The sequence below is a fragment of the Lissotriton vulgaris genome, chromosome 2_1, assembly GCF_964263255.1.
Source record: "Lissotriton vulgaris chromosome 2_1, aLisVul1.2, whole genome shotgun sequence".
NCBI classification, from domain to species: Eukaryota; Metazoa; Chordata; class Amphibia; order Caudata; family Salamandridae; genus Lissotriton; species Lissotriton vulgaris.
In genome coordinates, this window is record NC_141687.1 from 187,181,842 (window position 1) to 187,253,930 (window position 72,089).

General features: G+C 46.5%; 1 protein-coding gene across 1 annotated transcript; it reads right to left on the minus strand.

The window, feature by feature from the left end:
• Positions 1-12,653: 12,653 nt before the first annotated feature.
• LOC147729815 (C-C motif chemokine 4 homolog) lies at positions 12,654-30,134 on the minus strand. Its single transcript, XM_086954716.1, has 3 exons — positions 29,920-30,134; positions 28,688-28,808; positions 12,654-14,712 (listed from the first exon to the last, which is right to left on the minus strand). Exons 1-3 carry the CDS (start codon positions 29,984-29,986, stop codon positions 14,619-14,621), a joined length of 282 nt encoding a protein of 93 aa, XP_086810842.1. The 5' UTR covers positions 29,987-30,134; the 3' UTR covers positions 12,654-14,618.
• Positions 30,135-72,089: the final 41,955 nt, after the last annotated feature.

A 72,089-nucleotide genomic window follows, 5' to 3' on the forward strand; every position in this document is an offset into this window, starting at 1 on the left:
TTAGACCTCAAGTGAATAGGTATGCTTTATTACAGGGCATGTCAGAGCTTCTAAAGTACCTGCGTCTTCTGCTGTAATTACATAGCCATGTTTCTCCTGTGTGAAATAATTGAACTGCTTGTGTCTTACCTTGTTGCTTCTCTTTTCATAGTGTGGGATTCTATTTCTTCAAATTGCTCTGTTCTGGTAACTTCCTTACTTTTTCCGCATTCAACGATGAAGTGTTTCCATTAGCCATTGTTGCTTAACTTGAATTCTCTTAATTGGAACCAGGCTGAGTCTTGATGTCATAAAGGTCTGCCTGCCCCTCAGTATCTATGGCAAAATTAGTCCTTTAAAGGTGGCTGCCGATGTGATGTATTTCCTCATGTTCAGTACTGCAAACCAGCCTAACACTGTGATTCTTTCTGGTTTTCTTGTGCAGTTTTATATAGCGCCAACATCACCCGAAGGTATTTGTACACTTTTATATAGTGCTAACACCACCCATAGGAATAGGAGCACTTTACTTTAGCACTAGTTCATTTACACAAGGACACATTCATTTTTGTACGTACGGGTAGATTAAATGACTTGCCCAGAATCAGATGTTAAGTCGACGCTGAAACCCGTACCCGGATTCCCAGATCCATAGTTGGCAGCAGTGGCCCTTACACCACATCCTCTCCCAAGAGGACGCCACACCATCTCCCTAGCCTCTGCCTCAGTTCCACATTTTGTGATTATGGCCAAATCAATTAATTTCCCCATGGCAACCTACATTTACTGTTGGTTGCCTATCGTAAATAAAAATCATAAATCATACGTTCCTATATAGCGCCTTTCACCGTAAGGTCTCAAGGCGCTTGCTTTGGGAACCCGTCCTGGCCTTTCCCTGCGAGATTACCCCTACTGGGCATCCGCAAGGTGAAGACCAGGCATCCCATCGCGGTAGGGCCGTAGTGGAGATTAAGCAAGCTATTGCCCAGAGTTGCAGAGTGTGAACCCACGATTCAAGTAGGCACCAAGGTGAGAATTATCGAGTCCGTGGACATTTTGAGCTCAAGGCCCTGCCGCGTCGGGGATTGAACCCTGGTCCCGGGTCTGACCTCTGCATCAGGGACTGCCTCCTCTAACCGGTGAGCCACACTTCTCCACCTCCCATCCACCTCCTGCCCTTCACGGCTTGCCCTGCTGAACTCTGTGCACAGATTCACACCTCTGGTTTTCACATTTTTGTTTGTGCAGTTTTATATAGCGCCAACACCACCTAAATGTATTGGAGCACTTTACATTAACACCGTTTACTTTTCACGAGGACACGTTTACTTAGGCAAATCACCTAATCTCCCTGTGGCAGCCCGCATTTACTGTTGGTTGCCCATCAACTTCCCACCCTTCACTGCTTGCCCATGCTTAACTCTGATTGCACACATCCTCTCTTCCCCCACATCTCCTCCTACCTGACTCTGCTTTTCACATTATTTTTTTACATCAGCACCAGTTACTTTTTTGTGTTCAGTTTTCTATAGTGCCAAACACCACCCAAAGATACTGGAGTGCTTTACATTAGAACCATTTACTTTACACAAGAAAACTTTCATTTTTGTAGGCACTGGGAGATTAAGTGATTTGCCCAGAATCAAGGATGATAAGCCGATGCCGAACTCAGAACCAGTTTCCCAGCTCGATAGTCGGCAGCTCTGACTCTTATGCCACATTCTCCCAGGAGGATGCCACACCCTACCCTCGGCCTCAGTTCCACATTTCGTGAACATTGGCAAATAACTTACAGCCAGATTCATCATTGTCCCGTTTTGCGAGTCCTGAATAGCGATTATTAAGGATTCGCTATTAAGGACTTCCAAAACGGGATTCATGTAGGAATCGCAAAATAAATTGCGATCCCTACAGCTTCCTTATTTGCGATTAGCAAATTGCTAATCGCAAATAAGGAATAAATCCTAAAGGCCCATATGAATGAATGGGGAGTTATTCCTTATTTGCGATTAGCAATTTGCTGATCGCAAATAAGGATGCGATTTCAAGGGTGCCAGGGGTGTCCAAAGGACACCCTGTAGCACCCCTGAAATGAAAATGTAGACTGATGTTGCGCACACACATGTCCAAAGGACATGTGTGTGTGTAACATACAACTTAGAAAAATGCACTAAAGTGCATTTTTCTAAGTTTTCGCTATTTACCACAAAGTCAGACTTCGCAGTAAATAGCGGCCAAAATTTGCAAATTCGCAAATAAAAAATGAATTACATTTAAGGAATCTCAAATAGAGTTTCCTTAAATGCAATTCCTCGCAATTTAGAGATTTTGCTATTAGCGATTATTGCATTTGGGATGATGGATCCCAAATGCAAAAATTGCGCTCGCAAAGGGCCAGATTCTCAGAATCGGGCCCTTTGCGAGCGCAATTTTCAATGATGAATCTGGCTGTTATTCTTCCCGTGGCTGCCCACATTTGCTGTTGGTTGCCGGTCCACCTCCCAACCATCGCTGTTTTCTCCCACTTAACTGCATTGCAAAGATCCCCTCCTCTACCAACACTATTTTTCACCAATTTGGTGCCAATTTGTGCAGCACCGACATCACCCAAAGGTATTGGAGTGCTTTATATAAGCAGCAGTTACTTTTTTTTTTAATTTTATATAGCACCAACTCCACCTGAAAGTATTGGAACGCTTTACATTAGTACCGGTTATTTTTTTATGCAGTTTTATATAGCATCAAAACCACCTGAAGGGATTGTAGCGCTTCACTTCAAAGCTCCTCAACTGTTTCTCACTACAACTTCCATATATGTTCCCCAAGAGACTGTCAACACCGAACAAGCATTGGCAAAGCCAAAAGATCTCGACAACGCCCACGCTATTGGCCTTGTCAATGTGAATGTCTTTTAGCCATGTTGTCTAGCAGCACGTCTGCTGTTTACCATGCCTAAAAGTCACAGAAAAAATCCCTATGATGCAGCCAGCCCAGGCCACATCATAGCTATTTTTTGTGTTGGGGCAGGCCGATAAACTCAACGTGAGGTGGGGGGGAGGGGGGGGAGGGAGGGGTGGGAGGGGTAGTTGGCGAATAGACTTCACGTAGGTTCAACATCCTATGATTCTGGGCCTTAAGTGACTTTTCAGCCATGCTGAACAGCACATGTGCTGCTAGAGAGCATGGCTAAAAGACATTCACATACAGGGGCGGCTGGTGATATTTGAAAGTGGTGGGCCGTAAACTAATTTGCATATTGCACCGCAGCGAGCGAGCGCAGCGAGCGAGCCTGAACCACCTTGCATCCATCCATACATCATTCATGCATCCACCCACCCACCTATCCTGCATCCATACATCATTCAGTCATGCATCCATCCATACATCATTCATGCATCCACCCATCCATCCACCCACCCATCCTGCATCCATACATCATTCATTCATGCATCCACCCATCCATCCATCATGCATCCACCCATCATGCATGCATCCATGCATCCATCCATACATCATTCATGCATCCACCCATCCATCCACCCACACATCCTGCATCCATACATCATTCATTCATGCATCCACCCATCCATCCACCCACCCGCCCATCCAACCTGCATCCATCATTCATGCATCCATCCACCCATCATGCATGCATCCATCCATGCACCCATCCACCCACCCATCCACACAGTGACAGCATTAATGGCCGCACCACGCCTGCTTTCACTCTGTACTGCACTGCGTCCTCCTGGGTGAATAGTTTATTTCCCACTCTCCCTGTTCAATTTCCTTTGCTGCGGCTCTTAGAAACTGGCCAAGCACGTTTAAGCTGGGTTCCCCCAACTCCACCATCTAATATATTCACATTCATTTTACCCTTACTGTAAACATCCGTAGTCTCTTTGGAGGAAAACTCACCTGACAGGAGTCTGCGAGAAACTGGCTATAAGTTTGTGATTTACATCCCCACTGAACTTTTTTCACACTGTCTACGGTTGATTAATAGCCACATTGCACACATCCGTACAGGGTGCACTCTTTACTTAAGACTGCACGCTTTTCTTCTTTCAGCACTGAAGTGCTGTCGGGCATCTTAAACAAATAAAACACGTCAAAACACTTTTTTCCTCCTTACTTGAGTGTGGTCACTCTTTTGCACAGCTCGTGTCAACAGGCTGCGATGTCCGCACTAATTGTTTCCATATTTCAGACAATCCTGGCGCTGCAGGTGCACAGGTTACTCTACGCCCATAGCACGCCCATTAGGAGTCCGAAGGGTTCCTAATGGGCATGCGCAAAAAAGCACGAACACAAGTGCGCATGCGTGGGCACAGGTAAAAAATTCACCCTCCGTCCCCGCGCATGCGCACTCGTGTTGCTGCCTGCCTGGTGACAATCATGTCAATCAACATGACGCCTCCCGACATCATGCTGACTGGCATGCATTGTCAGTTCCCCCTCGTTGTCTCCTGTGGGCGGCTGCGGGCGGGGGGCTATGCCCCCACGCCCCTATGGACGCACCGCGCCTGGCCTAATGTACATGTGCACAATAGTGAGAGCCAGCGAGACAGGGAAACACTACAATTTCGTCAAAAACACAGAATGTCTGCAACAAGCTTATACTACAAATCTGGAAGGCCTGAACTCTAACTCAGGGCTACATCCTTCAGTCCTACATTGATCATGCGGGCAGGCACTTCAGTAGCCATGGCGAGCGACAGCAGCAGTGGAAAGGGGTGAAAGTGCTTCATAAATGGAAAGTTCCAAAATGAGGAGCCGGCGCGGCGGTGTGCAAGGAGCCTATTGTAATGGTGGCCCACAGGAGAGGAGGCGATGGGGCAAATCTTTTTTTTGTTCATGAGTGTGTGAGCACTAATATTTTATTAGTACACACAAGGTACTATATTGGAGCTATTTTTAATACTGAAACATGTTTACATCGTCTTCCATCTTGTTTAAACATCATCCTATTTCACATTATATTATAGTTGATTTCGCTGCTAAAATAAACAAAATAAAATAATGTACTGGTGGTGGGAAAATCACGAAAGGTTTTCTATATAGAAATGTTTCCTGTAGACTGGTTTCTATTTGTTTAAACGTAATGATTTGTGTGTTCCCACCAAATCTATGATCCCCAGTGTCCGAAGCAATATATGAGTGTGCATTTCTCTCACGTCAGAGAGACCCAACTACAATTCTTAGTTGGCAAATCCTTGCCGGATTTGGTACTAACTATACTGAGTTCATTCACTTATGCTTTGGATGCTATGCAGCAAATTTACTGATGGCATATTCTGTATTTTGACTTCAATACTTACATAAAGCATAAAAAAATCTATTGTCTGTCATTTCATGAGAGTGTTTCTGAAGTGTTATCTGGCCCCAATTTGATTCTAAAGTGACATCTTCCTAAGAGGAGTACCAAAGTCCAAGCTACAGGGACTACACTGCACTGAATTTGTATGGCTTTAGTTAGGACATTTTTTAAGGGTTCCACTTGTCAACAAGTGCAAGCCTGCGTTAATCTGCGTCCGCTGGATGTGTCTGAGGGCTTGGGGGTTTGCATGGCTGGGGTGGCTGAGGGGAGGTCCAATGACCTTTCAGAGGTAGAAGCCAAGGGTCATGCTGCCTCTTTTGACAAAAAAACCTCCTGCCTGATGGACCTTCAACCTTGGAAGGAGTCCACCCTTCAAGTCACCTGGGATTTCATGCTTCCCACCCTAACCCATGAATGTATGTTCTGATAGTGTTTTCAATATTTTATGTCTGACTGTGCTGAAGCGTGGATTATTTTGTTTTATTTTGGGGTGATGGGGGCTCCTAGCCCTGGGCACCTTGACATGTTGCATAAACATATTGTACTCAATACTGGGTTCAAGTGTGTTGGAGCCATAATTCTCTAGGGGGCGGAGGAGGGCTGCTCCATTCATGTGGCTCTTGGGTTTTAGAACGAAATGCATCCTTGCCTCCGCTATGGATGCGAGGAGGCATTTTACGCTAAAAACAGTGTAGAAACAAAAGACCTACAAATCGCAGCAGCTTGCATTGTTATATTTGTGTTGTTCATGTGTGTTTACTGTAAAATTGTACAATGAATGGCACATTTCAGCAATGTTTACGGTGAATGGCGCAAATTGTGTGACGTGATACAATAGCATAATTTGGGGAATTTTGTTTAGAGAGTAATGACAAATTGCTGAAATTATGCTAGATTACGCCGGCGTCACAAAAATGTCAATGGTTGATGCCTATATTGTACAGCTATATGTGTAATCTGGGAATAACACATTTTAAAGCTATACATAATGCTCAGGGGGTATTGCACCTACCGCACAGATTTATGTGTAATATTTTGGTCATAGAGTTTCAATCATTCATCCTATGGCAGGAACAATGCTTTACGGAATCTACTGCATAGAAACACGAGGAGCTGAACAGATAACTGCCTCGGAAGGAGTCTGAACTCTACATCAGCGTCCCATGGCAATAACAAAGCAAAACAGACATACATGTATTGCAAAAAGCACCAACGCGCCATTCAAGAAGACCTCAGCTCAAAGTCCCACTCCACTTCGCACCCGCCCGCAGTTGATCTTGCCTTCGGGGCCCATTGCTTTAACTCTACTTCTGACTAACCCAGTCCGATGCAAGTCAATGGGTAGTTCAAGAGTAAGAGCTGGCAGCAGCACAGTCTGGGGAGCATCTGAACCCAAGAGCCCCCGGGGAATGAAAAAAAGCCAACTTCTCTTCATGAACTGGTGGAATTCTAGGAAAAGATGGGGTGCGTCACAGTGTGACTCTCGCTGAAGATATCATTCAACTTCACGAAGGGAAGCACAGACACAACAGGAGGCTGAACTAAGAGCTCAATCAAAGCATGTGCTGACCAAGAGACCTCAAACTTATGGACGTACTAGAGGCCTCTGTATTCCAATATGGCGCAGGTTTAACAGCCCGCAAAACCCGCACACAGAAGGTGTGAACTACTGAGCTACAACATCAATACTTAAATAACAGTTATAGAGGAAAGGTAAATCATGGAAAATTGCCAGATGAATTGTACCTTTGCAAAAGGCTATCCTGAGCAAAAAGCTGCCCATGAGCTATCTTTCTAACTTTCTTGATGCCCTACTTGGAGATGCCCAAAGGGGCTAGCTACAAGTCCTGATTACCGACATTCAAGGTGATTAGGACACACAACTGGAGGCCAGCTAATGGATCCAAAGACTGGAGATGGGGTAGTAGAATATGATACTAGAGGCAGACTAGTGGAACCCATGACTGCAGGTGAGCTAACAGATCCCATGACTGCAGGTGAGCTAACAGATCCCATGACTGCAGGTGAGCTAACAGATCCCATGACTGCAGGTGAGATTGTGGATTCCATAACTGCAGACACATAACATGGCCAATAGCTTGGGCATTGCCAAGATCTATTGGTTTTGCTAAAGCTTGCTGTTTAAATTTTAGGATCATCTAGATCAGAGGTTCCCAATCTGTGCGCCGTGACGCCCTGGGGCGCCATAAAATCTGGCTAGGGGCGCCGCAAACAGATTGAGAACCACCAGAAGAAACTATGTGCATAAATCACAGGCCTGCAAGCTCCAGCACGGACTCTTAGAACAGTTTTGTAAGCACAATGCTCGGAATGGCAGGAAATGCAACACTTAAACAATTCTGCATGTGGGGAGATTGTGCAAACGGTTGCTGTACATACAGTAAAATTAAAGGTGATCCTGGAGACTGACAGCTAGTTGAACGCATCATGAGGAATCAGGAATGATGTTTTACATTTTTAGGGCGCACCACCGAACAAGGTGTAAAATGGTTACCATGCAATTTCTTTATTTTAGAATTGTTCGTATTTCCTTTCAAACCTTTAATACCACGCAATACTCTGGGCTCGCAGATTTTTGTATGCCACAATATTTCCAGTTCCTGGTAGCTATTTAAAGATAAAGATTTAAATCTGTGCATTTTGGGTTTGTTATTTGTAAACACAGCTTCACCGAAGCGTTTTGGTGCTTAACATGCAGAGGGGGCAGAGTTCCTACGATTTAATAAGAAAGGTTAAAAAGTTAGTTTTTGGAGTATTGCAAATGGGAACAGATGTGTAGTAAAGCATAGTTTTTCATGAGATTATTCCATTTCCTGACCAAAATATATTGAACCGGTGTTGTAAATGGGCACAGAGTGGCACTTCTAAATTCTGTAAATTCTGGGTTGCGACAAAAGGGAAGTAGAGTCCGTTCATATCTCTGAAATAATTAGACAGCTTATCAATTTATTAAAACAGTTTCTACATGCTTTTGGCCATTACTTAATAAAACAAGTTTAGGCACATGTACAGAAAGTTAGAAAACTACCACCATTTCCTTTTTTTCTTTTTCAGGACAAAAAGAAAAATTGTTAATAAACATGCGGCTATTCTATATTATTGCTATCTAATACTTTTGGCTTTTGCATTCTATCTATCCATGTCCACTTGAATGCTTGCATTGAACTGCATGACTAATTTATTGGTAACTATACTACTCTACGTTCACTCTTCTCCTGCTGGCATGCAGTGGCACAATAAAGTGATGTCACGAAAGGTGCCAATGAGAATTATTTATTTTGTCCCCGCCTATCTCCCTCTCCAACTTGGTTTACAGAAGTGAGCCCCTCCCTCTAAAGGCAATTTTTTTTAAACAAAAAATAGTTTAAAACAATTCCCTATGCAGACCCCACTGCTGAGAGAATTGTTCCTGACATAACCAATTAAAGTTTTTTATTAAATAATCGTTATATTTTTAATTTGTTACATCATCTATGATTATAATACCTCCATCGGCTTCATCTTAAATATTTTCAAGGTGAAAAATAAAAGTACTTTCGAGGCTGGGCTAACATCCCCCCCACCCGCCAGGAAAAGGTAACATAATGGGGAGTCGCGGCCAATGTCCAATAGGTCAAGGGAGCCGTGGGGCGAATACGTTTGGGAACCTCGGATTAGAGTCCTGTTGCATAGTTTAGCGGTGTTTGCAATCATTGGGCTCTAGCGCCATCTATTGGCCAACTAAGATCCTTGTAATCTGTTTGCTTTGTCTCAAATAACAAGCAGCAAACAAGTTGAGTTCGCGCCTTGTCTTTTTGGTGCAAAAATCTCATTTCCTTTATGTTCTGTGATTTTGCTTCCTGTTCTTCCTACGTTGTACGGAAACCTTAACGGGCTGCTTAGTCAGACAAATATTAATGTATCTTTGTGGAAACTCGGTAGTCATTGTGGATGGTGGCACTCGTAACCGGAAGAAACCTCCCCCAGCAGGAGCCATTTCAGCTCGGTGACCGATGAAGAGGCCCAGATCCTTCGAGCTCCAGTCCTCTGGCTGGGATTCCAGTTACACCGTTACAAATGGTTTCTGCTGGATCCTGTTGCTTGCCCTGTATCTTGCACATTTGATAAACTGCTTGAGAACTTTACAGCTGATTCCAGTCACATCTTTATTCTTGGGACTGCTTTGTAATGTCCAATGGTTTCAGCTGATAATTTTATTTAAACAGCAGAATTTTTAGTTTATTCCCCTCGAGATAAATACTCACATAGTCAAAACTCACGTGATGAGACCGCCCTTCAAACTTAAGTCTGGAAACTGCACTCTTCACAAATCCGGCTGAACCTTACTGACTTTTGCCCACTTTCACAAACTTTGGGTCTTATTTACAAGCTCCTTGCGCCACTTTGGCGTCATTTTTAACATGGGAAAAGTGAAGCACGGGTGGCGCAAGGCGCTTGTAAAGCCCCTAAATATTTGCGGCTGAGGCTCCAGAGCTGGATTTCTTCCCAGGAGGAGTGGGGCATCTGGGAGCAGGGCTTGGCAGCCAATGGGAGTGCTTGACTCGGAGCCTCTCAATGGACCCCTGAGCGGCATTGGGTGAAACAGAGCAGCGCTGCTCTGCAGCTGTGCACTGGGCATCCACTTGTCATCGTCCCCCTTATCCTAAAGATGGGGCTTTTGCCAACAGGTGATTGGCTTGAAGAACTGTGGGGGCAGGAGGGATTTATCACTAAAAGATTTTGGAGTGGGGGACTTTAGGGGACAATATTCCCCCCAGATTTGAAAGTAGGCAACTGAAGATTAAACAGAGGCAGACAGAACATGTCTCTCATAAGCCATGTGGCACATCGCCTGTCTCTTTGAAGCTCTGTAATCTGAGGAACAAACTCTGCGGGCTGCATGAAGTCTTTTTTTTATGTTCATTATATATTGTCTGCCAGTGAGGTTTTGAACCTCTGCTAAAATTGTTCTGATACTCGAGCATGTTGAGCCAGCAGAGAAAGGGAAGGCAGGATATACGGTCATGTGGTACTGTTACTGCTGGCTCAACTGATTCAGAAAAACGGAGGGGCTTATTTACAAATTCCTTGTGCAGCCGGTGCGTCACTTGTAATATGGGAAAAAGTGACACACCGGTGTTGCAAGAGGCTTGTAAATAGGCTGGGGCAGATCTACAAGAAATGAACGCAGCACGGTGCTGCAAGTCATTTTGCTGCACTGCGTTCGTTTTGAAGCACAGGGAAGCAGCATACTGACAACAATATGTTGCATCTCTGTACTTCCCCCTGCGCTGGCGCACAGACTGCTGCCATGCGCCGGCGCAGGCACCCTTGCACCATGGTGCAAGGATGCCTGCGTCGTGGGGAGATTGTTTTTTGTGCAGGAAGGGGCACCTTTCTGCACAAAAACAATCAATTGAGGTGATTTCCTTTTCCAATGTGTGCTGTAGAATGCAGCATGGATTGAAAGAGGAAAAACGAGGAGAAATGAAAAGGGTTCTCCTCATTGCACCTTGCTACGCCACCCCTAGGGTGGCGTAGAATTCTGACGCTTTTCCAGATTTAAGATTCTCGTAAATCACGAAATGCATCAGTTTACATGGGTGTAAATCACGAAATGCATCAGTTTACATGGGTGTTGCGTGGGAACACCCACAGCAACTCCCATGTCATGCCCCTAACACGCAAAGTGTTGCATGAACTGGGGCGATATTTACAAGCACAGGTGAAGTCATGCAGGGTGACTTTATCTGTGCTTGTAAATATCACTCGGCAGGCTGCGCCACCAGTTCGTCACGCAACGTGATGCGCCGGCGGCGCATGAGGCTTGTAAATCTGCCTCTCAGATTTTAGGAGAGGATCAACACCTCAATGACCACACATAAATATTTGGGAAAAAACGCTGAAGGGGTCTCAGAAGCTCCCACAGAGTTTGCTTTTTAGGTTAGATTTCTTCAAGAAGAAACTTGCAAAGTGGAATAGCACACTTTTGCATCTTATGACTATGCCCACGTGTGTATAGTATCTGTTTTATCTAAGGTGTGGTATGCTTATTTATTGAACTCCATATACTAACACTAATTGAATAACTGAATAACTTAACACTACACACTTAAATTTGGTTGTAAAAAGAAGAGAGAAGGCTGTTAACACTTCAGTCTCTGAACTGCACAATATGCATTCATGGATCCAAATCCCAGCTTCCCCGCTTAACTAAACTGTGTGATCCGCAACCCATCACTTTACTTCACTGTGTATCTTTTTCCTTAGCCAACCAGTTTGAGAGCACATTGAAGTAATTAAGAGCAGGATCTATGCTCTACAAAAACCTCACTAATATATGGTTAATATAAAGTAATATTGGTTTACATTCAATAACAATATAGGCTATATAAACATCATGACAAATTGACATATTTTGGGCAACGCCATAAATGCATGGGCATATTCTTGAATGTTTCATGTTTAAGAAACAATACTTGCAATAAATGTCACTCAATTCAGTAATATAATCATATGTGCTTAATTTGGATGTCTAGAAATGTTGAAAATATATATATAATTTTATTTTAAAGTCTTCATCATATATTTTCATGACATTTGTTGAATGGTTTGCGTCTCTTGATGGCTCGGCTCCTGCTTCGGCTCTTATCACCAAGCCAGACCTCATGCTCAGCTTTCCTCAAGGCTATCAACTCCTCCCCTACGTCCTAGAAATGTAGTATCTCCAGTGACCTTGAGTAGGTGTGTGGCTGCAAATTGGTGGCCCAATTAAGGGCCTTAGTAACAGAAGGATCATTTTATGCTGTAGAGTTTTTTTTATTTGTTCTATGTGAAGCTGTCAAAGTTTGGCTAAAAATATGCAAAGTTATAAGCTGCTTATCTTCACAACCCCTTGGTAGAACTGGATCCATTAGAAACCACCTGCAACTGGTCAGTTAGAATTTGCAGCAGGGTGCGCGTCTAGCATTTACTTGCTTTGTAGAGTGTTGAGAGTTATTCTCTCCCACTTCATTTCATTTTGACTCGTCTTCTATCCTTCTCCTTCAACAGCTTTCTAAATCTTTGTCCTGTCGTTTGCATCCCACCGAAGTTCCATCTTGTCTACTGACGTGTGTGTGCCAAGATTCTGGAATGGACAACAAACCATGGGTCATCCCTTAGCCTCAAAGGCCAGCCCTTCTCAAAAAACCGAATCTCCCACCTCCCTTCTCACAGTGATGAGAACCCGACAGACCTCACGCTGCAGAGCACCACAAGAACCTTTCCCACCAGCTAGATCTGATACCCCAACCTCGTGCAAGCTAAAATCAAAAGCACAGCACTGCCTTAACAAACAAACCACACCACAACATTCACATTTCAAAAATATTTATTTCTGTTATGTCATTTCACAGAAGCAAGAATATCAATAAATAATAGAAAATACATCCAGTATACATAAATACTTACATAATTTAGCACCGCATTAAGAACCTGACAAGTTTTTTTAGAGGTGTGTGACTCACACCCTATAGACACATGGCTATTATTGTTAATCTCATCGTTATTTGGTATTAGTGCAACACAATCAGCCATAACCCTGGCAGTGCTTTTAGAGGGTCTGGAGTGTGACTTTAACATAACAGCTCTGAAGTTTCCCTCACAGACGTCTGTGTGACTCGGGTTATGGAAAAAAATGGATCAGTAGTTAGTTCGATTGTTTCCTGTTGTGTGGGACCGTCAGAATTGATGTTTTGTGAGTTTGGTGGGGAAAGCCAGAGGGTGGTACCCAAAATGATATACTGATCTTCGTGGGTGGGAATGCCTCACATGCGACTGACCTCATTCCAGCCCTACTGGACTTATTAGAGACACCTTCTCTGAAATCTCTTGCCTTCCCTACCAGCGAGGCCTCTACAAAGTGAAGGTATACCTGTTGCTCGGAGGATGCTGCTGGCCCACTGTCCACTGTGTGAAAACAAATTAAGTCAGTGGCAATGAAAAGGGTGGCATTGTTCCTAATGTAAGAGAAGAAGGTGGGCCCCTCTAGCCCCAGTTTGATAATAAAATATTGCCATCATTTGGGGTGTAGGGGTCCCTCCAACCTGTGGACCCAGATTCACGTGAATCTGCTGCACTAAAGGCAGCTGTGCCTCTGAATATAAGAATGGAAGAGTTTGAGAGGAAATCTGAAATACTTCACTCATCTTGTAAAGCTATAGTGTGCCAGGTGTACATTCTATTTTGAAATGGGATTGCAAGTGTTTTAAAAAGATGTTTATCCGAGAGGGAGAGACAGTGGGATTGTGGTGAGGTGATATGAATCAAAAAAGCATAAAAACGAATGAAAGTCTTCAGAAAAAGGGAATATCAGAAATGATTTTAAAATTGTTAAAATGTCCAGTCAGCTCAAAATGGACTGGGTTCAAACATGGCATCAAGGTGCCAAGGTGATAAGACACAGAGCCGCGGGCACACATAAGTGGCATATGCACCTTCACCCCAAAACATACTTGACATCATGCAAAGGATTTGGCAGAAGCTGAGAGTTGATATAGCTCAGTCTCTGGACATTGGCAGCACATTTCAGCCACTGGGCAGGGAGTGGGCATCTGAGCCTGCCCTGGATACTAGTACAGTTGAATGTACAATGATTACTGAACCAATCTCCACTATAATCCTCTGCACATTGACCCACTGCAGACATTGTGTAAGTACTGACTGTTTGTGTGTATACCAGCTGTGCTTTGTGTCAGACAGAATGAGCTATTGTTTTCCCTCCAGTACTTTTTTGTAATCCTGTATCATGTGATGACCAGACCAGGCAATCATGTACCTAGGATGGATGATGACTCCTCGTGCACAAAGAGTACAATAGATGAAGGACTAGAGCAAGACTGGAGGGCGATCTGAGCCCTGGCAAAAACTGTTCGAACCAGTTCACAATGTAGGAGGCTGCAACTAGAATGAGCCACGGGGCTCTCACTGTTGAGTCGCGACAGTCCATGGAGCTCTGAATGAAGCCCCCAGCCTGCGGCCTACCAGGGAAGTGCCAGGGGGGCAGATTGGCCAGTCCGGCCCCTTGGGAGTACTGAAGAGGGAGACAGGATTCATGACCGGCTGACGTCTACCTTATTCCAAGCAACAGCATGTGCCTACCCAGCAGTGATCCGGAGAGGAATGTCTGTGCCTGGCCTTCTTTACAGGAAGTGACCTCATTACAGCCACTGTCAGCCACCATGATACAAAGATGGCATTGAAGGACCAATCAGTAGACTAGGACTGAACACCAACAAGTGGCTGGAATGCATTATTCTCTGGAAGTCCAGTGCTGGAGTTATGATCTGCGTTGAAGACGGTCCAGGCGGGCCTTGACCCACGACGAGTTGGGGTCTGCACAGACTTGGCGCTTCTTCTTTTTCATCACAAACCTGTGGGACATAAAATACATGGGTTGAGGACTAGGCATTGGACAGCACGGCAAACCCTGGCTGTAGCACAGATATGAAAACAGCATATGAGCAAAGACATCGGAGTTGTTGAGAAGATATACCCAACAACCTCCCAGCAAGGGCACAGCCGAGTGGGCGGACCAGGTGCAGTCATGTTCAAAGAAGAGGGCACAGAATTCAAGAAAGTGAAAAGCCAACTCAGTGCATTCTTCACTTCTAGCCCTCCCATAAGAGTGCCAGTAGCCATCACTGCGAAGAATGACATTGCTTAGTTGATATAGAGATGTGCTTCATGCAAACGCACACACCTCCATGTTGGAAAAGAAGGCTCTGCTATCAGCACTGCTGCTCGTCCCATCCATGGCGCTTTCTCCAGCTCATGTATTATTGTCTGTAACCTTTTTGCCTCCTCAACCCAGGCTGCTCTGTCCCCACCTCTGCTGCCAGTGCCCCAGTCATGCCACAACAAAGTGCTCCATGCACTGTGGCTCTCTCCCCTTCCAGAAGCCTTTTCACCTACACCCTTAGTACTCTGTACCCTCTCTTTCTCTCCCTTTTTCCCACCCCTGCCTGTGTCTGGTTTGTTCCACCCTCATGGTAAAAGGCAGTCACCAATCAACATCAAAATCCACCTCTTTATCTCTGATGTATATTCCATAGCCCTTAGATGCCCCACCTACTCAGTCCTTTGCTCTTTCTCCTCCATCGTCTGCGTCCTATGTTAGCTCACCTGGTGCTCCGTGTTGCTCTTTCCTCCACCTCCCACTACCCGGGCCTTGCCCGTGTCCCATTCACCCCACCCAAAGTTGCTTCATCGCCTACCTTCCTCCCCTAGCACACCTGCGTTCCATTCATCCTCTTCCATGTTGCTCCTTCATTTCGATCCTCTTTGCAGCCTACTTTGCCTGCCCTATTTGCAGTGTGCCAGTGGGACGTCACACTGCATATAGAGGACCCCAATAGTGCATGTGCAGGACTCATGTCCCATGTAAAGTTCACAGGGTTCATTGAAGATGCTGCTACAGCGCCCAGGGGTTCATCATAAGGTTTTAAAGTGTATTTAACAATTATAACTTATATAACAGCCACTTTGCTGTTCCTCTGGTGTATGGCACCGTTACAATAAGCTACAAAATGTAAGTAATGTCTGTATTATTCAATAAAGCAAAATATTCTGCATGCTAACCAAGGGGCGGATTTACAAGGACTGGCGCATCCCTTCATATTAGCAGGGATGCGCCAGTAAAGATGCGACAAGCATGAATACCCTTGCGCCACCACAGATGCATCACATTTACGATGCGACGCACCACGGCGCAAGGATAGTCAGATGCGTGTCACATCTTCTAGCGTAAGGGCAGCGCATTGCTGGAGTTGTGTGGCAAGCGCGACGCAACTCCAGCAATGCTCAGCAGTGCCCTATGTCTAACATGCTGCGTCACTCCTTATGACAGCTTCAAGCAGGCGTAAGGAGTGACGCAGCATGGAAGCAAAAGTGACTCCGTGAAATCTTGTAGATTTCAGTGTGTCACTTTTACCGGGCTTCCTTGCGACGGAACGCCCACCCTGGATGCATTATACCTGTCGCAGATATAATGTAGCGCATGGCTTTAGAACGTGACGCATCTCACTAGATGCATCACATTGTAAAACTGTCGCATAGTGGCGCTTTGTTTACGACGCTCCTGAATCACAGAAGTGATGTAAAGATGATGCAAGGGGCTTGTAAATCTGCCCCCAAATGTTTACTTGAAGTATCACTTAATTATTTAAATGCACTAAAATATTTGTCAGATGTTATTTTTCAGGAAACTGACCAAGTACTGACCAAGTACGACTATGCAAATGACCTCATGACGTCACGATGTATCGCTTTAAAATAAATAAAATAGTGCTATTTCAATTATTTGTGTAAGTACTGGGACAGACTAACCCACCTGACCGTCTTACAGTGTCTGCATTTATATACAGAGACAGATCAAAGGCAAAAGCCTGCTCTTCTTAAGTACCTGTGCCTTTGTCCCCCTCTGTAGCATTTACATTTAAATGTAAGGTTCCAGGCGGCCCCCAGTCAGCATATACAAACAAAAGAAGGCCGGATGGCCCCTTAACTTCAGCCCAGCTGGAGGTGAAAAAAGACTCACTCGCTGCCTGCGCGTTGCTGCTGGGAATGGAAAGCAGGTAACGTGCAGGTGCTGCTGAACGTGTCCCGGTGTCTGAAAATTACACAGGGACGAGTTCAGCATATTTCTGCGGGGACAAACTCCTTGGCAGGGGGACGGCGTCCACCCTGTGAAAAGAGTGGGGGGATGCCGTGTACCTGCGTGAACCCCCTGAATGTAAGAAACATGAAATATTTCAGATATGCTCTTGTCTCCCATGGAGCTGCACATTGGAGCAGCCATTTTTTCCAGAATAGGAACATCAAATTTAAAGCACAAGAAGATTTTTAAAAATGGATGAAATATTAGTTCCTTATGTGAAACATCTCTGCAAAAGACTGTTATATAAGAAACATAGTCTCCTTCTCTGTTGACTAAGTGAGATTTCTTTTGTGTGCTAAAGAAAATATAATTACCTCAGAGCAGAAAAATAAACGTTGTTTATCAAATTGCGAAATTAAGCAATATACAATATTTTATCTGTCCTTTCACACTGAGCTTTCTGTAGCACGATGTTATAATTTTTTTCTTCAACAACATGTACCACAGTATTCCAAAAAACGTGAATTCTGTGAAGCTATAATCGCGCTAAACATAGTGATTGCATGTTGGGGAGCCAGGCGAGCATTAACTTTTCTAGATAGTTCATTGTGGAGATTTTCATACCAGGTTTCAGTTTCCAAAGGTTTTTCGACGGTTGAAGGTAGGAATTGAAACTATGAAACAGTTCATTCAAAGGTTCATTTTCACCTTGTTGGTCTGGTTTTTAAATTACAGGCATGCAGTAATGCTGTTTGCACGACAGGCCTCTTAATAGCCACACCATGTAGTTTTGCCAGTGCTCGTTTATTATGTGTAGAGCTAAAGAGGTTGGGCCCTCAACAGGAGTCCAGCTGGGTTAAACTTGGAACAAACAGTCGGCTATTGAGCCACACTGCACCAAGCTGGTGATTCTGTCCCTATTCAAGGGCGCCTGAAGGGGACCTGGGAGCCAAACAGCCTTTACAAAGTGGTTTTTACCTTACTGTAACTTTACTACGCATTTCGTAGCATGCATAGTTTTACCATGTGCATGCCTTTACAGCGCATGCCTTTACCACGCATTTATGGTAAGTTGGGGGGTGTGGGCGTCTCCCCACAAATACATCGTTTTTTATGTATAAAACAATGCATGGTAATGGCAGACGTCATGAAAGCATATACGTGGTAAAAACATTCATGGTAAAAAAATGCGTGTTAATGGCATCCAATGTATTTCCCTGCGTTGCACCATCATACAACCGGTGTGGGGTCACGGAGGTTCTCCCCCAAGAAAACTTTGGAAAATTTAGGTGAAGTGTAGAGGCACAATTTTTGTAAAATATTGACTAGCAAGTCATCATAGGTTTTACATGAAGTTCTGAAGGGGAATTTAACGAAATGTTCAAACACTTTACAGTCTGCCAAGGAGCGAACATGCTTGCCTATGTCTCATATTATACTCCTGATACTGAACACTGGGGGCCGGATTCATCGAGGGATTGCGTTACCCTTGATGAATCTGATGCATCTTGGCTTGCAAGGTGATGCAAGGCAATGCAAGTCCTTAAGTCAGATAGGTAGCTCAAGTCGCTGCCTTGTGTACTCTACGTTGGGAAGGCATTCCCTAGGTGGAGCGTGGATGTTCCCACTTAGAGACCCATGGTTTTTGGCGCATTCCCAAATTTACTAACACTAGTGAACCTGGCAATTCGCCAAAATGCTATGCCTCCCCAGGTGATGCGTAACAAGAAAGTATGTTTATTTCTCCTAGTTACTTCCTCTTTCTTCATGTGCAACATTCTGGAGCACACATAAAAAGAGGACAATGCCTCTAAGGATTGTTTTGTCATGAAGGTGTCCTGAAGCACAGGAACCCTTGCACTATGACGTAAGCGTGCCTACAGTGGCGTTTGGCAGCCACAAGTGCGCTCAGCAGAGCAAAGAGAGCAGGAATGCGCCATGTGTTAGTAATTATGGTACATTCCTATTCTCTAAATAACAACAAAACCTGTAGGTCGAGTGGAGCTGAGATGTGCCCAATAACACTGGTAAAAAATGCACGGGAAAATTTGAAAAAAGAGACTATCAACTGTTGCTGATTAAGTCCTATCAGCCCACCTGATGGCGGAGCCTCATCATCTAGGACTTCCAAAACCAGGTCTGTGTGCAATCACCCTGTTAGATATCAGCAACGCATCACAAGACCAAGGTATGGTTACCACAGTTGTAAGTCCTGATAGTGGGACTGATATGTGCAGTGCAAGAAATACAAAAAAGTGTGAAGTGCGTTAAAATGGCTATCAAGGCAAACAAAGACCTTTAATAGTGTTTGCCTGGACGTCAGGTTAAAAAACAGTGGAATGACAGTGTGAAAGAATCACTGTCTAACTTGCTTGGTAGAGGTCAAGACAAAGATCGAAGAAAGGGCCAACATGTTTCTGCCTTATTGTGAAGTATCACTGGCATTCGTCAGGGCCAAGCTATAATCTGCTACTGCAAGGGCACTGTAGTATGTGCTCAACTAAGAAATAAAAAATAATAAGTGATCAATTTAGGAACCATCCTACCACATCTTCTCAGTCAGTGCTGTTGATGCGATAGGTCTTTCCTGTGTGAGAACAAAACGGAAAAAAGGCATTGTAGACATTGCATATGTATCATCCTCACAATTGAATCTGCAGCAAAAAAACATTAGAGGTTGCTGTAACACGTGCACACCCAGTGGAAATATGGCATTCTCTCAGACTAGACCATCACATCTCTGTGATAGTCACCTATACATGTTTAGTACATCACAAAAAGAATATACATTCAAGGGTTTGACACTTACCCATCAATTTATGGGAAGTGGACCTCACCTCACCCGGCAACTGCTCGGACGAATAAGGCACCGCTCTAAACGTACAAAAACAAACTCAATGATAGATGCGTGTCTTGAGGATATGGCCTCAGTGTACTGTTTCATAAACCCACCTATTTTCTAATCTGTCTATAACAGGTAACCCACCAGTGTCTCTGATGGCTGCATCGGACGAATGAAGTATCTATTCCCCTTCGATTGTCTCTCAACGGGGTACTATATAGTTGTCCCTCTCATCTGATGATGCCTATATAAACAGTTGGTTGATATTGCTGTTTAAAAATGGAGGGAAAAAGAAGGGAGGGGGGTAGGGGGGGAATGTTAGTTATGGGGTCCCCCCTGTATTTGAGCTGTTCCTCAAGTAGGAAAGCCACACTTTTGATTTGTTGGTCTGTTAATCCTGAAAACCGGTACCCAAAGCATGCCAGGTATCAGGTCCCTTTCAGTGTATTCATAAGGGGGTTTAAAAGACAGCATTGTACCAGGGCCAGAGGTAATGTCTAAAGAGACAACAGTTTGTTGTTGTTACCTCATAGCTGGTGGAGCAATGTCCCCTCAGTCTTCACTACATGGAGTGGCAAAACTATGAACCAATTCCTTACACCCCCTAAGGTCTAAGATAACCCGGTCCCAACTTACCTGTCCGTCGGTACCTTTCGGCGGAATCACGAGCCGAAGGGGAGGCACCGACGGGCAGGACATGCGTCTATTTATAGCGCAGGCGATTGATTGATTGGATCCACCTGTACCATGTCATTACAGCGCTACCATTGCGCTGTGTAGGACAGTGATCCCGCGCGCATGCGCACGATCACTCGTGAAAAGGAGCGCGCATGCGTGATGACGAGTGCGCCCTCCTGAGTACACAGCGCATGCCCATTAGCGGTGTACTGTCTTAAGATTTTCGCCGAAGGCGAGACACTGCCTAAATATGTATCGCGCTTGCGTGAAGAATGTTGTTGCTCAGCACTGCCTACCGCATCAATGCGGGGAATGCGAGAGCGGTATTGTTGTTATAAAACCTGGCACCATGGCGCAGTAGTTAGCTGGATTGTAACAATAAACCATTTCTATGTGTACCAGTGGGCGAAATGTAATTACAGGGGTCACTGGGTAATTGCCAATCATTGGTAGCGTGAAGGACGCTATACAATCTACACCAACAGACTGGATATAAATAAGGGGAAAGGTATGCTTAACCTGCTTCCCTGGACCGCTAGATGCTATCAACGAATAATAATCAGGGGTGGGACATCAGGATGCAGGTCAACGTTGAATATGATCAATGTGCCTACTGTGTAGATGAGACTGGAGGTGGGTAAGTCAGTGGACGCCCAAGTTTTTTGAACCAGACAAGTGATTAAATTGGTGCCTGATTCAGTGAGCGCCCCAACATTAGTGGGAGGCTCGATGTAAAATGGTCAGCGCACCAAGTGTGATATCGAAGAGCACCCACAGGCAAGTGTTCTACTCAGATGGATAACCATGGAATGCTGTCATTCAGTCCGTTAACATCAGATTTCAATCTGAAAATCCAGCGTTGCTCCTTAACAAAGAGGAAGTGGGAGACATCTGTGATATGTGGTGGAATATATGGCTGTTCCAGCACAACCCAAGACAAATCCTCAACTTTGTGTTTTGCTTCCAGAAAGTGATTAGTGAGGCCTGTGGATTGCTTCCTGCAACGGATTGTACTTTTGTGTTCGCTAATGCGAGACTTGATCATCCGAGTTGTATGACCCACATATTGCTTCTTGCAAGGGCAAGTGATCAGATATATTAATTTTTCGGAATTACAATTTGTATGTCTTGTCAATCTCCAGGGTCTGTTCGTGCCAATGTCAATAGTCAAGGTCTTACACGTCTGTGGACAGGCAGCACAGTTCCCACAGGGATAATGACCTTGGACTGGATTACTATTCCACAGAGTGTTAGTAATTTGTTTCATCTCGGTGCGGGGTCTAGTGTGCACCAGGTTGCACACTAGACCCCGCACCGAGATGAAACAAATTACTAACACTCTGTGGAATAGTAATCCAGTCCAAGGTCATTATCCCTGTGGGAACTGTGCAAAACACAAAGTTGAGGATTTGTCTTGGGTTGTGCTGGAACAGCCATATATTCCACCACATATCACAGATGTCTCCCACTTCCTCTTTGTTAAGGAGCAACGCTGGATTTTCAGATTGAAATCTGATGTTAACGGACTGAATGACAGCATTCCATGGTTATCCATCTGAGTAGAACACTTGCCTGTGGGTGCTCTTCGATATCACACTTGGTGCGCTGACCATTTTACATCGAGCCTCCCACTAATGTTGGGGCGCTCACTGAATCAGGCACCAATTTAATCACTTGTCTGGTTCAAAAAACTTGGGCGTCCACTGACTTACCCACCTCCAGTCTCATCTACACAGTAGGCACATTGATCATATTCAACGTTGACCTGCATCCTGATGTCCCACCCCTGATTATTATTCGTTGATAGCATCTAGCGGTCCAGGGAAGCAGGTTAAGCATACCTTTCCCCTTATTTATATCCAGTCTGTTGGTGTAGATTGTATAGCGTCCTTCACGCTACCAATGATTGGCAATTACCCAGTGACCCCTGTAATTACATTTCGCCCACTGGTACACATAGAAATGGTTTATTGTTACAATCCAGCTAACTACTGCGCCATGGTGCCAGGTTTTATAACAACAATACCGCTCTCGCATTCCCCGCATTGATGCGGTAGGCAGTGCTGAGCAACAACATTCTTCACGCAAGCGCGATACATATTTAGGCAGTGTCTCGCCTTCGGCGAAAATCTTAAGACAGTACACCGCTAATGGGCATGCGCTGTGTACTCAGGAGGGCGCACTCGTCATCACGCATGCGCGCTCCTTTTCACGAGTGATCGTGCGCATGCGCGCGGGATCACTGTCCTACACAGCGCAATGGTAGCGCTGTAATGACATGGTACAGGTGGATCCAATCAATCAATCGCCTGCGTTATAAATAGACGCATGTCCTGCCCGTCGGTGCCTCCCCTTCGGCTCGTGATTCCGCCGAAAGGTACCGACGGACAGGTAAGTTGGGACCGGGTTATCTTAGACCTTAGGGGGTGTAAGGAATTGGTTCATAGTTTTGCCACTCCATGTAGTGAAGACTGAGGGGACATTGCTCCACCAGCTATGAGGTAACAACAACAAACTGTTGTCTCTTTAGACATTACCTCTGGCCCTGGTACAATGCTGTCTTTTAAACCCCCTTATGAATACACTGAAAGGGACCTGATACCTGGCATGCTTTGGGTACCGGTTTTCAGGATTAACAGACCAACAAATCAAAAGTGTGGCTTTCCTACTTGAGGAACAGCTCAAATACAGGGGGGACCCCATAACTAACATTCCCCCCCTCCCCCCCTCCCTTCTTTTTCCCTCCATTTTTAAACAGCAATATCAACCAACTGTTTATATAGGCATCATCAGATGAGAGGGACAACTATATAGTACCCCGTTGAGAGACAATCGAAGGGGAATAGATACTTCATTCGTCCGATGCAGCCATCAGAGATACTGGTGGGTTACCTGTTATAGACAGATTAGAAAATAGGTGGGTTTATGAAACAGTACACTGAGGCCATATCCTCAAGACACGCATCTATCATTGAGTTTGTTTTTGTACGTTTAGAGCGGTGCCTTATTCGTCCGAGCAGTTGCCGGGTGAGGTGAGGTCCACTTCCCATAAATTGATGGGTAAGTGTCAAACCCTTGAATGTATATTCTTTTTGTGATGTACTAAACATGTATAGGTGACTATCACAGAGATGTGATGGTCTAGTCTGAGAGAATGCCATATTTCCACTGGGTGTGCACGTGTTACAGCAACCTCTAATGTTTTTTTGCTGCAGATTCAATTGTGAGGATGATACATATGCAATGTCTACAATGCCTTTTTTCCGTTTTGTTCTCACACAGGAAAGACCTATCGCATCAACAGCACTGACTGAGAAGATGTGGTAGGATGGTTCCTAAATTGATCACTTATTATTTTTTATTTCTTAGTTGAGCACATACTACAGTGCCCTTGCAGTAGCAGATTATAGCTTGGCCCTGACGAATGCCAGTGATACTTCACAATAAGGCAGAAACATGTTGGCCCTTTCTTCGATCTTTGTCTTGACCTCTACCAAGCAAGTTAGACAGTGATTCTTTCACACTGTCATTCCACTGTTTTTTAACCTGACGTCCAGGCAAACACTATTAAAGGTCTTTGTTTGCCTTGATAGCCATTTTAACGCACTTCACACTTTTTTGTATTTCTTGCACTGCACATATCAGTCCCACTATCAGGACTTACAACTGTGGTAACCATACCTTGGTCTTGTGATGCGTTGCTGATATCTAACAGGGTGATTGCACACAGACCTGGTTTTGGAAGTCCTAGATGATGAGGCTCCGCCATCAGGTGGGCTGATAGGACTTAATCAGCAACAGTTGATAGTCTCTTTTTTCAAATTTTCCCGTGCATTTTTTACCAGTGTTATTGGGCACATCTCAGCTCCACTCGACCTACAGGTTTTGTTGTTATTTAGGTAGTTACACAGGGGGTATTAGCCTGTTTGGTCATTAAACACTTCCCTCGGACCCTCTCTTACGATTTGTTATGATAATACATTCCTATTCTCTCCCTTTGACGCACTGGAGCGCAGCAAGTTGTCTTGCTGCATTGAGCCAAATATTAATAAATCTGGCCCTGGGGACATAGCTGGTGGATATATGGGTGTGCTACACTGAGCCTACATACATACTACCTTGCCTGCAAGCATAGCATATTTAACTTGTCCACATGCATATTTCTGCAGTTTCTCAGGTTTTACTACTTAATGACAAGTCTGCACACTCTATGCAACATTAGTATGCAGCAACATGTTGCTTCCTAACTTAGGGCCTTGTTTATAATTTGGCGAGTGACCCTCATCCCGCCAGGGACACAGAGTAAAGTACACTGTCCCCCCTGGCAGAGGGACCGCCTGCCACGTTTATAAATGGCCTCAATCAGGCGGTCAATTATAATGCAGTCAGGAACCACCGTCAATGCATTTGCCTGTTTGGTACAGGGCTGAGTCAGCATGCCATAGCCATGCAACAAAGTTTTCTTTTAAAAAACAAAAAGACCGAAACTGAATTTTCCTTTTGAAATTAAAAAAATTTAATGTTACCCTTGCCATGGGTAGTGATGCATTATTAGCATTTTATTGTCCCTTACAGCCAGGATTTGCCTGGTGGTGACAGACAGCAAACAAATGGCTATATGTCCACCCATCCTGATTGGGTGGGCGGACATATAGTCATTTCTCCGACAGTCAAGCCGTTGGAGAACTAAACCTATGGTCCACCTGCATCTAATTCAGGCAGGCAGACCATTCTGCTGGCGGTATGGATATTCTGCCACTGTGGCGACAGAGTAGCCTTACCACCAACAAATAAATCAGCCCCTTAGTCTCTGGCTCCGCAGCAGAAGTGGTAAGTAGTTGTCACACTGAACTGTACTGGAACGAATGGTAGTAAAAAAAAATTAACAAAGCAAAAAAATGTATCATGTTTCTCAGTGGCTGGGCTGTTGCCCACGGAGCTAGGGCTGGTGCAGTTCCCTTATTACTCTTAGATAGAATTGGAAACAAGGGATCTCGCAGGCAGCCCTGTTGTCAAGTCAGACCTAATGAGTCTCATTTGTCATGACAGCTACCACTCCTCTGTCCATCCAAAGCACACCTCGTTTCATGGTATTGTGTGTCTGCTATTGGATCTGTGGGTGACACTACTGCATTGATCTATTGTGTGTCAGCACTCACCGAGTATGCTGGGTTTGACTGTCACTAATGGCATGGGGGCACATTATGTATTTTCTAGTAGCACACATCGTGTGCCAATGCTGGCAGGGTACGATGTGTTTCTCTGCTGGCATGGTGTCCTGTGTGTCACTGTTGGCATTCTGTGTGGCTAGGTGTACTGTGTGTCACAGTTGGCATGCTGTGCTGTGTGACTATGTGTACTTTGTGTCTAGGTGTACTGTGTGTCACAGTTGGCATGCTGTGCTGTATGGCTGGGTGTACTGTGTGTCTCAGTGTACTGTATGTCATAGTTGCCAATCTGTTTGGCTGGGTATGTGTCACTGTTGGCATGCTGTGCTGGGTGAACTGTGTTTCACTGTTGGCATGCTGTGTGGCTGGGTGTATTATGTGTCACTGTTGGCATGCTGTGCTGTATGGCTGGGTGTACTGTGTGTCACTGTTGGCATGTGTGTCTAGGTGTACTGTGTGTCACAGTTGGCATGCTGTGCTGTATGGCTGGGTGTACTGTGTGTCACTGTTGGCATGTGTGGCTAGGTGTACTGTGTGTCACAGTTGGCATGCTGTGCTGTATGGCTGGGCGTACTGTGTGTCACAGTTGGCATGCTGTGCTGTATGGCTGGGCGTACTGTGTGTCACTGTTGGCATGTGTGGCTAGGTGTACTGTGTGTCACTGTTGGCATGCTGTATGGCTGGGTGTAATGTGTGTCACTGTTGGCATGCTGTATGGCTGGGTGTAATGTGTGTCACTGTTGGCATGCTGTATGGCTGGGTGTAATGTGTGTCACTGTTGGCATGCTGTGCTGTATGGCTGGGTGTACTGTGTGTCACTGTTGGCATGCTGTATGGCTGGGTGTAAAGTGTGTCACTGTTGGCATGCTGTATGGCTGGGTGTAATGTGTGTCACTGTTGGCATGCTGTATGGCTGGGTGTAATGTGTGTCACTGTTGGCATGTTGTGCTGTATGGCTGGGTGTACTGTGTGTCACTGTTGGCATGCTGTATGGCTGGGTGTAATGTGTGTCACTGTTGGCATGCTGCATGGCTGGGTGTAATGTGTGTCACTGTTGGCATGCTCTGCTGTACGGCTGGGTGTACTGTGTGTCACTGTTGGCATGCTGAGTGGCTGGGTGTATTATGTGTCACTGTTGGCATGCTGTGCTGTATGGCTGGGTGTAATGTGTGTCACTGTTGGCATGTGTGTCTAGGTGTACTGTGTGTCACTTTTGGCATGCTGTGCTGTATGGCTGGGTGTACTGTGTGTCACTGTTAGCATGCTGTGCTGTACGGCTGGGTGTACTGTGTGTCACTGTTGGCATTTGTGTCTAGGTGTACTGTGTGTCACAGTTGGCATGCTGTGCTGTATGGCTGGGCGTACTGTGTGTCACTGTTGGCATGTGTGGCTAGGTGCACTGTGTGTCACTGTTGGCATGCTGTATGGCTGTGTGTAATGTGTGTCACTGTTGGCATGCTGTATGGCTGGGTGTAATGTGTGTCACTGTTGGCATGCTGTGCTGTATGGCTGGGTGTACTGTGTGTCACTGTTGGCATGCTGTATGGCTGGGTGTAATGTGTGTCACTGTTAGCATGCTGTATGGCTGGGTGTAATGTGTGTTACTGTTGGCATGCTGTGCTGTACGGCTGGGTGTACTGTGTGTCACTGTTGGCATGCTGAGTGGCTGGGTGTATTATGTGTCACTGTTGGCATGCTGTGCTGTATGGCTGGGTGTACTGTGTGTCACTGTTGGCATGTGTGTCTAGGTGTACTGTGTGTCACAGTTGGCAAGCTGTGCTGTATGGCTGGGTGTACTGTGTGTCACTGTTGACATGCTGTGCTGTATGACTGGGTGTACTGTGTGTCACTGTTGGCATGCTGTGCTATATGGCTGGGTGTACTGTATGTCACAGTTGGCATGCTGTGCTGTGTGACTGTGTGTACTGTGCGTCACTGTTGCCATTCTGTACGGCTGGGTGTGCTATGTGTCACTGTTGACATGCTGTGCTGTATGACTGGGTGTACTGTGTGTCACTGTTGGCATGCTGTGCTGTACGGCTGGGTGTACTGTGTGTCACTGTTGGCATGCTGTATGGCTGGGTGTAATGTGTGTCACTGTTGGCATGCTGTATGGCTGGGTGTAATGTGTGTCACTGTTGGCATGCTGTATGGCTGGGTGTAATGTGTGTCACTGTTGGCATGCTGTATGGCTGGGTGTACTGTGTGTCACTGTTGGCATGCTGTATGGCTGGGTGTAATGTGTGTCACTGTTGGCATGCTGTATGGCTGGGTGTAATGTGTGTCACTGTTGGCATGCTGTGCTGTACGGCTGGGTGTACTGTGTGTCACTGTTGGCATGCTGAGTGGCTGGGTGTAATGTGTGTCACTGTTGGCATGCTGTGCTGTACGGCTGGGTGTACTGTGTGTCACTGTTGGCATGCTGTGCTGTATGACTGGGTGTACTGTGTGTCACTGTTGGCATGCTGTGCTGTACGGCTGGGTGTACTGTGTGTCACTGTTGGCATGCTGTATGGCTGGGTGTAATGTGTGTCACTGTTGGCATGCTGTGCTGTACGGCTGGGTGTACTGTGTGTCACTGTTGGCATGCTGAGTGGCTGGGTGTATTATGTGTCACTGTTGGCATGCTGTGCTGTACGGCTGGGTGTACTGTGTGTCACTGTTGGCATGTGTGTCTAGGTGTACTGTGTGTCAAAGTTGGCAAGCTGTGCTGTATGGCTGGGTGTACTGTGTGTACCTGTTGACATGCTGTGCTGTATGACTGGGTGTACTGTGTGTCACTGTTGGCATGCTGTGCTATAAGTCTGGGTGTACTGTATGTCACAGTTGGCATGCTGTGCGACTGTGTGTACTGTGCGTCACTGTTGCCATTCTGTACGGCTGGGTGTGCTATGTGTCACTGTTGGCAGAGAGAACGGTGGCTTCCTGTTGTCAGGTCTTGCTATGGGTCACTGCTGACCTGATATTATGTTGTGTGTCACTGGTTCTAGAGGACGAATTGTGGGACATTCTTGCTGGGTCGCGTGATTTCCTTTCTACAGAGTTGAGAATGATGTACTTACACCACGGCGTGTGTCTTGGTGCACTGGCTGTTGTCGATGGTGTAGTATGTCTTCACTTTCTTTAGTTGGACGGGCTTCTTCTGGTATTTCCGGCAGCAGGTGATGGGCGCGTTCGACGCCACTGTGGAGAACAGAGAGGCAGGTGTCAGTAAAGGGTGTTCGCACGGTGTGATGTCACAATAAATAGACAAGTCAAAGTAAATGTGATCCCCGAGGAGCGCCAGCTCTGACATGGTACTGACTGAAACTACATCTCAGCTAAAGCCCCGCTACCTGGCCCCGTGGCATGCGCTCCTCTACCGGCGACGGAACCCAGTGATGAAGCTAAGGAAATCAGCCCCTTACTGCCCCCAGCCCCCATCCATACCTCCTCCCTCCCATGCTGCTCGTGTAGAGATGAGATCTAAATGCATCCCACCAACCCCTCTCCAGTCCTCCTGGCTGACAACGCCCCAATAATAGCACCTATTTATAGCGCTTAAAAAATGCAGAAGTGCTACCTAACAAATATTATTAATGGTTGTTTTTTTGCATTTGTATTTAGCGCTAATTCGACCCGTAGGTATTGAAGTGCTTTACATGAGCACCAGTTGCATCACATTAGGACATATTCATTCATTTTTATTTATTTTTTTTAGGCACGGGGAGATTACGTGATTTGCCCAGAATCACACGATGTTGAGACGATGCCGAGACTGGAACCTGGTTCTCCAGCTCTAATACCGGCAGATATGGCCGTAACACACCACGTGCCCGCCCCAAAATATCTCGGAAAGAAATCGTTCTCATGAACAACTCTTCCAACTCACCCTCCTCATAAACTACCGCCCCCAGAATCACAACACCAAGTCCCGCAATCAACGAAGGGGGTAGTGGGGTTGTGGGCTGGACAGGGTACATTCTGGGGCAGAGCATGTTAATCTAGGGAAAACACACCACACGGATGGGCAATGTCAGCTAACTAAATGCAGTCATTGAATCGGCATACATATATTTATTTAATACTTATCCTTACAGTATTTGAAATGTGCAACCATGGAGCAATCCACACAGCAGGGGTTGCAATTAATTAACACAAATACTAATGCACATTATAATGACCTCAGAAGTATGAAAGGGTGATTGTGATTCTCATGTGGGGGGCCAACAGGTTCCTCGCAGATCCCGGCATCAGGCGCATGAACCCGCCGAGCTATCATGTCAAGAGCGAAGGGCAGGGCTGGCACACTCACCGGGGGCAGCATGGAGCTCGTGGCACAGCACTAGCACGAGCAGCGCACACGGCAGCAGGAGCTTCATGGCAGCTTCGTGTCTGGTCCGGGCCTCTGCGGGTCTGATCTCGGTGAGCGAGTGAGCCCGAAGCCCGCGCGGCCTCCATTTATCCTGCAGGGAACGGAAAACCCCGCAAACTTCCCAAAGCTGATGAAACGGAGGTTACAGGACGAACGGAGGGGGCGGGAACCAGGCGGCTGGAATCTCCCGAGCACGAGAGCGCTGTTACTGCTGAACACGCCATGTTTACACGCACCCAGCGTCATAAAACACGCCCACACGTGCAGCGCCAAGACTGTGAGGGGCAGTCTTCTGTTCTTCCAAGATAAGAGAGAGATATTCCCAGTAGTGTGAGGTGGGGCAGTAGGAGAAAGCAGGCCTGCTTTTCAAATGGCCTGAGACTTCATCCAGGGCTTTGAGTGGGATTGAAAAATGTAGGGGATCTCTAAATAAATATTTTAATACAAATGTTCTATGTAATTAGGGGTAGCATGGGTTTAACACTTAAACTAAATGTCTGTTATTCCCAAAGTGTACCTCCCGACCAGTATTTTGTTTCCTCTCCGAGTTTCTGTTTTTGCATCCAGATAAATAACACAACAAGTGACATACACCCACAGCCAGCCAGGACTATTGGCTTTGTCAATGGTTGTTAGCGGTTTATTATAAATACGTGACAATGCATTTGTTGAAAATAATTAATAGTGAAAATGTTTCGGTTTTGATGTTGTGAGACAGTGAGACAGTGAATTAAAAATTCTGAATCCTGTGGGAAGGTAGTGGTTTTCAGAGTGTCTCAGGGTGAATCAGATCAGCAGGGGCGGAGAAAGTAAACAAGCATTTGCAATGTTGGTCTCGCATTTGTGAGAGTAGGTGTTTTTCATTGCAAATGGCAATGTGTTTTACCTATATGTTTTGGAGTGGAGTGGATGTATGTGGTGTGGAGTGGAGTTATGTGGGTTGGATTGGAATTGTTAATTGTGGAATTGTGTGGTGTGGAGTGGATTTGTCTAGTGGAATTATGTGGCATGGCGTGCATTGGATATATGTGGCTAGTAATTGTGTGATATTGAGTGTACTGGAATAATGTGGACTGGGATTGAGTGTCATAAAGTGTAATTATGTGGAATGGTATTTTGTGTTGTAGAGTGGTATGTTGTGTAGTTTAATTATGCGGTGTGCTGTTGAATTTTGTGGCATGAAGTGAAATTGTGTGTTGCGAATTGGATGTATGTGGTGTGTTGTGTAATTGTGTTGTTGAGCTGAAATATGTGGTTTGTTGTCGAATTATGTGGTGTAGAATGAAAATGTGTAGAGTTGATTTTTGCGGTGTGGAAGTGTGTGGTGTTGAGTGAAATTATGCTGATTGTAATTATGTGGTATGGTGTTGAGCGTATTTGTGTGGATTGTGTTACCAAGTTAGCCCAAAGAGAAAGAAAAGAGCTCCCAAAGAGAGATGTATGCTATATGTGTGTGTGTCATGTATAGATGTATACATTAGATGTTCTGCAGGGGACAGGGGAGGACAGGAGAGTTTGCTAGCAGCCATAAACCAAGATGAAAGCTGACTGCATCATTTTGGACATATATCAGACGTCATCTTACCTTGCCCCTTCACAGCACCTGGGCGAGGCCACTTGTGGCATGTCGGTAATTCTGGACATGGCGTGGTAGGGAAACAGAGTTGAACCTTGAAGGGATCTGAATTGAGCTAATGCACAGGTGTACTGCGTATGCCAAGGCTCGCTATAGAAAGAGGATTGCGCTTCCTATATCTGCTTCAGGCATGTTTGAATATTAGCTAAGTAGTTCATTTTAAAAGCACTGCCCTTTGACCACATGAGCTCTGCCAGCTGTTTACCGATGGGGGAGCGAACATTAATAAGGGCTGGCCCGGCAGGAGGACAATGGGTTACATTAGGATGGTTTTAGTCAATGACAACAAACATGGTGCAAATTATTTTCGTTTTTGGAAAGAGGACTTTTTAAGAGTAATTAAATCCCCCCTCACTGGTTCAAGACACCTATGATTTGCACAGGGATCTATCTTATTCAGCCTCCCAGGGTGTGCCTAACAGGTGGCTACATATCAAAGCTGTGTTTTTCCAGTCCACAGCTGGTTCCCATAACATAAATCCTTTTCTTGGCATGTAGAAAATTACAGGCTCTGTGGTGGCTCTGTACCTTAGCACCAAGCGGAAGGTGAAAGCAATACGGGCAGAAAGTGGTGCTGCTGGTGCATTGTGAGAGGCTCCCTCAAAAAAGTAATCTCAGTTTTGAAGTGCGCCCCTCTGCCCCTCAGAGAACTGGTGCAAAAACAACAGTTGATGGACAGAATACAGAACAATGTCAAACATTTACCCCAGTACAGAGATCTGGGCCTAAATCCATCGTTTTTTTGCTCACCATGCCATTCCAGTTTGAACCCAGCCATATGCAAATCAGTCTTGACCCTGTGCCCCGTGGGAACAGTGCAGTTCTGAGCATAGTCGTCCCACTCGGAGTGACAAATGCAAAAACAACAGTTGATGGACAGAATGCAGAACAGTGTCATACATTCACCCCAGTACAGAGATCTGGGCCTGAATCCATCATTTTTTTGCTCACCATGCCATTCCAGTTTGAACCCAGCCATATGCAAATCAGTCTTGACCCTGTGCCCCATGGAAACAGTCCAGCCCGAACAGCCAAGCCAGGTTCTCCCTGAACTGGAAACAAGCATCCTAGGACCGGTTTCTGGCTTTCCTTTAGTGAACTAAAGGCATGCACCGTACCTTTCCCCCAGATGTCTTTGATCTGCGTAATCCCGATAAGATCCCATTTGTCAAATCCCTTCGTCTTCCATAATCTCCCCAACTTCTCAGAGTTGCACAATGGGGTGGCCAGGGTAATCTTCCCCTCCCACTTAAGATGCCTTTTTTGCCGCATGCCACACTTGCACCGTGTACGCTATTGGTCCCGCAAGGGGGAACCAGCGGGGTCTAGCGTAGAGTGCCCTAGTGAAATCACCCCCCGGCACCTGCCAATGGTCCATGGCATACCAGGGATCCCCGGGGAGCCCGTACATAGCATGTTTCACCGCTGCTAATTGGGAAGCCCAGTAGTATTTCCGCAGGTCAGGCAAACCTACCCCCCCATCGTACCAGGGAAGAGTGAGTTTAGAAAATGCAATACGGGGTGCACCGTCCCAGAGAAGCCGTCTCTGAAGGGCTTCTATTTCCCTGAAATAAGAAGCCGGCACCGGGTCCATCGCGTTCTGGAGTGCATAGAGAAATCGGGGAAGGGCCATCATTTTGAACAGCGTTGCTCTTCCCAGGAGCAAAAGCGGAAGTGCCCTCCAACGTGTCACATCTACTTTAAACCAAGCAAGGGGAGGGCCAAGGTTATTGGCATATCTTAATTTTGGGTCCAGTGTGACATTAATACCGAGATACCTAAATCTGGTCGGCTCAATTTGCATTGGGCAGGTTTCTGGGATGACCGGTGGGTCACCCCTAAGAACGAAAAGCCTTGATTTCGACCAGTTTATGTCAAAACCGGAATACCTCCCAAATATGGCTAGCACATCAAGAAAATTCACGAGGGATCCCCTCAGATTGGTGAGGTAAAGCAGGATGTCATCTGCGTATAGCAAAATGTTGTCTTCCCATTCCAACGTCCACCGCAAGCATCGAATAGATCAATCCCACCTCACCCACGCCGCCAAGGGCCCAAGGGCCTTGGCGAACAGGAGCGGGGACAAGGGACAACCCTGTCTTGTGCCTCTACCAAGGAGAAAATCGGCAGACTTTCGATTATTTACCACCACCCTAGCCAGGGGGTTCGCGTACAGAAGGCGTATCCAGGCATATTTTGTCATTTTTTGACTAATGCTGCCTTTTGTTTGCACCGGTATTTTGGTCCGTTATATCTTTAATATTATACTTTTATGTGTATACTGTACAGTATTATAAGCTGCACCCATCACACTTTTTTATTCTTGTATTGCATTGATCGCTACCTCACATATTTATATACATTAGTATAAGCTACACCCATCTCACTTTTTATTCCTGTACTGCACTGATCGCTACCTCACATATCTACATACACTTTTTGTAAGCTGCGCCCATCTCTTTCTATTCCTGTAAGCTGCACCCATTTCACTTTTTATTCCTGAATTACACCAACAGCTACCTCTTATATTTTGGTTATGCTGGTTGATCACTAGTGCCACTTTTGTACTTTGTAACTTACTTTATGTATGTGTTCTTCTGCACACTCTTATGTTTTGGTTATGCTGGTTGATCACTAGTGCCACTTTTGCACATTGTAACTTACTATATGTACTTGTTTTTCTGCACACTCTTATATTTTGGTTATGCTGGTTGATCACTAGTGCCACGTTTGTACTTTGTAATTTATTCTATGTATTGGTTTTTCTGCACATGTGTACCACTATAGTGCATTCTCCCATACCCACCTAAACCACCATCCCAACATGGATCCTATCGGCAATCACACATATAAAATCAACTACCCACCGACACTCACCAAAAAAGCCGCTAAACGCTTTAAACACAACTTCCTTAGGTCACATCCTGAAACCCCCTTTGCTGACACCTACTTCTCACCGGTCAATGGATACCTGAACACCGATATCATCTTCCACACCACACGCAGAGCTCAATGGAGAAAAGCATTCCTCACCCTACTCACCGTCTCCTCCACCAGGAAATCCGCTCACAGCCTAACTCTCTCCATCACACCATCCCAACTCTTTCCAGGCAGAGCCACCATCACTATTTACAATAACGGGATTGTCCTATCTCAATCCACAGACAGGAACCTGGAACTTCTAGACAACTTGTTCCCCACCTTCAAAGAGCACCTCTCCAATTCGCGGACCAACACTCATATCTCCTCCAGTCCCACCAACCATGACCTCACAGCTCCCACCACCCACAACCCTTCTAACCTATTTCAACGCCAGTTCGCGACTACATACTCCTCAATCAGGGACACACCTACCACCACTGACCTCTCATCTCCCACCCACAACCCCTTTATCCCAGTTCAGCACCAGGCAGTTGCCACACACGCTTCAGACACAGATCGCTCCCCCTCATACACCACTCACACCCCCACCCCTTCTACCAACCCTCGGACCTCCACACATACCAGCAACACTCCTCTCACACCTACAGCTGTCATTAACACTCCGCTCTCCCCTGACAGCACAGCTCTCACCCACTACTCATCTAACCTAGTTCAGCACCAGAACGACACTCACATCGACAAATCCCTCCCTTTATCCCCCCCCATTCTCAGTCCCCACTACCCTCTAACTAACTACGCAGAACACACCTCCTCTCTTAATTTAACTCCCCCTCCCCACAACAGGACCATCTCCAATCCCATTTCCCCTCCTACTCTCAGCTCCCATTACCCTTCCTGCACCCCCACCACTACTATCAGTCTCCCAGCCTACACCTTGATCTCCCCGCCTTCCATCAATGCCCTCACTCTTACCACCAACCTCCCCCCTACCTCATCCACACCCCTCCCGCCCAAAACCTCTCTCCTCCCTAACACCATCCCGTACACTAACACAACGCAGTCCTGCACGAACACCAGCCCACTCCCCCACCTGCACGCGAATTCCCTGGTCAGTCATTCACCTCTGACTGCCACCCCCACCTCCACCACCTATCCCACGATGGACAACATCATGGCCACCCTCATTCAGATCAAAGAAGACATACACATCATCAAAGAACTACTCTCCACACACCTCATACACCCCTCACCCACCTCCACCTCCCCTCCCAACTTGTCACCTACCCCTCCGGCTGACTCCCTCACTCAACACGCCCCACACCGGGCGTCAATCCCTGCGCATAATCGCAGCAACCGCCCTCGTCGCCCTCGTCGCTCCTGTAACCCCTCACACAACTACACCTCCCCTCCCAACTTGTCCCCCACCCTTCCGATTAACTCTCTCACTCAACTCTCCCCACACTGGACCTCAATCCCAGCTCGCAATCGCAACAACCGCCCTCGTCGCACTCACAACCCTACTTCTGACCTCGACACACTCACCCTTCTCCGCTCCTATGACCCAGCCCCCCAAAATCACACAACCACCTCACACCTCACCATCCCCACGATACACTCAAATCCCTCAGACCCCCCACACTATACAGCAGATTCTCCATCCCCAATACCCTTAGAAAAGTCCCTCTCTCTCTAGAACCCTCTACCTCCCTCAACACACCCCGTCTCAAATGCACTCTCCTCAACTGCAGATCGGCCTCGAAACATTCCGCCGCCATTGCTTTTAGTTCAAAGAAAAGTTTATTAAAATAATTGAATAATAGCAACATAATATACAACATAATATACAAAGAAAAAACTATAAGAATAGCATGAATATTAACTGAGAGCATTATAAGAAGTGTGATGAAATAAAATGAGGGGAGGGACAAAAAAGAAAGGGAGGAGAGAAGGGAGAAAAATACAGAGAGATAACCATGAGGCTAAAACTTTAAAAGTATAATCATTGACTCTACATAACATTGGAGGCAATGCACAAATATGCAAATAAATAATCAGTAATGAATAAGAAGGAGCAAAAGGTTATTCAAGGGGGCTCAAGGGGGTTTCGAAACTTCTTGTTGAACTGGGGATATATGGACGGAGCGCTGGGCACATGCATCTAGGTAAAGGGTAACTGGGAGCCATAATGCAATTCTTTTCGGAGCCAGGGAGGTGGGGTAAACAAATGCAGTATCTAGTCTGTGGTTGTAACATACATTAAACCACCAAGCTTTAAAAGTAATGCCCTTGGAGTCTTTCCAATTAACAGTAATTTGCTGGAACGCAACAGCCAATAATAAATCAACAATATGAACATTTGCGTCAACATCAATCCAAGAAGAGGAAAGTGAACCAAGGAAAATGTCAGTGATAGAAAAGGGGATGGAGGTATGAAAGATAGAGTTAATTTGATTCCAGACTTTAGTCCAGAAAGCATGCGTGGGAGGACACGTGAAAAGCATATGAAAGAGTGAGGCATTGGGGTTAGAGCAAGACCAGCAGAGGTCGGGGGTCAGGGGAAAACGTTTGTGGAGGAGAGATGGCGTGTAAAGAAGACGGTTGTAGAGGAAAAAAAGGGTTTGCGTGAGAGAGGCTGCTCTGGAAGATTTGCGTAGCTTGGTCCATATTTTGTCCCACAAGGGTGAGGGCCACGAGACATCGAGATCAGATTCCCATTGTTCCTCAACTTTGGATTTAGGTCTAGGAGATGGAGGATTGTAAAAGGAATGGTATATGGAGGATGCTGATGGGTGAGAGCGTAGTTGAGTGTGTAGAGAAGAGACGGGAGTGATAGGGGGTGTAGTCGAATTAGAGGTAGAAAGAGAGTCATAGGCAGACATAACTGCATTTTTGAGTAGGGTGTATTTATGAACAAAGGAGGCAGGGAGAGAGAAGAGTTGACGAAGAGTAGGAAAAGGGATGAAGGCAGATCCAGTGAAAAGTTGGGAAACCCAGATTAAACCACGCTGCCGCCAAGTTTTCCAGTAAAAGGGTTTCAATTTGATAAGAATGCTATTATTATACCAAATTGTGGTGGTTAGAAGTTCTGTAATAGAGGAGGGAGGGGCCGGAGTCTTGGCTAAAAGTAGTTTCGCTGTATGTTTATGAATTGGATTGGACAGGAATTGGGGTTTGCGCGAGAAGGATAAGTACTCAGAAAAGGTAAAGGGAGAAAGAGAAAGGCGTTCAAGTTCAGCCCACAGAGGAAGAGGGTCATCAGGGTCTGTAAGCCAAACGGCTGCCTGTTTCAGGAGGAAAGCTTTATGATAAGCAGAAAAGTTTGGAAAATTAACCCCACCCTCCGATTTGGGGAGGCGGAGACGCGATAAGGACATACGCGGTTTCTTACCAGACCATAAAAATACAGAGAGTATAGAATTTATTTTAGTGAAAAATTTGGCAGGAATGGAAATCGGTAAATTAGAAATGGTGTAGAAGATAATTGGGGACAGCATCATCTTAATAGTGTCGAGACGACCCCACCAAGAAAGGTATAGGGGGTGCCATCTAGAAGTGAGGTCAGATAATTTTTGAGAGCATTTAGTAAGGCATAATGAAATAGTATCTGGGACAGAAGGAGTAATGTACAAACCAAGATACTTGATATGAGCCGGACTCCAAGTGAAAGTGGATGCAGCAAAGTCGGGTTTAAAAGTGAATTTGGTGAGAGGCAGGATTTCGCACTTGTCACTGTTGAGCTTATAACCGGAGAGATGGGAGTAAGTATGGACTTCAGCGAGGAAAGCGGGGATGGAAGCCGATGGAGTCGAAAGAAAGAGCAAAATGTCATCTGCATAGGCAGCAAGTTTAACTTGCGATTGGGCAAGAGGGAAGCCATGAATGTTCGGATTTTGACGTATTCTGGATAAGAAAGGTTCCAGGGCAAGGTTAAAAAGAAATGGGGAGAGAGGACAGCCTTGTCGAACTCCTCTACCGAGACGGAAAAATGAAGAAATGAGACCATTAGCACATACCGCTGCTCTAGGGTTCGCATAAAGGAGGGAAATAAGGGAAATGAAGTTGGGGCCAAATCCAAACCATTTTAACACTGAGAAAAGAAAGGACCATTCTACTCTATCGAACGCCTTCTCGGCGTCCAAGGCAATAGCAGCTAAGGAACCATTGAAGCGTGGGGATTTAGATAAGACATTAAAAAGGAGCCTGGTATTGTCGGAGATAAAACGACCCTTAACAAAGCCCGATTGTTCAGGACCAAGGAGATCTGGGAGAAAAGGATCAAGTCTAATGGCCAAAGATTTAGCATATATTTTATAATCAATGTTGACAAGGGAAATCGGTCTATAGTTCTTGCAATGTTGATGATCCTTGCCTTCCTTCGGTATGATGCATATGTAAGCATCCGAAAAAGTACCTGAGGAGGCATCGCTAGTTTTGAAGGAGTTAAGAAGGTGGAATAGTTTGGGTAGAAGAAGGTTTGCAAAGTGCTGGTAAAATTCGACGGTGAAGCCATCTGGGCCGGGAGCCTTATCCTTTTTAAGTGAATGGAGTGCAGTGAGGAGTTCGGGAATGGTAAGGGGAGCTTCAAGGGAGGTCAAATCAACAGGAAAGGTGGAAGGAGGACGGATGCTGGATAAGAAAGTGGAAATAGAGTGAGCAGAGGGTTGAATGCCAGAAGAATAAAGTGCAGAGTAGAAGTGAGAAAATACCTCCAGGATGTCAGCATCTTTATGTTGCAGTACTGAATTGATATCAAAAACAGACTCCACATTTAACTTATTTTGTTTGACTTTCAAATAATTGGCGAGAATTTTCCCCGCCTTATTTTTCCCACCATAAAATTTTGAACTGGATTTCAGTAGGTACAGGGAAGCATCATCAGTGGATTGTTTATTATAATTCATTTTTGCAGTGACGAGAGCTGTCAGAGTCTCCGGAGTATGAGAAGTATAGTAGGAATGCTCTAGGAGTTTAATCTGAGACAGCAGATCTTTAGTGCGCTGACGAGCAATTTTACGTTTTGCCGCAACATGTCTGAGGATGAAATCCCTGGCAGCTGCTTTGAAAGCGTCCCAGACAGTGTGAGCAGGCATGGATGGGGTCTCATTAATAACAAAAAATTCATTGGTGAATTCAATAAAGGAGGTGGTAAATTTGGGATCAGTGAGGAGGGTATTGTTGAAGCGCCATCTTTTAGGGCCACTGGATTTCGGTAAAAAATCAATGTTGACCAGGACAGGAGCGTGATCAGAAAAAACTATGGGACCTATCTCCGCTTGGGTAAGGGATTGGGAGAGATGGTGGGAAAGAAATATATAATCAATACGGGATTGGGAGTGATGAACCGGGGAATAGAATGTAAACTCTTCGTCAGTTGGATGACAAAGTCGCCACGCATCAATTAATTTGTGTTGGGAAATAGCGTGGGCAAAAAGTTTATGGGATTTATTAAGAACAAATGAAGATTTGGAGCGCCTATCCAAAAAGGGGTCCAATGGTAGGTTACAATCACCTGCTAAAATGAAATTGTCATCTATGCAATCGGTGATACGGGAAGCAAACGCTTTCCAAAAAATAGGATCCCCACCTGTGGGGGCATATACATTAAGCAAGGAGAAAGGGACACCTTTAGAGGATAATTTGACAAATAACCACCTGCCCTCAAGGTCAAAGGCAGATTGTAACACTGAATGAGTAAAAGATTTACGAATTAACAAAACAACACCATTTCTCTTGCCATCACCAGGGGCAGAAAAAACCGTACCCACCCAACCTCTTTGGAGTTTAGTAGCCTCATTGTCAGTTAAGTGGGTTTCCTGTAAAAAGGCAATGTCAACATTAAGTTTAGCTAAGTGAGAAAGTATCTTTTGCCTCTTAATGGGCGAATGTAAACCTTTAACGTTCCAAGAGACAATACGAACTGACATTAAGAAAATATGAAAGGGGAAAGTGCAGAGCAAAAGTGAAGGTAAGCCTCAAAAAATACGAAAAGGAAAAGAGTGAAAAAAGGAATGAAAGTAGGAAAGTATACAGAAGAAAACAGGCAGAGAAGTACTAAAAGGGTAGAGGATGAGAGGAAAAACTGCGATAAGAAAAACATGGGGTAGTACTTACAATAAATGATGGAGGATGGATGTTCAAGAACAGGAAACAGAAGGGAAGGAGTGGAGACGAGAGACGAGAGGAGGGGGGAAAGGCCAACCAACGGAGGACAAGCAAACGGGGCCACGGGACGTCCCATCGGAGAGACACGACGGCACACAATGAGATGATCTGTGAGAAAAAGAAAACAGTGAGATTAAAACAAGCAAACGACTAAATAACAGAAGAAAAGCGGTAGATTAAACAACTGGAAAACAAAAATAAGCCAGCACAAACTAAGACCGACCAGGTCATATAATAACTGAGGAACCTGTGGAAGAAATATCTTAACGTTAGAAGAACAACAAAATATCATGAACAGCAGGAAAGACCGGAAATGTTAGCAACAGAGTCATGGCGGAAAGGAAGAGGAAGGGCCAGAGAATTCCATATCAGCCGGACCGCAGGAATTGAGGAAGCTGCGTAGTCGGAGAGGATCTTCAAAAGTCATTGTCTTGTTATTATAAGTAACTTTGAATAAACAAGGATGAAAAAGTCCATATTTGGCGCCAATGGATCGCAGTTCTGGTCTCATGTCGAGAAATTCTTTGCGACGAGAGGCAGTAGCTTTGGCGTAATCCTGAGCAATGTACAAGGTGGAGTCCGACCATTTCAAGTGAGGCATTGCTTTAGCCGCAAAAAGAACCTTCAGCAAATCAGTATACTCAAGAAAGTACATTATGACACCTCTTGGCTTTGTCGTAGGAGAAGCATTGGAAGGAGCTCTACCAAGCCTATGTGCGCGTTGAATGTTAAGAGAAGTACCTTCAGGAAGATGGAGGAGCTTGGGCAAGAAGGATTTGAAGAAGGCAATGGCGTCATTCCCCTCGCAACCTTCCTTCAGGCCGTAAAGACGCAGGTTATTGCGCCTATTCCTATTTTCAAGGTCTTCCACCTGCTTCTGGAGAGTGGAGAGCCTCACATCCATATGTACTGATTTGGTAGCGGCTTCCTGGAGAGAGGATACAGTCTTTTCCACCTGAGAAACTCTGGTATCCATTAACGACCAATTGTCAGTTAGAACTTGCAACTTTGAGTTGGTCTCCTCCATAAATGGGCGCAGTGCTCGTATTTCCTCAAGAAGGAGTTCCATGGAGATAGCTGTCGGTGATTTTGGGGGCGACGGAGGATTGTGTTTCACCCTCTTAGGAGTGGTTTTCGCTCCAGGCTGGGGGGGGGCGTCCATGTTGAGAGAAGAGTCGCAACTGGAGGAGCCTGCAGAGGCTTCTAATTGAGCCAACGCAGTGAATAGCTTTGAGTTTTTAACGTAGTTGCGTTTAGGGGTTTTGCCCGGACCCTCCGCCATGGAAGCGACAATAAAAAGAAATCTCCAAGGATGGGTAGAGCAGCTGTGCAGCGCAAGAATGAGGAAAACCTAGCAAAGTCAGTGACAGGAGGAGGTGAGGTGAAATCCAACACAAGTCAGGAGCAATTGAGAAGAAATGGTCGCATTCCGATCAATATGAGGTGAATAGCAGAGGTGGCATGTGAATAAAGCAGTAGAAAGTGCAAGATGGCCGCCAAAGCTGAGGAGAATGCTGGAATTCGAATAAAAATGAAATAAAATGATTTCAGAAGAAAAAGAAAGTCACCTGGCCAAATATTCATGAAGCGCCGTCATTTCCTGCAATTATGGGATGTTGCCGTGAACTGTGCACGGTTTTACCGATGACGACGTGTCAGGCGCGCTCCTGAGGCAAGCGCCGGTTTAGGCATCAAGATGGCGGTCGCGGCAGTGGTGGAGCCGCGACCGAAGCAAAACGGAGCCCGCCGTGCAGGGATAAGGAGCTGGTGCACAGCGTGCGATTAATCAGGCGCCAGAAGGGGTCCGCTGCCGTTTGCAGGTGAGCATTGCGGTATAGAGGGGCTGGAGCCGCCGAATTCCTCCGATGTAGACGGAGCCTCACCCCGCTGCTGCCATCCGTCACGGGCGCTTAGCCACGCCCCTCCGCCGCCATTGCTGATCTCCTCTTATTGCTGGACCTTGACCTAATCATCCTGACTGAAACCTGGCTAACTGAATCCTCGTCACCTATAATGGACATCCTGGTTCCTCCCAACTACCACATTATTAGGCTTGACAGATCAGGCAAAATAGGTGGTGGAATCGCATGCATCTACAGGAACAACCTCTCTGTTCTGAAAGTCAACTCCACCTCCCTACCATCCCCAACATCCTGGGAATACACATGCCTCGACATTATTAGTGAGGGAAAACCGATATGCTCTCTTCACAGCATCTACCACCCACCTAGGGACAACCTCACCTTTTCTCAACAAATCATGGATTTGATCTCAACCAATTCCGGTCGGCAGCTCACCCAAATATACCTTGGTGACTTCAACCTCCACTGGAACAATCGCAATGACGCGGTGGTAAATAGTCTTAAAAATTTCCTCGATGCCCTTGACCTCACCCAAATATGCAACAGCCCGACCCACGAGAAAGGCTCTATCCTCGACCTGATCATCTCCAAAGAGGACTCTATCCAACTTGAGTCTATCCAACCCTGTGACTGGTCAGATCATCATATTGTCACATTCTTCATCAATGAAATAGTAAAAGTTAACCTGGCTCAATCCTCCAAGCCCAAAGTTTGGAAAAGAGACATGAAAAAACTCAACCCAGGCTCTTTGCCTCCACACAGATGCAATCTCCTACTCCCACCGACAGGCGCTACGGACGTTCAAACCCTGACTGACCACTATCTCAACGCTATGACCTCAATAATTAATGAGGCTGCACCTATGCAGCTAAAAAGAGTCTCCACTAAAATCTCCAAGCCATGGTACGACGGGAGTCTCAATGAGGATAGACGAGACATGCGAATGGCAGAGCGCACCTGGAGATCAGATCCCTCTGCACTGCACCTAAAAGCTCTGAAGAAAAAGAAAAACGCCTATTTCAGGAAAATAAAATGCTCAAAATCAGATTTCTTCAGCCTCCAGCTCGACCAAGCAAAAAAACGCCCGAGAAAACTGTTTGAGCTAATCAGATCACAATCCAAGGATCAACCCCAACCACTCAGCACTGTGCATGAAGCACCCTCCTGCGAAGACTTTGCTGCTTTCTTTATCCAAAAAACTGACAACATAAAGAGCGATCTCCTCATTGACGCAAGCCTCTATTCAAAACCCCAGTGCATAGCACCCATTGAACCAAAAAACAATGCTACATGGTCAACCTTTGGCACATACTCGGAAGAAGAAATTGGCAAACTGCTCAGCACCTTGAAACCATCCAATCACCTCACGGACCCCCTTCCTGCTACCGCTGTAAAAGACTTTACCCCTTTGCTCCTCCCACTCTGGACTAACATTATCAACAGCTCTCTCCAACAAGGAAGCATACCTGACTTCCTCAAAGTTGGACAAGTCACACCTTTACTAAAGAAACATACAGTCGACCCCTCTGATCTCAACAATTACCGTCCCATTACCAATATTCCCAGTCTCGCCAAACTGTTGGAAAAATGCGCACAACTACAATTGACTAAACACATTGAACAATTTGATCTCCTCAACTCTCACCAGTCAGGCTTCCGAGCAGGACACAGTACAGAAACTGCTATGACTCACATAATTGACGACGCACTTCAAATGCTAGACCAAAACGACACCTGCCTCCTCATCCTTCTTGATCTCTCTTCAGCATTCGACACCGTTAAACATGAGAAGTTACTAGAACTACTAAACACAAGAATGGGTTTATCTGGAATTGTTCTCAAGTAGTTCACTTCCTTTCTTCACAACAGGTCGCAGAAATTCAAGAGCAACAACCTGATGTCCTCGCCAATACTTGTAACGCTAGGCGTCCCCCAAGGATCCTCTCTATCCCCAACTCTGTTCAACCTAGTTATGGAACCTCTCACCACCTTGCTACAAGCAACCAATGTACACTTCCACATGTACGCCGATGACACCCAACTTTATCTTAAAATACAAACCCCCAAAGACATCTTGCTCCTGAACTCAACGATCAGAAGCACCCAATCCTGGCTTGCCGATAATCATCTCAAACTCAATGCCCTGAAAACAGAGTTCCTTCTGATCTCACCTCCAGCGAAGATCTCTACCACTCAAATTTGGCTTTAACACCTAACCGCACTCAATGTCCAACCCACCATCGTGGACTCAGCAAAATCCTTAGGCATAACACTCGACACCAATCTCAACATGCAGCAACATATCAGCAAGGCAACAAAGGGAGCGAACTTCCAAATCAATACTCTGAGGAAACTTAAACCCTTCCTCCCAGCCAAAGACTTCCAAACCGCAGTACAAGCAATAGTCATCCCTCGAATAGAATACGGCAGCATCGCCCTCTGCGGACTCCCCCTAACTACTACCGCACCCCTAAGAGCTTCTCTAAACGCTGCAGCGAGACTCATCACTGGTTCGAAAAAGCACTCCCATATTACCCCTGACTTGAAATCCCTGAATTGGCTGCCTTTTGAAGCCAGAATTCATCTGAAAATCGCCTGCATGACACACAAGGCGGTACACCTAAACTCACCCGGCTACCTCGCTCAGAAGCTGACAATCTCTGGCGGAGCTAGAAACACTAGAGGCACAAACAATCTCCTGCTGAAACCTCGAAGATTCCGGAAGGAAAAAACATATAAGCGCTCGTTCTCAGGAATGGCGCTTAGGATCTGGAACTCACTCCCTCCCGAAACCAGACTTATCTCCTCCACTACACTCTTTAAAAAAGAAGTAAAAGCTATCCTCATGGCTAAATACACTTGAACTATTATCTCGAACTCTGTTAATACTCGGCACGATCTGTACTACATGTTTGACCCCTGTGCTTATTTGCATTAGTTGTCTTATTACTCACATGATTGGCTGTGCAGCCACCTATTTGTACTGTTAGATCTATTGTTTTATCTGTTTGACTATGCTCCCTCATGTACCCCTTCTATGTAAAGCGCTCTGATATCTGCAAAGATCTTGTCCGCGCTATATAAAACTTTCAAAATAAAAATAAGTAAAAAATAAATAAAGTAAAAAATAAACTCCGGTCCAAAACCCGTTTTCTCCAGAACTGCAAACAGGTAGGGCCACTCAACTCTATCAAAAGCCATGGTGGCGTCTAATGACACTAGTGCTGCTGGCTCCTGTATCGTCGGCGTCTTACCCAGTGTCCCATGCAACCTGCGTAGATTGAGGGCCGTGTTTCGCCGCAGCATGAAACCGGACTGATCCGGGTGTATCAGCATGGTGACGACTTTAACCAACCGTGCCTCTAGCAGCTTCGCCAGCACCTTAGGCTCAGCGTTCAGCAACAAAATAGGCCTATAGGATGAACAAAGCGTATTGGGCTTCCCAGCTTTGTGAATGACCCCTATGTTGGCCACTCGCTGATCATAAGGGAGTTGACCCTTCTCCCTACTCTCCTCAAACATGGATCGAACAAACGGAGCTAGCTTATTGGCATTCAATTTTTATAGCTCAATGGGAATACCATTCAGGCCTGTGGCTTTCCCAGAACGCACCCCTCTCATAGCCTAAGCCACCTCGTCATTTGTAAATGGAGAGTCTAAATATTCCTGGTTTCATCGTGGGTATTTGGATGTCTTTAATCACTTCACTATTTTCCGCTTCAGAGTATCTCCCGGCCGAGGCATACACCCCAACATATTATTTCGAGAATTTGTCCGCTACAGCTTGTGGATCTGTGACAGTACTGGAGTTTTCACCCTGCAATTCCGGCACCAGCCTCGAGGCCCACTCTCTCTTTTCAAGCCACACTATCAATTTCCCGGCTTTATCTCCATGCTCGTACACCCTGCTGCGAGTCTCCTCGGTCCGCACCCGAGCAGTAGCCCTATCTAGGCCTCTATATTCATCCTGCCTCAATTTTAGCCAATGTACACCCTCAGGGGTTGCTGCCCTGGATACCTCCACCTGCAAGCGTTCCAACTCCGCCTCCACCCTCCCTATGTCTACATGTCTACGCCTTTTCTTACCGGCAACCAGTGATAAAACCTCCCCCCCGAATAACAGCTTTATATGCCTCCCACAGAGTCTTTCCGAGTCTACCATATCTTCATTTTCTTGGAAGTATCTCTCTGTGATTTTAGCTATCTCCTTTTTGGTGGCGGGATCTTTCAAATGCCAAGCACTGATAGGGGCTACTCTACCCACCTCTAGCTGAAGCCAAATTGGGGTGTGATCGGAGATTCCTCTCCCTAGATTTCGCACTTCCCAAACTGTAGCAGCCTGTACCTCCGGTACCAGAACATAATCTATTCTGGAGAGGCTGTGTTGGGCAGCAGATATGTGTGTGTAATGCACCGCATGCGGATTTTGCACTCTCCACCCATCCACCAACCCCGTTGTTTAAAAAAATTCAGAGAGCCACCTCTGTACCGGCCGCAGGGCTCGAGCCGGGTGTCTGTCCAGCTCTCCGTCTACCACTGCGTTAAAATCTCCCCCTATTACCAGGAGGCCCAGCGGCAAGGTTAAAAAAATTGCACCCAGGTCTCTGAAGGTGTCGACTAGAGGCCGGGTGGTACATAAACAGAGATGAAAGTAACCGTTTTCCCTTCCCACTGCCCTGACACCCCAACGTATCGACTCCGTTGGTCAACCCAGGTAGCTTGAATATGCAGGGGAAAAGAGTTTTTCACCAATTCACCAACCCCCCCTAGACCCCGTAGTGAATCCAGCATGAACCGCCAACTTATAACCCGCCTTATGCAGGGCCATGCAACAGTTTCCAACCAGGTGAGTCTCTTGAAGCAACACTACTTCTGGAGAGTTACGTCTAATAAATTGGCAAACCATTCCCCTCTTCATTTTGTCACCGTGGCCGTTAACATTCCAACTAATTACACGCATCCCCGATCCCCGTCTAACGCTCGGCATTATACTGATATGGAATCCACATTGTCATAACATTGTCACCTGATGGAAAAAATAAAAATAAAAAAGGAACACATCGTGCTAACAGTCCTGCATACAATAAATTCTCAATACAAAAACACCCAATCGAATCCAACTAAAACCCCCCCACCCTGCACCCCTGCATAAGGCAGACGCCCATTCCCAACTAGCAGTGTGCCTGTCGCCCAAGAACTAACCTAAGAGCTAACTAAAGGTAGAAACGGGGAGGAGAAATAAAACCCCAACCCCCCTCCAACCACCAAAACCCCAGTCTCAGAACTCAGGATACTCCACAGCTACCTCACAGTCAAACGTATACAGCTAATTAACCAGCTGCGGATCAGCCTTACCAACCGACAGTTCAAAACTGATAGTTCGTTCCAGCAGCCCCTTTTACTCCTGTGCCTGCTGCTCCTCTTCCCCGCCTCAGTCTTGTCCATCCTGCTCATTGGAATGTCTGCTGTCCACCCAGTCCGAAGCCACCTCAGGGTTATCGAAGAACCAGGTCTTCCCACCGACTTCCACACCTAGACGAGGCGGGTACATCATCGAGTATTTGAAACCCTTGTCCCTGAGTTTCTTCTTCACCTGAATGAAACTTTGCAGTTGTTTCTGCACCATCTGGGTGAAGTCCGGCAAAAAAGAAAGCATGGTGTTTTCATATCGCAGTGGGGCCCCCCCTCGAGCCGCCTGCAGAATCACGTCCCTGTCTCAAAAATGTAGTACTCTTGCAATCATCTGGCGACGGGGAGCCCCAGGCCTGGGCCTCCCCCTCAGCACTGTATGGGCCCGCTCGATCGTGAAAAGGTTGGTAAGCCCTTTAGGCTTGATATGGTTGAGGATAATATCCTCCACGAAAAGGTCAGGCGCCGGGATCTCTGCCCCCTCAAGAATGCTTATAGTGTTGTGCCTAGCTCTCCCTTCGTATTCATCGAGCTTCCGGTCTGTCAGATCTCTAGAGGTCTTATGATCACGCACCTCCTGTTGCAACAGAGCCACATCATCGATCAGGCTAGTGGTCTTGAGATCAAGCAATTTGACTTTTTCCCATGCTTTTGTAAGATCATCTCGTATCAGGTTGACCTCAACAGTGACAGCGTCAAGTTTATTGTCCAACGCTTCCATTTTAGAACCCAAGGATGTTTGAACAGCGGTTATAGGCAGCCATGATGTCGGTGAGTATGGGTTCCGCGGGAGAGTCGGTGGCAGTTGCTCCCGCTGGTGGGGTCCGACTCGAGTCAGCAGGGGAGACCTTCGGCATCGTGTACCTATCCAGTTTGTTAGACTGAACACTTTTCGGCCCCCGAGAGGAGCGGTGCAAGGTCTTGTCCATGTCTGGCTTAGTCGCTATCGGGGTGCGATTCACCCTCCGTCCCCCTTCTCGACTTACAAAACCTCTGCCAGAGTCCGAAATCCCAGGGTCCACCTCGTGTCTCCGGGCCGCCCCGTGACTGATAACAATGCCACCACAGAACAGATATTGTATGCCAGTGGAAGCTGTCACATCTCAGGGGTCATGCAGGAACTCCACCCGTCACGTCACATCCAGTGGCCAAGACGAGCCTTCCACGGGGTGTCCGCCGTCTCTCCACCACAAAGGCTCCTGACCCCACCCACAGGAGGACACCGCGTCACTTCTCTGACAGTCAGCAGCGCCGGGGTTGAGAGCCAATAATCATCAGGCACTCCAGAGGGCAAGCAGGCCGCAGGTCCCCGGGCGGCGCAGCTCCGGCCGCAGACTTCGCAGGGGGCCCGGGAGCACAGCGATCAACGTCGCTCGAGTCAAGTCGTCAGCTGGTGGGGTCTAACCTCAGGATTCCGAGCAGGATAGTATTGCTGGAGGAAGGGGTCGGTGAAGCCGAACCCTCACACGCATCATGGTCTCGTGCATGGCTCCTCCCTCCTCTTCTCCATAATTTATGTATGATGTATCACACTTCCGATGGAAAAAAATAATAAAAAAAGAGAATTAGTGCTCTATAGGAGCTTTGGTCTCTCAGCTTTCTTCCTCCTATTCTCAGTAGAGTCCGCCACCCGCCCCGTCATCTACTGGTAAATTAATTTCACATTTTCAACAAACACACTATTTCTTGTCTCTGTTGTGGTATCCATTAAGTGGGTCTGCATCTGCATCATAATCATAACAGAAGTTTGTATTTTTGCCTTCACCGCATTCTTTGCCTTTTTTACTTTTCCCATTTTCCTTTACCTCACTCAACTTCTCTCTCTCTCTTCATTTTTCTTTTATTCCATCCTTACTTGTGGCCAGTACTCTTTAATCATTGAAGAACAAGGGCTGAAAAAGCCTGTAGGATCTCATTTTGGGCTCTGAGGGCTTACTGTTAAATAGCTGGGGTTGTCTCTGCCTGCTCAGCTGCGCTATCCCACCCTATATACACGTCCCTGCCTGTTTGGCATAAATTATTTTGCTGAAAGTGCTTTTGCCAGCATGAAAGGAGCACTTTGGGGGAAAAATACAAAATTAATGATCAGCTTCACATACCATCGCCATGATGGACCATTTGAATAAAAAAAGAAATGAAAACATTAACTCTTTTTTTGCTGACTGGGACCACCAGGGTGTATCTGTTAGCCTCCCCCTGTGCACTCACCTTGAAATTAAGGCCATTGTCCCTGTGCAAGTGAAGTTGGTGACCCCCATGCACCAGGAAGAGATCACCGTAAAGCCAGGACCATCACCTTTGTGCAAGAGAAATTGGCTACCTTTGTGTTCTAGGAGGTGACCATCGTGAAGGAACGGCGATCACCCTGGATCATCGTACCAAGGCTGCTATGAAGAACACTTACAGATTGCTGAAGGACCAATGGAGAGGATGTCCAACACCGATGCAGGCTGTCTGAAGACTGAGGAGACTTAATGATTCATTGGGGAAAGATGGTGAGAGACCGCTTTGGGGGATCCATCCATTCACTGGATTTTTCACCTTTTGCTGGACCATATATTTTTGCTTTAGAACTCTGTGCTCTTTACCCCAGCTATTCAATAGTCGAGTGCATGTGCCCCCTTTAATTGTGGCTGATTTGCCATATTCCTAATTGTTAAATCTAAATTACCTGTAAGTTCCTAATATATGGTACCAGATATACTCAGGGCCTCGGAGTTAAATACAGCACCTATTATGCCATCCATTACTGTGGCAGTGCAGACATGGATTCAGAGTTCAATCACACAGAAGGGGGCCCCTAGTCAGATAAGTAGTAAGCCTGGCCGTAGTGGAGCTACGAAGTTTAAAACAAACTCTACACACTCTGCGTAGCTCCGGTACGCGCCACCCACCTCCCGCCCGTACTATTAACAATTATTATACAAGCTTAGAAAACACAATACAATGTATTAAAATGCCTTACCTGAGCTGCGGCTTCCCCGGGCTGCCCTCTTCCTCCATCGCGACAACTCTTCTTGATGAAAACTGCGCATGCATTCCCCCCCTCCCACACACACACACAGTCGTCAGAGCACGCATTTAGTGTGGCTGAAGATATTTCCCATCTTGAAAATTCCCAAAGTGGGAATGGTTGAACCCAGTAACTTTTAACCCATTGGTTAGGGCTTGCCAAGGAGTAATTCCACCCACTAACTTGTGCGAGGAAAAAATGTGGCATCTCCAGGTACTAGCCTCAGAACTCTCTGAATCTGAGGAAGATCAGAAGAGGGCTGACCCTGCTGTCTGCAACCTGAGACGGGCACCAAAGGACTAGGGCTGCACCCAGGATGAATAAGTGGCATCCAAGAGTAATAAGGCTGACCTCCTCTTAAGCTACAGGTATACAACAAGCAACAAGGCACCTTTCCTTCAACTGTTCAGCTGATCAGTGGCAACTGGACCTGGGCTGGACCCTGCTGTTGACCTCTTCCTGAGACCCTGGAGTTGTGGTGTGCTTTAGAAGTGTACTCCTGTGGTGTATTGGACTTAAAGAACTAATGCCAGAAGGTAAAATCTTCAACCAGGATGATAACCTGTGTGGTGTATCCGACCCGTACGCACCATCATGGTGTATGTCAAATTGCACCTATCTCCTAGTCTACCATTGACTATGTTAATGTTAAAGGTAATGGGTACTTATAGAGCGCACAGCTACTCAGGAAGAGGGTACTGGCGCTAAGGACCTCAAGGCAGGACTGTTACTGTTAATGAGAAGGGGGAAGGTTTAAGGTTGTTGTTGAAATAACCAAGTTTTCCGCTGCTCCTTAAGGTAAGTAAGACAGGTACCTGTCTGAGTGATAACAACAGGAGGTTTCACACATGGGTAGCCTGAACTTGGTGCGGTGCGAAAAAACTTAGGAACAATCGCCTGCTGCTATCATTGTCACTTTATGTTTCTTGGCCCTATTCTTACATACCATTTTAAAAATTCGTATCTCCAGTTCCCCTTATTGGATTTTTGACATTTTGGTGTCAAATTGTGTATTAAATGTAACTCTATTTTTCTAATTTAGTGTCGTAGTTTTATTGTTTTGCTTTTGACTTTATTAGTGTTTTGGTACTGCATGAATACTTTACATATTTCCATAAATTAACCCTGTCTCCTCTGTGCCATAGCTATCAGGGTGGTGAACTCAGGTTAATTCAGTGACTTTGAGGATTCACCTTGACAAGGTTTGTGATTATTCCTTGTTGTGGGTAATCAGTCACCCTCAACCCAAATAATATAAAAATCCATCTTCTTTCTATTGCGGACCCTTAGCAACAGGAGACTGGAGCTTGCAAAGGTGTGCCCCGGTCCTCCTGCCCTTGCTGGCCGAAATCAGGAAGGGAAAAACTGTTCAAGGTCATAATGCCTGCCTGGGACTTGCATGAACATAGTGCATCGTGCTGCTGAAGTTCACTCTTCAAGCCAACTTTAGACTTTCTCATGTGGGGACCAGCGTGGGCTATATCTGAAAGTCACCTCCATCATCTAATGTGGAAAAACCAGTTAGAAGAGACGTAGAGAATCAGAATACAGCACAGACTGACTCTAGTGTGCTGACCTTAAGTAACTGTGGAGAATACTTAGTATGCTACCTCTATGCTTTGTGTGCTTATCTTAAAAATATACCTTTTATCATAAAAGTGAGTATTTGACTGGACAAAAAGCTCACTATAGTTTCTGTTTGCACTTTGAGTCTTGCGTCTGTGCATGCCTTATACCTACCATCCCCTCGAAGAGCCTTGAACTGTTCAACCCACAATATCAGGGCCGACAGCAGTGAAAGGAAACCGAGTCCGCCCACGCCCAGACTGGCTTCCCTTCTGGTAGGCTTTCCCAAGGTCACAAGATCTCATTTCACTTTCGCTTCTGTAAGTGGCGGTCTGTCCTGAGTCCCAGGCAGGGGAAACCCCATCCTGTGTAGGCGGGAAAGGAATGCAGCCTTGGACGTGCTCGCCCACGCGCTGATTCTGCAAAACCCGTCCGGATCCAGGGGGTGGGAGCTGGGAACAGGCTCACATGAGTGTGACGGACAATAGGCACTTTTCACTTATTTTCCATTCATCACTTTCAGCGCTGGCCGACTGCAGCTGCTCAGTTAATGGTTACACGATCAGGCCATAGGGGAAGCCTTTTGGAACCGCATGTTATATTTATTTATTTACATGGTGTTCACTGATCTGGGTCATGGCTGTTTCAAAACCCTGAGCAATAGAAGGACAGAGTTACCCCGGGGTCAGGCTGGGAGCAGGTGGCGTCAAATGATACGAACACTTCAGGCTTTAGAGCAGCTACCCTTGGCGCAATGTTTCATTTGTGTTTCGTCATTTTGTTTTTTCTTCTATATTTGTAAACAGTTTTCCTGTACAAATTTTCTTGCCATATATTGTCTACATTGCAAATAGTAATTTACTCAGGGCGTTAGGTGCACCGGGTCTCACCGGGTCTGAGCACCGGCAGTTTTTTAAGGGGGCCTCGGAACGGGTCTCTATGGGGCTCTGTTTGGTGCCCTGGCACAGGCAGCCCGTTTTTTCCCCGGACCATGGTGACAGCAGGCACATCGATGTGCGCTGCTCACACAGCTCACTAGTGCCCACACCGCCATCGCTCGCTCCACTTGTACCCACTACATTCACAACCAAGAAGACTCATGAGACATAATTGTGGGTAAACGGTGGTGCAGGTTTATTTGCATACAACTAGCAGATAGGTGGGTCATCTTACAGGCGATCCAAGACGGCAGCCCCTCGCTGACCCGCCTGCCTAATTAGCCAATTTGCACGGTAAGTCGATGCTCTTGACGGTGCAATACCTTTAATAGTTATCTCGTTTACTCCCGCCCCCCCTGTCGGGGCGGAGCGATGAGGCACACCCCCGGTCGGTTTAGGCCCCCCGACCGCCCGAAGGACTAACGGGGCGCCGACGTTGTTTCCTGGAACCCCCTCGGCTCCAGGTTCTTGGCTCGGGCACCCCTACTGTGCCAGGCAGAGGTATTGCTGTCTCCTTCTGCCGCAGAGGTACCCTTACTGTCCATCTGCTGCTTTCAGATCGCCCTGTGACTCCGCCTGCAACACAAAACAGACCATTAATTGTTCACACCAACCTGCTGCTCTGCCACTGGGTCTGGGCCAGGGCGGGAACAGCGCAGAGTAGTCCAGAGTCCAGATGAAACGCGGCGGAAAAGAGGAAGTACTGAACCGGGCTGGCCTAGATAAAGGCCCTAGGACCGCCCACCACCTTACGTGCTCGCACCTGCATTGGCCACCCCCTAAAGGGGGCGGCGCCCTGACTGTCACGCTGATGACGTTTCGTTCGCGAGGCATGTGTCACTAAGACGCTGTCTCACGTTATCTCCCCTTCGCGTCGCGCGGCCAGCGGCATAGTGCCCACACCGCCATCGCTCGCTCCACTTGTACCCACTACAATCACAACCAAGAAGACTCATGAGACATAATTGTGGGAAAACGGTGGTGCAGGTTTATTTGCATACAACTAGCAGATAGGTGGGTCATCTTACAGGCGATCCAAGACGGCAGCCCCTCGCTGACCCGCCTGCCTAATTAGCCAATTTGCACGGTAAGTCGATGCTCTTGACGGTGCAATACCTTTAATAGTTATCTCGTTTACTCCCGCCCCCCCTGTCGGGGCGGAGCGATGAGGCACACCCCCGGTCGGTTTAGGCCCCCCGACCGCCCGAAGGACTAACGGGGCGCCGACGTTGTTTCCTGGAACCCCCTCGGCTCCAGGTTCTTGGCTCGGGCACCCCTACTGTGCCAGGCAGAGGTATTGCTGTCTCCTTCTGCCGCAGAGGTACCCTTACTGTCCATCTGCTTCCAGCTCGCCCTGTACTCCGCCACAGCTCTGGAGGAGGCCCCCGTCGATGACAGAGCCCCCCACCACCTAGCCACCTTTATACCTAGCACCCTCCAATCAATGGCACCCTGCTGCTGCCAGAGCTTCCTGCAAGTCAAGAAGGAAAACATCCATCCCAATCCCAGACAAGTGAACCCCATCCTTTCATAGTAGCCAACCGTCCTGACCTGTATCAGCGCATGCCTAATAAAACCCCAGGCCCCTCTTCTCCATGGATTTATGCCTGGCCCTGTTCACCCTCCTCCTGCCTTGCTCGATGGCAAGGTGTGACCGCGCTCCCCTCCCGGCCCTGCTGGGGACAATATCCGACCATAGAAATTCCGTGGCCCCCAGTTCGTTAGTTATCACGGTGACATCCCGCTGCATGGCATCCACTAATGCTCGCCTCCCCATCGTCACCAGATCATTCCCTCCCAGGTGTATCACGAGGATGTTGGGAGGCCCCCCCAAGCTGACAAGCATTGGTCCAGTCTGAGCCTCAGCTGACCCCATCTCATTCCAGAGGTGCCCATCCACACTATTTGTGTCCTTGCAAAGGCCAAATCCCACTTCCTGTATGACGCCCACTGTTCGAGTCTGGTCCCATACGAATGGCCCATCACCCACACGCAACAGTCCACTGCAAGAAAAGAGACTGCTGGCATATTTGTTCTATTCATAACGAACTGCACAGCAAACGAAAATTCAAAACGTATCAACCATCCAAAAGTGGCATTACCTAAAACACTATAATACAATAAGGGGGGCAAGGATGGGAAAATGTTTAATGACCTTGCATTGTTGCAGTCCCTATAACTACATATCAAACAATGTGCAACAATGGGTCAATGCAGGAGTGCAGCAAACTGTGTGACTGTGTGTGGGAAAGGGACACAATTCCTGAATCCCAAGTATCCTTGGTGAAAAAGTGTTCCCATCAGATACCCGTCCTGTACCGCCCTACATCACTTGGGATCCTTCACCCGAAGGAAGTGGAAAAGACCACTTAGGATTAGGTAGAGTGTAACCTAATCAAAGTAGGAAGGAATATAAAGTGTGTGGGTTTGAACTGAGTGTAGGTATCAGGGGGTACAAAGATTTAACAAAAAAGCAGTGCATAAAGTGCTCAATGTGGCAACTAGAAGTGAAAAAGTTAATATTGGGTTGTAGGAGTGGAAATTAGAATTTAATAGAGTCCTACCCACACCCAAGGTTAAAAAACAGTGCAAGTAGTGGTAACAAATAACTACTCAGATGGTAACTGGGTCGACATGTTTCTGCAGTGAGTTGGTTCAAAAGATACCAGTCTGCTTCATCAGGACCTTAGTAATGTTCAAGTGCAACTGCTGTTAACAATGATTATAAATGTATGAAAAGAGTCATATCACCCAAGTTCTGGGGAATGCGTTCTCCACCTCACCCGGCAACAGCTCAGGTACAAATGGAGCACCGCTCTGTCCGTCGGTACTCCTCGCCTTCCTCTAGGCTGACTTGTGGGAGGTCCTGTGACTGAGCTGTTGCCGTTACTAAGGTCCTGATGAAGCAGACTGGTATCTTTTGAACCAACTCACTGCAGAAACATGTCGACCCAGTTACCATCTGAGTAGTTATTTGTTACCACTACTTGCACTGTTTTTTAACCTTGGGTGTGGGTAGGACTCTATTAAATTCTAATTTCCACTCCTACAACCCAATATTAACTTTTTCACTTCTAGTTGCCACATTGAGCACTTTATGCACTGCTTTTTTGTTAAATCTTTGTACCCCCTGATACCTACACTCAGTTCAAACCCACACACTTTATATTCCTTCCTACTTTGATTAGGTTACACTCTACCTAATCCTAAGTGGTCTTTTCCACTTCCTTCGGGTGAAGGATCCCAAGTGATGTAGGGCGGTACAGGACGGGTATCTGATGGGAACACTTTTTCACCAAGGATACTTGGGATTCAGGAATTGTGTCCCTTTCCCACACACAGTCACACAGTTTGCTGCACTCCTGCATTGACCCATTGTTGCACATTGTTTGATATGTAATTACCTAAAACACACCAATGGCTCCTACCCATTATATCGCCTCCTTGCCTAGCCAACTGAGAGAAAACTTGATTCCTGATCCCCTTATTTATCGTATATTACTAGGCATCAGACTATTCTCTCCCAGATGCCAGTAATTACTCCCATTTGACCCTCAATGACTCTAAGGATACCATTGTTTGGGACAGCCCTTGTGAAATAATCCCAATCCTAGAGTGCGTATGCGTGGCGCAGACATATATCCAGCATTTTGGGAAACAACCCACCCTTGTGGTTACTCCCCTGTTACCTACGAGCCGATGTCAGCAGCTGCCTACAGTACTTGGGCACACTTGGGGCACATGTCATAGTAAAATTAAATCTATGCTAATTCCCCGTTATTTAGGGCAGCTACACTAATAAACACTCCTTTCTCCACCTTTTGTCCAGTACAGGGATCACGTTCCATGAGATTTACCAGCAACACTTATGTGGAAACTATAGTACCTCACCTATTTCATGTTAAACTGACTATACACCGTGTGGAAACTGCTCTCCTCATAATCAAAAGGCCTCTGTGGTGTGAATGTACCTTGGTGCATAAATGTCATCCTTGCATTTTGGTTGTGATTAAATACCCTATTTAGGTTTATTCTTTCCAGTAAAAACTATTCTACCCGATGAAACCAACCCATGGGATATTGGCATTCCAACAGAAATCTATATAATACGTGCAGAGAGCCCAAAAGTTCCTGTAGAAGCCTGCTACCAGTGCCGCTGAATGCTGGGTTTGCTGAATACCTATGCTCTCTCTACTTTTGATGCCATCGCATGCCACTTTCTCCAGCCACCCACCTTTGCAGTTCTTTTGTATCACTGCTTTCTCCCTTTGTCGCTCTGCTTTATTGATAGAGTTGCAGCAGCCTCTGGTTGCAATGTAAAAATGCATGTCAGGTATCTTCCGTTTGCAAGCTAAGTTGTCACAATGCCACTATAGGGAGTTTATCATACAAGAATCAACCCAATATTGTAAAAAGCAGCTATAGTTGTTGAATCAACACTATGGTAAGCCACTTGCTATGCCGTTATGACTTTACCAGTTCCATGGTTCCCCGGGACCTAACTCCATTCATGTTTTAGGAGCATGGCTTATCCTACAACCTTGCTTCCTTTCACTGTGCGGTACTTTGTAGTAGCCAGCAGGTTCGCGGCTGAAAGCGCCAGTGTCAGGATTGCAGTAAACAAAGATGACTGTGCATAAAACACGGCAGAATCTGTGTTTGAGAGCATATGTACCCCACGCTACTGTTCTTACTTATACAATCCATGGTGATCACAAATAATGGACAGACACTGGCAGTGCTATATCCTAGGGCTAGAATGGAGGATGCTTCGGCTCCTGTAGTAGAGCGCGAAGTGCTGCATTGTTTGCATTTTTAGGGGAAGAGGTGCTGGGTTTTTGCTAATGAAGGTGTTGAGCGTACGGAATTCAAACATGTTGTTAAAATTCATCCCAATCCATGTTATTCATCGACTAGGAGACACCCCTTCTGAAATAAACCCCTCCTCTTTCAAACTCCCCGTAGCCCCCAACCCAACACACACCCAAAGATTAAGCTCAAAAGCGTGCAATAGTGGTTGAATGATCGTGAAGTACCGAAAACACTTTATACTAATGGTAATGATTCACCTAAGAGTGTGTGTGTGTGTCCACGCATGCATGCCTATGTATGTGTATGTACAACATCAGGGTGAAATCGTATGCCTCCCGCTGGGGTCGCGCGCGTAGCTGCAAACATGGCGTGCTGGAAGAATATTCATCTCTGCCCTACATCCTTGGCGCCCGGGGTCGGATTCGACAGGCGAGTCCGTTCCGTGCCAGAGTTTTGGGTTCCTATGTGTGGCACATACCTAGTTCCATTAACCTCCTGAGTGCATGATGAAGACAAAGGAAACCTAATTCTCAGAAACCACGCCCATATAAGCAACGAGAACATTGCAGAATCTCAAAAGTGCTTTAAAGCACCAGAATGATTGGGCACTACCCTCGCAAAGCATTACTGTTACTAAACACGACGCTGACCTAGTTCCAATGCTCCATTAATGCACTCCATGTGAATAATACTTTCCTTATACCCCACCCCGTCTTTCACATAATGTCATCCGCCTTCTTTTCTACCTGAAACGTGGAAAGTGTTGTTAACTGTGCACAACAGAGCTGCGCTGTAATCGTATTTACCTTAAATTCTAAGCATCGGCAACGCTAGGGTAAGAACGTGTCTGCTACAGTATGGGATGACTGTTGTCTCACATACTTGTAAAGCAGGGGCCACTCTCGATTTTGCGACCTCGGGAAAATTGCTGCTGCACGCATCAGCTAACAGGGCGTTACAGCCTACACTCTACTGTAGGATGGCACGACGGCTACCACCCTGTCACTGCAGCTTGATGTTCACACTAGCCGCCCAGTCCACCCTTCGCACGCGCGTACCGCGCCACAGAACTACAAATCCCGGATGCACAGCGCATGCGACCTCATGTGCTTGGAAGGCCGGGGCTCGCGTTAATCAAACCAGCACATTGGCATCGCCGCCCTCCCAACACAGTGCAACTCAAGTTTGAGAGTTACAAGTATAATTGGAAATCATTACAAAATCTTGTTCTCTTTAGGATGGAGTAACATGAATAGTTTTGTTCACTGAGTAACAGCACACATATCGTAGCACCGCGCTGCTACCGTGTGGTTCGTTTGTTGATTAACTTTACAAGACAACCAGAAAAGAATACGAATAAGAACATTTGGAGATAGGTCACAGTAAAAGCCCATCAGTTTTAACGCTCAGGCAGTTCACTCTCCATCACTAAGATGCAGCGGATGTGCACATGACCCACATGCCTGGCTAGCACTGACTGGGCCAGTGAATTTCGCAAATTGTCGTGTTATTGATGGCACGTTTCAATCAATAATGTGCACCATAAATAGTGTTCCCCTTTGCGTTTGCGATCACATACATCGTGCACTTATCAACTGCATGTATCAATAAACATACTTTAAATAAACACTAGTAGCCTCATTAAAACCCGTATCCATGAAAGGGCAAGGCATTACTTTTCAGTATTGCTAAGACTGCTACTGCCTGAACTAGCCTCATAACTATACTTGACTGCTCCCTGACCTTCAGGTCCCATTTGTAGAAAGGCACATCTAAAGCTTCATACCGATGTCTTAGTAGGGTCGAAGGAGCCAACGGGGTGTCGGCGAGAACTCTCCTGGCAACAGAGGAACCTGACAGATGTTCCAGGCTCGTCTAGAACTGGAGTGTTTGTGATCTGAAGTACTGAAGGGACGAAACATATTTCTGTGTGGGCCAGTTCCTTACGTCGTAATAATAGATCCGCCGAACTGTCATTTGTTTTCTAAACCATCCCACCTGCGCAGGCCACACCACCGATGTTGTTCACTGTGCACAAACAGGGCTACACAGTACATGTATTTACCTTTATTATACGGCAAATGTGCTACAAATGTTCTTGAAAACCAAAACCGTCCCTGTACAAGGCAAACCAGTAAGCTGCTATTTCACAACCCTATTTTATAGGAATAAAAGTGTGTAAACTGAGGCATATGGTAGCGGTTACAATACCATCTACACTATCTTCGAATTCGAAATAAAAGTGAGACAAAACCGACCACTAGTTGCGGCTGGACCTATCTCGGTGTGACAGAAGATCCTGCGCACGGCTGCAATTTACTGCCAACAGTGATCAAGTGAGCCTGGGTTCGAAAGGGTCCTAACGCAAAATCGGGAATGGTCACAAGCATGGCCTCAAAGATGGCAAGCAGTCCCCAGTTTTGTAACGGTAGGAATTTGATGCCGCCATAGCCCGGGATGCCATTACAGGGAGAACAGCCAAGAGCCCCCCCGGAGCCCAGCGGGCAGAATTACTAACGTGCTATGCAGCGAGTAGGGGTTACCCGCTTCATTCTACAGCAGAGGCGTGGATGCTGGTGGGGTGGCACCTGGGGCGAGAGCGGGGAAAGAACCAACTCAAAACTACAAACCTTGAACTCGATTCAAAATGTTCCTAATCACAAACTCTCAGTTCAACCCTCCAACCTCAATTTTTAAATGATACTGTATCGTGCAACCAACCTACTGCAACATCCCCGGCGCGTGCTAATGTGTTCTTGCATGAATAGGTAGTGTTCCAGTGTTGTTACTATTATTACTTGCACTAGGAGTATGCTTTTGTAGTTGTCTGTCAAGCACAAGTGCCTCTGTTTATAATCACCTTAAATTGCTAAATAAAAATAAGTTGATGAATCTCTGTAAAGTGGGGACGTGCTAGGATGTGCTTGTGTCACGCCCATTGGACACCCCGCAAACCGCAAGAGCTTTGTGGTGAAAGATGCAGGCAGGGTAAGGGTTGCCCCTCAGGAGTTGCCGTTGCATGGAACTAGATGCAATGTGCACGCGGTTTAAAACACGAGCATGAGTTATAGCACATGCTGCCTAAGAAGCGCTCGTCTTTCCCCGGAGCCTTCAAGCACTCAGAAGTGTGTGAACGTAACACGCCGGCGCTACCGCGGCCCGTAAATAAACACCCAATTTTAGAGCGGTAAATTCACGGTGCCTAACAGGCAGAGCCGAATCAAGGATCTGGCTCGGATCTCAGCACGAGCCGAGCCCTGAAAAGGTTTGCTAAGTATATCATACAAGAACCATCACTTAAAATATGATAAAGTCTATTCAAAACTCAATTCTCATATTTCTTCAACATGGAAAGGCTTTGAAATAAATCACATGACACCGAATGTATCCAGAGTGATAGTTCTCGAATGGTGCACGCTTAAATAGGGTCACTCTTTTAAACCCTGTACTGGACCCAGATTATACAGAAATTGAAAACACAGTTTTATCAAGTCAAACAGGTATTTGTACAACTTGTAGTCTGAACCCACCTTTCAACGTGCTTTCATATGCATGCGATAATGAAGAACACTGTGCGCAAGATCACATAATTAAGCATGTTTTCTTGTTTCACTTTGTACAAACCGGCCAGTCAATCGGTATTCTTTGGATTTCATTATTTTAAGGCGTTGCTTTTACCTCCATGCTTGTTTCTGGAGGTTTCATTTAGAGCTCTTTAAATGAACACCAGTTACATTAGGTCACATTCATTGCGTATACAGGGGTGAGCCGAAGACTTTGATGGGAAGCACATATGTGGGGCCGGCGCCGAGAGTCGGCAGCTCTGGCCCCAAGATCGCACATCCTGGGTAACGCGGGTAGTACACTATAAAACACGCCAACACGCACAGCAGCTGCAATAGGTCCCTCCTCTCAGTGCAAAGCGTGGGCTGGTGTTACTGTGAATACAAGAGTAATGATTGTTTTTCAGTGTTTCTCAGTGGCTCTGAGTACACTGCTTTGCAGCCTGATGACTAGTTTCACCCTTTACACTTGGCACGTAAGATATCTGCAGAACGCAGAAGTTGCTTTTGTCTGAGGTTCTGCAGTTATTTGTGTAAAGTTGAGGCTCGGTAAATATGCTAGTAGCGATCTGATTACAGTAATCACACTGCTCATTATCTTCTCCATGTACTACTTTTTATCTTCTACGATTGCCCAACAAGCCCAACAGCTGCACGACAAAGGCACCAGAAGGCAGCTCCTCGCTAGGACCCCGACGCAGGCCCTCGCTCCGTTTTGCCATCACTACATGTTTGAACGCAGTTCCAACGGCAACACAACAGTCATTCCCCGAACAAGAAAGGAGAAGAGGGCGAAAGGAAACGGCGCGGCAAACGATGCAACTATGGCGATCCACAATGCATCAAGTTGAGAGACCCATCGCCTGCACTGACAATTTGCAGCACTCACATAGCGCCTCCCTTTTCCCAGCAAGGCACCGAAGTACCCCACGACACGTGGCACACTACAAAACCACGCCAACAAGCACAACAGCCGCAAACAAGGCACCTCAACGAAGATCCTCATTCCGTTTTGCCCAACCCCACTTCCGAACGCTGTACCAAAACATCCATCCCTCGAATCGGAAAGGAGAAGAGGGTGGAAGTAAACGCCGCGCAAACGATGCAAATGCGGAGATTCAATCTGTAGAAAAGGCGCACACATCTGTGGCGCCTTTCCTTTGATTTATATTTAATGGAATCTACATTACGTCTGATCACTAAGATTAATGTGGCATTAACCTCCTTGTCTACTCCTGCAGATGAAATATCATTCTAGCTGATTACTGGACTAATGATACTTGTTGGCTTTTTGAAGTGGTGTATTTAAAGAAGAGGGTGGAAGTAAACGCCGCGCAAACGATGCAAATGCGGAGGTTCAATCTGTAGAAAAGGCGCACACATCCATGCGAAATGATGCTAGGTGAACAAAGCCAAACTCGCCCCCGCTGCAGAACAAAGGCAAATGTTGTAACCGGGCAATCTGGGCTCCAAACGAACTACAGCCAATTCACATTCAACAAACAAACAGGGGCCGGGAACCCACGGTCCTTGTGGCGACGGAGATGTGAGGCGGACGCTTCCTCATGCCTGGTCACGGTGCGCTGCACGACAACTCTGCACAGAATGAATCCCCACTACAAAGGCCCATCACCGGCCGCCGCTGCAACCCCCGCGTGGCAATCTGGGCAGACCAAGTTTCCAAAGTCACCGGAAGTAAACATCACCCCAAAATCGCTTTCGAGCACTTCGTTTACCCACTTTATCTCTGAGCACCTCGTACAAAAGGTGTTCAAACCCAGAGATGCAATCAATTCAACATCTGCTTGACAACAACCCAGAGTCTGAGTGCACCTAACCGGCTTCCATCTTCTCGGCTCACCAGAAAACTTCGACATGCCCTCCGCGCGCAGGACCAAGACGCCCAGTCCTCGACTAAACGTGCCCGCCATTTAGATGCCGAACATGAAACCAGGCACCACACTCTATTCACAACTCGGGAGCCGGTTACAGACACTGCCCGGCCCGCTCCCCCTCGGTCCCCCTAGGCCACACAAACCGCCGCTCTCGCTCGTCACCTCCTCCCGCTCTGTGCCCCTCAAACGCAGCCCCCGCAAGCTGAACACAGAACCCCGGAAGCAGCACTCACCGCAAAACCGGACGAGGGATTACCCCGACGCAAGACCCGAGAGGCCGGCAGGCGCACGACGGACACGCCATGAACAACAGCGCAGAGTAGTCCAGAGTCCAGATGAAACGCGGCGGAAAAGAGGAAGTACTAAGCCTGATTCTTGTCTTCTCCTGTCAGATACCTTCTGACAGTGGTGAGTTTTTGGATACCGAGGCAATAGCCTCATTACTCCATATTCGTTTGGAATTTTGTAGTCGCTGTTTAGGTTGTCTTATTGGTGTGTGACGCTTTGTCACAGTTGAGGTTGCATCACATGGTCAGCTCAGTGATGGGCCGCGGGTAGCGGTCAGTAGTGTTTGCAGAATTGTCAGCATGTTTCCTTCGAGAGTCTCGTCTTTGTCCGTGTAGATCCTTCTGTTAGTGTTGAGGTTTGGGTGCCTGCCGCGGCTATAATGCCAGCCGGCAGTGAGCGGGTTTTAGGTGCTTGCCGAGGCTATTATGCCATCAGGGCAGCAGTGAGGTTTTGCGTATCTGCCGGCGTTTGCCTTCAGGCAGTGATGAGTTTTTGGATGCTGCGTTTCCGTCTCAGCCTCGCAAGGTTAGCGCTTCAATGGGACGCGGATAGCGGTCAAATGGGTTTGTAGCGATATCTGCAAGTTTCCGGATCAGTGGGTTTTCTTTTTGATCCAGTCCTTTGTAGAATGTCCTGTTGAGTTTGAGGAGATGGTCGTCCAGCATCTCGATGCCTAGGTCTCTGTGGAGGTCTGCTGTTCGTGTGAACATGGGAGCACCTGCTGCAATCCGTAAGGCCTTGCTCTGAAGTATTTGTAGGTCCTTCCGCAGCTGTGGGCGGCAGCCACTCCAAACTGGTGAAGCGTATGTCATAGTTGGTCGAATAATTGCGGTGATTACTCGCACCTTGCTCTGCATGGGCATCGACTTAGACTTCAGGAGTGGGTATAATGCAGCCAGTTTGGATGCTGCTTTCTGGCAGGTCTTCTCTATGTGGTTTCTCCAGCTGAGTTTAGAGTCCAGAGTCACCCCCAGGTAGGAGCTGCTGTTTTCCCATTTGACCTCATCCCCATTGAGGAGGATCTGCGGGTGTTTCCTGTTCAGCTTCCCGGTAAATAAGGTTGCTGTGGTTTTGCTTGTGTTCAGGGTGATCTGCCAGTCGCTGTACCATTCGGAGAGTCTGCAAAGCGATGCCTCCAGGTTCTTCGCCACTTCTTTGTCGCTGAAGGATTGGGAGATGACTGCAACATCATCCGCGTAAAGGGCAAGATCAGTCTTCTTTAGGTCAGTGGGTATGTCGTTTGTGAATATGTTGAAGAGGAATGGTCCTAGGATTGAACCCTGAGGCACTCCAGCTAGAATTGGGCGCGGTGATGAACAGTCTTCTCGCACCGCCACGTGAAAGGTCCGTTTTGTCAGGTAGCTGGTCAGCAACTTGACCAGGTAGCTGGGAAACTTGAGCTTGATAAGTTTGTAGAGCAGACCCTCATGCCATACTCGGTCAAATGCTTTGGCTACATCCAGAAAGACTACTCCAGTAGACTTGTTGATGTTGAATCCGTGGCTGATGATGTCCACCACTCTGAGGAGTTGGTGATTGGTTGAGTGGTCTTTCCGGAACCCAAACTGTTCTTTGGCAAGTAGGTTGTTGCTTGTCGCGAAGTCAACGAGACGGGCAAGGATAACTTTTTCGAAGAGTTTTGATAGGCCAGATAGCAGACTTATGGGGCGGTAGTTTGCAGGGTCTCGCAGTGGTTTCCCAGCCTTGGGGAATACGACAACTCTTGCTTCTTTCCAGGCGTTTGGGAAATACTGGTGCTGCATGCACGCGTTAAATATCTCAGCAAGGTGATCCACTGCGTTATCTGGGAGCATCTTGATGGCTTGGTTGACTATTCCGTCCTTCCCACAGCTCACTAGTGCCCACACCACCATCGCTCGCTCCACTTGTACCCACTACATTCACAACCAAGAAGACTCATGAGACATAATTGTGGGTAAACGGTGGTGCAGGTTTATTTGCATACAACTAGCAGATAGGTGGGTCATCTTACAGGCGATCCAAGACGGCAGCCCCTCGCTGACCCGCCTGCCTAATTAGCCAATTTGCGCGGTAAGTCGATGCTCTTGACGGTGCAATACCTTTAATAGTTATCTCGTTTACTCCCGCCCCCCCTGTCGGGGCGGAGCGATGAGGCACACCCCCGGTCGGTTTAGGCCCCCCGACCGCCCGAAGGACTAACGGGGCGCCGACGTTGTTTCCTGGAACCCCCTCGGCTCCAGGTTCTTGGCTCGGGCACCCCTACTGTGCCAGGCAGAGGTATTGCTGTCTCCTTCTGCCGCAGAGGTACCCTTACTGTCCATCTGCTGCTTCCAGATCGCCCTGTGACTCCGCCTGCAACACAAAACAGACCATTAATTGTTCACACCAACCTGCTGCTCTGCCGCTGGGTCTGGGCCAGGGCGGGAACAGCGCAGAGTAGTCCAGAGTCCAGATGAAACGCGGCGGAAAAGAGGAAGTACTGAACCGGGCTGGCCTAGATAAAGGCCCTAGGACCGCCCACCACCTTACGTGCTCGCACCTGCATTGGCCACCCCCTAAAGGGGGCGGCGCCCTGACTGTCGCGCTGATGACGTTTCGTTCGCGAGGCATGTGTCACTAAGACGCTGTCTCGCGTTATCTCCCCTTCGCGTCGCGCGGTCAGCGGCATTCTCACCAGTGGAGAAGTTACAGCATGACGTCATGCCAGGTGAGCCTTATAAGGGAAGGGAAATCCTTTAGAGAGACTCATTTTCTCTCTGGATTTCCCTTCTCTTTTTGAAACGCAGGAGCAGCAGCATTATCCTGGTGTCACCAGGGCTGTAGGTGGAAACTTTTTCAATAGTATATACAAGCCATAGTTGCTGCTTATTTATCTTACGCAACTAACAACCATTGATAAATAGTCCTGACTTGTTGTAGGTATGATGTTATTTGTTGTAATATATATCTGGATGTAAAGGCAGAAACAGCAAAATACAAGTCAGGCGGTACACTATGCTAAGCACAGATTTTTAGCTTATGTGTTTTAAGCCACGCCCTTAATTACATTGGCCAGACCCCTTTTAGAGACCCCCAGTTTTTTCATCCCACATAAAGCCCTGAATGTGCTCTATCACCGTTGATCACATAGGAGCTTTACAAAACGGTAAATAAATGTAATGCAAAGGCATGTGGTAGGCGGGATGTGAGATGCGTTTCCTGGGCTCTCCACACCCTCAAGAAGTCTGAGTTGAAGTGAAGGGATAGAGGAAGAAGCCTTGTACTCAGAGTGTTCTGCCTCCGAAATGTAACTCAGGGGTTGGGCAGACATTTTGTTCTAACTAACCGACCATGGGCTTCTGGACCCCCAGCAGGGTGACAACAAGTTGGAGACGGACAAGGGATCAAAGCCATATGATGCTTTGTTCACAGGATATGGCTTTTGATCTGTAGCCAGCAAATGTCCATCAGAGCGGGTGTGATGGGGCATGTACTCTTTAGGCCGGGAACAGGCTGATGCACGGTTCTGTCCTCTAAGGTCAGAACTGCAGGGGTAAGGGAGACCCTTTGAAGTATATGGAGCAGAGGCAGAATTCCATTCATGGCGATAGAACCAGGGGCGGATTGGCAAGGCGGGCATTCGGGAATGGGCCGAAGGGCCGGTGCCTCAGTGCCCTCTGTGGGCCGTTTTTTTTCTCCCCTGTCCCAGTCCACAGAGAGTGGACTAGGAAAGGGGAGAAAAAAAACAGGCCCACAGAGTGCACGGAGACAGAGACTGACAAAATGAAAGCAGCCTCGCTGTGCGGCCAGACAGCGATTGTCAGCTGTGGCCTCTCCTTCACCCCTGCCCTGCCAAGCAATCAAGCTGAGGCTGTGCTGGGGAGGGGTGATAGTTTGCAATAATCGGCCTCCCTGGGGGCCAGGTGTTTCTCAGGCCTTTGAGCCATTTGCACCTCGGCCCCCTGGCGCCCATGCAGCCCAGAAACGGTGTTAGTCTTAACACCTCGCCCACAGCCCTTCACATTCAGGGCATAGTGGGCGAGGAAGAATGGGTCTTGCCGTGGGGGCCAGGTGATGTTTGGAATTTTTATGTTTTATTTATTTATTTATGCGATTTTATATAGCGCGGACTTTACCCAATGGTGTCAGAGTGCTTCACACTAGGAACAGCAATAATACATGAGGAGAAAATTATAAGTGGACAAATTACAAAAGCAAACGTTAAGTTACATGAATCAAAAGTGACAATAGTGAGCAAACAAAATACAAGAGGAGCAAACGATACACTACAGGAGGAAAAAGAGATATGTGTGCAGGTTACAAAAGCATACAAAATACAAGTAGATGTATAATACTGCAATAAATGGCAGACACTCCAGCACAAGAACAAACGTTACGTAGGCAATGGTGGCACTTGTGCAAGTATCTAAAGCAAGCAAAAGTGAGAGGTAGCAAACCGTGTGTTACAAGAGAAAAGTGACTTGCGCAAGTTACAAAAGGGTACCAAACACAGGTACAAGGGTAATACTACAGTAAATGGTAAATACTCAAACTGCCAAAACACACTGGGAAGACACTTCCCATGCACCAGCTTCACCTCAGCCTCCCCCCTGGCTACCTGGCTACCTTGGATGACCCAGAAAGCTGTGTTTTGTGCTCCCCTGCCAGGACATTTTCCCAAGGCCTGGAGGGTTGATTAATTTACTAATTGCAGGGGCCTTGCCTCTGTTAATGTGCTCCTGAGCTGAAGGTCTGTGGAGGGCTGAGTAGGTTAGTAATAGCAGGGGCTTTGCTGCTTTTCAAGTGCTCCTGTGCTGGAGGGCTGGAATAATTTTGTGACAAAAAGGGGCCTTGCTATTTTTTTTAGTTGCTCAGCATTTAGGCCATTGTCACCTTGGCCCTGTGTCGTGTGCAAGAACAGTATCCTCCCACTTTCATTCCTTGTCTGTGCAAATGGTGTTTCATGAAAGGGCACGCCCCTTGAATGTGGGCCACGCCCCTTAAATATGGGCCACGCCTCTTGAATGTGGGCCACTTTTTTCGTCAGTGCCCGGGCCGAATTGTGATCCCAATCCGACCCTGGATAGAACACATTTTGATGACTTCCGGTAGCAGTGACAAATATGATTCTTCCTTTTGCAAAGGAATTAACGAGAGGTCCAGAGATGGTAGCCGGTCAAATGAGAATATAGGGTAGTCACCATTATTGAGTAGCAGGACCTCAGCATTCAAACACAAGCATGTCTGATGCATTCAGCTTTCGATGTGTATTAGTCAGGCATAGATTAGTTCATGATCCCATGGATTTTTGGTTACCCTTAGGTGAATCTGAGAGTTATCTGATGTGGATAACTCATGTTATATCAGTCAAGGGTGTTGGAGGAAGGTACCATGTCAGCACTGACAAGGGTCGTAGACAATAAAAACCTTCAGGTTCTCTGCATGCAATGTTAATAAGAATCAAATTAAGTTTCAAGAGATGAAACCTGCTAGACAGGAAGGCAGAGGAAGAACCTGCCCGCCCCCCCCATGGTGTTGCTATGCCCAGAAAATGTGCTAGGCCTTTGCTCTATTCTCACAATCTAGTTACATCACTTATTTTCTGTTCTTGTTCTTACTACACATGTTACAGAAGTTCCGGTCAACTCCTCGTAGCACCTTATAGCGGCTTGGCTGTCACAGCAAGGTCAATTGAAATTGATATTTTGTATAAAGCGCTCAAATGCTCGAAGGTGTCTTGGCGCTAGCATATGAAAGGTTAGCGACCAAGGAAAACAAACTAAGGAATGTAAAAAACTGAATTTAAAATGATTACTAAGACTAATACAGGAGTGCAAAAATGCAAAGAAAGTTGCTACATTTGAGGATTATCACAGTCTTGGATACAGCAGATCACTGAGCTCTCCTAGGAGTGTCCCATGAGAATTTCTTTTTCAGGGTCTTTGGACCTGTATTGTGCAAAGATGTGTAGGCCATACAGAGTGCCTTAAAAGCAACTCGCTTTTTGATCAGAAGCCAGTGAAGCTCCACTAACGTGTTAGAAACTGAATTCTATTTGGGCTTTCTCTTAAGGAGACAAAGAACTGCATACTGTAATAATTGAAGTTTGTTCATGAAGCTTTGCTGAATGCCCAGATACAGGGCATTACAATAATCCAGCCTGGAAAGTACCAGCGCAGTTATCAGTGTTTTTTGAGGGTCAATAGAGAAAAAAGGAAGAATTTTTTTCAACATTCTTAAGAGGAAAAAGTAAGAGGATGAGAGCTTATTGATCTGATCAGAAAATGTAAGATTTGCATCAAAGATCACTCCCAAGTTTCTGATTTTTGGGATGAGAGAAGGAATGGGGCCCTAACATTGCGGTCACCAAGAGGGGTTCCAGATGGAAAGATCCTTTCCAAAAAGGAGGACCTCTGTTTTATTCAAATTTAATTTGAGTCAATGGTGTCTCATCCAACAGACTACTTCACTCAGGCAGTTGTTAAAGCATTGTGAAACATCATTAGCATTGTTAGAAATTGACACCACAATTTGGGTGTCGTCGGCATACGAAATAGCCGAAAAGCTGACAGAGCGGATCAGCGTAGCTAAGGGAACTACATACACGTTGAAGAGTGTGGGGCTCAATGATGACCCCTGCAGGCACCACATGGCAGTGACAAGGTTCTGGACATGAATTCTCACAGGGAAACAGGCTGCTCTCTGTTGATAAGAAAAGAGCAAAACAGATCTAATGCCATTCTGCAAATCCCCATCTAATCTAAACGATCTATGAGAACGGAGTGGCTCACCGTATCAAAGGCTGTGGATAAATCCAGAAGGATCACTGCTGCCTTCCCTCTCATGTCTATGATAATAATATAATAATAACCCCCATTTATAAAGCGCGAACAATCACCCGTTAGGGCCTCTAGGCGCTGGGGGCCGTCGGGAAGATTAAGCAAGCTATTGCCCAGAGTCACATGGTGCTGGGCTAATCTGCCGCCGGAGCCGGGTATCGAACCATGATCCCCAGATTCCAGCGTCAGTCGCCCTGGCTGCGGTGCCACACCTCTCCCCTGCGGCGCCACACCTCTCCCCATGATAGATCTAACCTCTTCAGTGGCTGCTATCAGAGCTGATTCTGTGCTGTGTTTTTTTCTGAAACAGTATTGGGCACCATCTAAGACTTCAGTGTTATCTATGTAGTCAAAGAGTACAGCATTGAGATGCTTTTCAAGAAAGTTTGCCGGCATTGGCAAGCACGAAATAGGATGATAATTTTTTTCCTCATTAGAATTGAGATTGGACTTTTTTAACAGAGGGAGTATGGAAGCCTTTTTTTCCAATTGGTTGGAAATTGTCTGGAAAATATAATGATATTCAGTAGGGAGGTAAGAGGTCCTTCCAGCGCCCCTGCTATTTCATGAAGGTGTTTAGGGTGACATGGGCCAGAGGGGGCCTCTGACATGGTGTTAAGTATAAATTTAGACACTTCTTCTCTAGTAGGCGGGGGGAATTTCAGAAACTTAGTATTCTTGGTGTCTGAGGTTCCGGTCCCAATGATAGAAGAATTGACATTACGTCAAAATGCCCATGGACTGCCTCTACTTTATTTTGAAAAAAAAACTGGCTAGTCTGTCACAAAAAGATTAACCGGGCATCAGGGCATTAATAAAATGAGGGCAAGAAATGGATTTAACAGGTTTAAAAAGCTCTTTCGAGGAGATTTTAGCTAAATTAAGTTTCTCAGTAAATGAATTGGATTTGTCGAGTGTTATAAGGTCCTGGTATTCTTGGATAAGTTGTTTATACTTATCTCTTTCGACTGAGCTATAGTTTTCTTCCACTTTTTCTCTTGTCTACAACATTTTTGTTTGAGGGCTCTGAATTTAGGAGAAAACCATGGAGCCATAGGTTAGTTTCTGTGAATTTTAGCACTTTGAAAAGGATAATAAAAAGAGAGAGGGACCCCTTGTACCAGACCAGGGGAATAGGGTGCTACTGACAGGTAGAAAGAATTATCCCTTGGTGGAAGAGTATAATACCACTTGGCTTGAAACCAAATCACAAATTCCACAAAAATTCTTTTAGAAGTTGACAGCCCATGTGGTAGATCTGAAAGAGTTGCACATACAACAGT

Excerpts from the sequence above, each read along its gene's own strand:
- LOC147729815 (XM_086954716.1), bottom strand. The coding sequence starts at position 29,986 with ATGAAGCTCCTGCTGCCGTGTGCGCTGCTCGTGCTAGTGCTGTGCCAC. Across the intron at positions 28,809-29,919 it reads CGAGCTCCATGCTGCCCCCG|TGGCGTCGAACGCGCCCATC; the intron begins GTGAGTGTGCCA and ends TGTTCTCCACAG. Across the intron at positions 14,713-28,687 it reads ACCAAGACACACGCCGTGGT|GTTTGTGATGAAAAAGAAGA; the intron begins GTAAGTACATCA and ends TATGTCCCACAG.